At 44.1% G+C, this 72,089-nt stretch overlaps 1 protein-coding gene across 1 annotated transcript; it reads left to right on the top strand.

Annotated features, from left to right (window-relative positions):
- The first annotated feature begins 18,606 nt into the window (after window positions 1-18,606).
- On the top strand, window positions 18,607-54,756 carry LOC146785522 (transcription cofactor HES-6-like). The gene is made up of 4 exons (XM_085633388.1): window positions 18,607-18,791; window positions 35,820-35,915; window positions 36,645-36,723; window positions 54,034-54,756. The coding sequence occupies exons 1-4, from the start codon at window positions 18,726-18,728 to the stop codon at window positions 54,429-54,431; spliced, it is 639 nt and encodes a 212-aa protein (XP_085489514.1). The 5' UTR covers window positions 18,607-18,725; the 3' UTR covers window positions 54,432-54,756.
- The last annotated feature ends 17,333 nt before the right edge of the window (window positions 54,757-72,089 follow it).

Here is a 72,089-nt window from a genome sequence, read left to right on the forward strand (position 1 = left end):
CAGACGGGCTAAACTCTGGCGTAAACTCCGGCTACAATCCGGCATCCCGCTGCGCGTGTCCGCTGCGCGTGTCCGCTGCGCGTTGGTGTGGCCGTCTTTTGTAGTGGTCTCGTGTCCTTGTGACCCTGGACCGCTACAAACACACAACAAGCAATGAGCGCGATTCCCTCACCTAAGATGGCCGTCAATCTCGAGTCGGGGCAGAAGGACCCGCAAAACGCGGTGGTTTGGCAATTTTTACAGTGCGAGTGAGCTGGGGTGAGTGCGAGTCTGCGGGCAGCACTTAAAAACAGGGGAAAACAAATCAAATACAAAATTAAATAACTAACGAGGTTATTTTAAAAATTTGAATCAGAAGGTCAGAGCGCTGCTAAAAGATTTCGCTGGTGGTAGAGCAGAGGTGCGTTTTCAAATGGCAAGTTAAAGAGACTTATCAAGATCTCATATTCACATCCTGGCATCGCTGACTCAGCGTCTCTTTCGTCTTATGAGGAACAACTGTAAATGCGATTGCTCTGTTGTGTTGCCGCCTGCCGCCTCCCCGCCCACAGAGAACGTCGGAGAAACGTCGAAGAACGCCGATTGCGTTGATCAAGCCCCGCCCCTTGAGGCCGAGGGGATCGCGCTGCTACGGAGCACGGACGCTGGAGGATTACGGCACCGTGTAGGGCAGCCTTTACAGGAGAAGGGCAACAGGAGAAGAGAAGAGAAGAGAAGTCAGTTTTGGTATACACTCTCGGGAGCCTGCGGACCTGGAGGACCTGGCGGTCATGTGTTAATGGAGTAGGGGAAAGAGAGGTAACCCCAGTTCTTTCAGGTACCGGGGAAGTTGTACTGGAAATTGACCTCGTCCCCCCCCCTCTCTGTAAAAGGAGAGAAGTAAGAGGGAGGCCCCAAGGTCCTAAGGACATTTGGGACATTTGAAGCATTTAAGCCACAAAAACCATAAATTGCAAATTCCAAGGCACTTGGTGGGCAAGGCAGGTTAGCGGCACAACAGAGGTAAGTGGATGTGGATGAATGATTATTGACCCTGAACATTCCCCCAAAAGTACATAGACTTAACTGCCTATGGGGGTAGTAAGGGAGGGGAAAGTCAAGCGAGGAAAATATAAGTCCATTCAATAGAATATACCTATTTACGGCTGTTAGTTATGGGGCCAAAAAGAATGTTAAGAACCCGAAAAAAACAAACGGATCGAAGCCCAGGTTGGAGAGAACTACTTGGAAAATCAAAGTCTACAGAAGAGAGCCTGGAGAGTCAGGTTAGCCCCAAAGCAGGTGCCAAAACAGTACCGCAAAGGAGAAAAACAAAAAAAGCTAACAAACAAGCTATTAAAGAGATCGAGCAAGTAAATAAAGGATGTTTATCAGTCTCCAACCCCGTAAAGGATTTTTTAGGGAAATATTACAAAAGAACTGATACACCTATGAGAGCCATGGTTATGGGAGCAGCGCAGGAGATCGGAAATGGCACTGCAGAACTCGTGGAAGAACTACAGGAGACATCACTTCTGTTAAATTATTCACAAATAGGTCAAAGCGAATTGTTAATACCGCCGCGACTGTCTTCATCCCCCAGATTATTCCTGTAACAAACTCAGGGTCTCGAGACCTCAGGTCAAAGGGAAAACATCAGTGAAACGTCAAGAACTGAACGGAGTGAGGTATTAAATATATCGGTTCAACGGTCAAATGAAATTCAGCAGGAACCTTTGAGAAGCACATGAAGCGACGACCCTGAAAGGAATAGCCTACATGATTTTGACATTTCCGCTACTCCTTCCTCTTCAATGATGGACATACTATTGATGCTTCAGAAAACCCTGCAGGGTATTCTAGAAGTTACAATGCTAAACAATGGGGTTCTAAAAACGCAAAAAATATATTTAAAAGAGATAGAGGAGGAGCTGCAAGGAATTAGAGGACAAATGCCATATATGATGAGACCGGTAGAATATTTACAGTCTGTAGAAAAGCTAGGGAGTGCAGAAACGGTAGAACCAACCCATAATGTACATATATCTAAACGCCTGATGCTGATAAGAAGAGGAGGAGAAATCCCCAGATATAGGTCTATGAACTATAGCTGTCAAGCTAGGTTTACAAATTATAGTGGCCAGGCCAGAAGAACACTAGGTAGAAAGCAGGGACCCAAAGTTAATCTAGGGGTAAAACAGCAGGTAAAGGAAGTTGAGAATAAGCCAAATCAAGCAGTAATATTAGCATCCGATAAGACTGCAAGAGAGAAAAGTAAGAGGAAGGGTCCCAAGGACCAAGTAAAGAAACAGATCCGTAAGGGACCAAGAAGAGAGAAAGTAGAAGTAAAACCTCCATTAAAATTTAAAAAACAAAACAAACATATGGGGATCATGATAAATACCCCCAGAAGACCCAAACCCTTGGAAAAGCTGCTCCGCAATCAGGTAAGATAGGAGTGAAAAGCAACCAGGGCAAGGCTATATGGAAGGATAATGGACAGTTAGGTATAAAAATACCCAAGATAAAGCCAGAGCCTCTAAGTAATAAATGGCTATACTTTGAACCAGCCCAACCAGAGAAAAAGGGAAAGAAAACATGAAAGATCCAACCCTTAAATAGGTCCCAAATCCTGTTTTCCTTCTCAAAATGTCCAAGCTTGAGGGTAATAGGAACAAAAGATCTAAGACAAGTAGGCTTTGTAGAAGACACAAATGGGAAAGAAATTACAAGAGTCCTTGTTTATTCAGACTTGGTGAAAATGACAGTATGGAAAGCAGAGAGCGAGCTAGAGCAGGAAGGGATACGACTACTGTCAGAGAAGGAAATGGAAAAAAAGATGCACCCAGGTAGCAATTTTTTAAATTACCATGCAGGACTTGGAAAGAGACAAGTGAGGTTAACGGAGGAAAACAGAGAGGGGGGAGGTATTCTAAATATAGTAGTGAATAATACAGAATTTGATGATACTCGGGGTAACTGGAGCCAAAGAAATAGTCCTGCAGGCCCCTCCCAGTGGTATAATGAAGATTTGGCAGAGGATGGAGGTTTAAGTGAGGTAGAATAGGATGAAGGGGTGTCGCATAGCCTTAATTTCTTATCTTGGAACATAAATGGTTTGGGTGATAGAGCAAAACAGGAATGTTTAAGTAAGCTACTAAAGGATGTGGAAATTATGTGTTTGCAAGAAACCTGGCTATGCGACGAAACCCCAACATTTGATGGTTTTATCCAACTGCATCGATCAGCCAGGAAAAAAAGATTCGGGCGCCCGGCGGGGGGGATTATGACTTTACTGTGGTTACAAACTGTAGGAAAGAAATTGATTATTGACTCAGTGAAGAGGTCCTCCCCGATATTTTGCTAGATGCATTCTCTGATATAAATAGATCAATCAAGGGTCTACTAACCAAAAGTATTAAAAGTTCGAAAAAAACTGGTTCGAGGTGGTTCGATTCAAAATGTACTCTTGCATTACAGAAATTGAAAATGGCGCTGGGGACTAAACCTCGAAATCAATTGCATATACAAGAGTTAAGAGTTGAATATAAGCAAGCCATATTGGCTCAAAAAAAAGAGCTTCAAACAGATGCTTGGGAAAAATTAAGTTTGGCAGCCAATACCAATAACAGTAAACTTTTTTGGGAGACTGTAAATAGTCCCTTTCTAAAAGATAATTGTACCCCAGAATTAATGTCCTATGTGAATTGCACAGAATGGATCGAACATTATACTAATATTTTTAACCCAGATAGGGTGTTTTCAAATGTACTCTCAAATGACGATTTTACGTGGCCTACATTGCCCATGCTAATTGAGGTGGAAGAAGTACAGGAAGGGCTAGTTAATAGTAAGGGGGGAAAAGCACCAGGTCCGGACGGAGTGCCGATTGATTTATACAAGAACGAAATGGATTTATGGGCCCCAATCCTTACGAGGGTTTTTAATATTGCGGCTTTAGGGAATTTTCCAATATCTTGGGGTCAATCATTGATTATCCCACTTTATAAAAAGGGTTCCCGCTCTGAAGCCTGTAATTATCGTCCAATATCTTTATTGGATTCTTCAATAAAGGTTATGAGCAGGGTTCTCTTGAAAAGATTGGAAACATGGGCCTTGGACTATAAGATTTTATCCCCCGTCCAATATGGATTTAGGAAAGGCCTAGGTACCTTAGAGCAATGTGTGAATCTTGATTTGCTGATTAATAAATACACATCAGTGAAAGGGGGTCATTTGTTTTTATGTTTTGCGGATTTAAGCAGCGCTTTTGACTTAGTGGACCATTCTCTTTTATGGACCGTAGTGCTTGAATCCGGAGCCCCGAAAGAGATAGTATTCTTTTTGGCACGAGTATATGAGAGACTATCCTGTAGCGTACGATATGGGCCAACTGGCGAACGAACCCCCTTTTTTGAAGTAAGAAGAGGTATCAGGCAGGGGTGTGTATTGGCCCCCCTTTAATTTTCTTTATTTATTAATCAAATAGCAGCGGTCTTAAGTCATATTCCAGTAGACGCACCTATGATAGATAAAAAGGCAGTACCAATATTATTATATGCCGACGATGCCGTTTAAATATCTCGTACCCCGATAGGCCTTCAACGGCTCAGCAATAATTTTACAGATTTTATTAAGGGCAGAAAACTCCTAATTAACAAATCCAAAACCTTTACATTGACATGTGGCAAGAAGTCCAACTCATCAAGGTCTTTTTATCTAGACGGTTTTAAAATTCATGCAGTTAAATCCTTTTGTTATCTAGGTATTACTTTTGCTGGAAACGGTAAATGGACTAATGAACATGAAAACATCAGATATAAAATGACCAGGAATACGAATGGCATATTTAGGTTTGCAGCCAAATTGGGGGATCCGAGGGTAAAGGACATGGTGAATATTTATAATGCAAGATGCATTTCCTCAGCTTTGTATGGGGCGGGAATATGGGGCCACTGTCCCGCTGACCAACTCCAAACAGACGAAAACAGTTTTCTTAAACGGTTGCTGGGTGCACCTGCCCCAGCTTCCACTGAGTAAATTCATCTGGAAACTGGTCTTAATTATATATCTGACTTGGCTGCATTACGCCCTTTACTTTTATGGCGTTCTATATGGTCTAAGAGTGAAACAGAGTTCACACAGCTTATAATTAAGGACTGTCTAAAGTTGGACCGTATACCGTGGATAAGTTATATCAACCACTGGTATAACCTTTTGTTTGATTTTAATATCCTTGATGAGTCCGAATACCCAATAACATTATCTAAAAAAGAGATAAAAGATTCCTTTTTGTCCTATGTGAGGGGGGAACGAGTTAAAAAATTAATTGGGACCCAAAGTACATTTGTGTTTTATAGACAACTTGAACTTAAATGTGGGCTTCAGGCGTATTTGATAGATGTGTCAAGACCTTCGCATAGATTTGTATTAACACGCCTTAGGCTGGGAATTGCTCACCATCTCGTAGCCTTCCCGGTTATGGGTAAGAGCTCCAAAGTGAAGTGCCCATGTGATAATATTTCTAAACAAAGTTGCTGCCATTTTTTACTATTTTGTAAATTTTATGTGTGATTTAGGAAATGTTACTTAAAACCGATTTTTTAAAAATATAATACCTGATTAACTGTAAATGCTATGAAATTACTCTGTAAATTTGAGAGCCCACATATTTGTTTTTATGTAGCTAATTTTATAATAAAATGTAGAGACGGCAGGAAGTCGATAGTACTATGAAATTCTGCTTTAAATTGTAAATTTGCACTTAAGCATTTGTCACTTTATTGCGATTTTGCACAGTCTCATGTACTGCAACAGTTAGTCAAACGGATATTTGCACATCTGGATCCTGGCATTTGACACTTTATCGCACTTTGCACTTTGAAGTTAATTGCATAGGTCAAGGAATTTTGGTAAATTTGTGTTCTTAATAATAATATATGGAGAGGAGTATTGTTTTTAATTTTGAATTTTTTTATATGTGTTGATATAATTGTTTAGCTTATATGGTTGTGTTATGCAAACCGAATAAAAGCTTTATGAACTGAACTGAACTGACTTTACTGTCTACAAAAATAGCAACGAATGTGACTGCGGTAAAAGTAAAATGTAAATGGCTTTTGGTATGTAGACTGTCATTATTGATGCTAGGGAAAAAATATGAAAATGTAATTATTATAAATGTGTATATGCAATGGGGGGACATCAAGGAGTATGAAAGTGAGTTGGAGTATTTTAAAGAAGATATAGATGTTTTATGTGAAAGGTATGAATTGGATATGTTTTTCATAATGGGGGATTTTAATCACAAATTGAGCCCAAAGAAGGTTGATCTCTGGTATAGGGATATAATGGATGCATATGAGATAAAACAAGCACTTTTTCTGGCCTGCGACCCCCAAAGACGGGATGAATGGCTGGGAAATTATTTAGGGTCGAAGGGCCTTTACTGTCTGAATGGTAGATTTGAATCTGATTCCCCAGCAAAGAAAACATTTAAAATAGGTACACAAAACTGCCCAATAGATTATATGTTTATGTTTGCTTGGAGCTTCTCTCTAATAAGGAAATTAAGGATACTCCAGTTAGAAGGGAGTGGTCATAATCCCCTGCAGCTGACAATCCAAGGTGGACGTACGAAACCCTGTGATAAGGTAATTGAACAACAAGTTGAATACCCAAAAAGAGTAACAACTAGATTAACGGAAGAATATTTAGAAAAATTAAGGAAATTGCAACAGAAGATACCTTTAGGAGATATAGCGGGTCAAAATCTGGAATGGAACGAGGAAAAAATAGCGCAAGTGGTGCAATGTCTTCGAATCGAATTGAAGAGAAATAAAGTAAATCAACATACAATCCCAGTAAACTGCCTGAGATGGTTCACGGTAGATTGTCAGAAGGAAAAAGAGAGATAAGGAGAGAAATTAGAAGTAATAAAAAATCTAACTGGAAGAAACAAAGGCATCTTGAAAAATTGAAAAAAGAATATAAAAAGTTACTTAGAAATACAAAAAGAACCTATAGAGAAAAATGCTGGGAAAATGTATTGGTGTCTATTGAAACGAAGAACATAAGACAGTTTTGGAAACTGGTGAAAGCAGCAGAAGACCATCCTGTTGGGGCCATGAATTGTGTGGTAGACGAGGCAGCATGGGAAAAGTATTTGAAGGTATTGTACGGCGTACGTAGAGAACCAGAAGAAACAGATCCAGAGCAATGGCAAGGGCTAACGGATGAATTAAAATCAGATTTCTCAGAACAAAATGTAAAAAACATCATCGCTGATTTAAAACTAACACGGGCCGCAGGGCCAGATAACCTCCCAGCAATAATAATAAAGTCAGAGATGCAGTGGTGGGCGAGTTTTTTTTCTCTGATGTTTTCGGTAATTTTAGAGGTAGGGAAAATACCCAAGAATTGGAAGGGAGCCGTAATAAGGCCAATCCATAAAAAAGGTGATATGAGCGCACCACAAAACTATAGGTTAATTAACCTGCTAGATATTGGGGAAAAAGTTTTCTCAAAAATAATTCTGAATAGATTAAAGAACTGGGTGGAGGAATTCTCAATTGTACCAATTGAACAGGGGGGCTTTAAAGAAGGACACTCCACAATCGACCACTGCTTTGCTTTATGGGCAGTGGCACGTAAGTCATTGGAACAAAATGGTAAGATGTGCTGCTGCTTTGTTGACTTTCGAGCAGCGTTCGACTCAGTCGATCGGAACTGCCTTTGGGAAACTCTAGTAAATAAAAATATCCCCGTGGGGTTGCTGAGCATAATAAAAGAGCTACATAGTGGCAATTGGGCCCAAGTAATAAGAGATACAGAGGGGTCACTGACACCAAAAATAGTAATTGAAAACGGCCTTAGACAGGGCTGTGTGTTAGCCCCCCTGCTCTTTGCAATATTTTTGGCTGACCTACCAGCAACCTTAGAGGTTGAAAGAAGTGCAAGCCCAAAAATGGACAGTAAGAAAATTTCCTGCTTGCTATATGCTGACGACCTGGTGATTTTGGACCAGACTGAAATAGGCCTTCAAAGAAAATTACATGCGTTTAGAGAATATTGTGAAGGGAAAAGTTTAATTGTAAATATGGAAAAAACAAAAAAATTATGTTTTGGAAATAAAGACACGAGCTTTAAATGGATGTTAGGAGATTTTAAACTGGAAATAGTGAATGAATATCGCTATCTGGGCGTATGGTTTGACAGGAAGTTAAAATGGTATACACATTTAGAAGCTCAGAAAGCAAAGGCCGTCACATCGATCTGTGGATTGAAGAAATTCAATCGGGACTATGGATATATGTCACATAGACCGCTGTTAAAGGCTTTTAGCTCTATGATCCCACCACAGGTATTATATGGAGTAGAGATCCTTTATCTAAGCGGTAAACAAGTTTGGGACCAAGAGGAAGGTATGTGCCTGAAAACATTGTTGGCGTTACCACGCTCTTCGATGATCCAAGCAATAAGAACCGAGATAGGTACAACTGCTTGGAGTATTCAGGCTCAAATGACTTTGGTTAGATTTTGGAAACGCCTGGATTTAGAGACAGGCCAGAAGATATCACATTGGTGTAGGAAAGAGATTATATCAAGTAGCCTAAAATGGGCGAAAGACACAAGGAATAAATGATTACAGGCCAGTGAGAATTTAAAGGTGAAAATCACCCAGAGCCATTTGCAGGTAGAGTTCTCTAAGAAGGAGCTCATAAAATATGGACAAGAAGCCTCAAGAAGAGGAGATATGGTATACATGGAGAAGAAAAAATCTGTGCAATTAATGAGGGATTCATGGCGAAAAGAAAATTGGTTCCCCTATCTGGAAATTTACCAAACATGGGGTATAGACAGGAGATTTTAAGAATGAGAATAGACATAAATCCCTGGCTGGTAAATGAGGAACTGAAAAGAAAAATGTTAAATCTTGATGGCCATTTTAAGTGTAATTTGGGCACTAAAGGCGATATATTGCACATTCTGTTGGACTGTACAACGCTACTAGAACAGCATAAATGTTATCTCCGCCCAATATTTCTAAAATATGAAATAAGGCAAAGGAATAAGGCAGCAGAACTACTTACTGAAATGCCAAATCTTGATATAGCGATTGCAATTGGGAAATATATGAAAGAAATAAAAAAAAAAAAAATTTAAAAATGTTCCTAAGAATGATTTAGTTAAAAGATATAATGATTTTAAACCATTTTAACTTTTGTATCATGGTTCTAATAATTGTATTTTATAAGAATATTTTTATATTGTATATATATTTTAAATGTGCTGAGCCTCCCTCAGCTGGAAAACTGGATTCATGTACTATCTATTGAAAAATTTACCAACTCCCTAACATTGATAATGTATATATTGTGATGTTTTTTTAAATTGGTTTCATAATTGTTTAAAGACCAAGGTCTAAATAAACATTGTTTTTTGACTGACTGACAGTACTGTTAGCTGCTTCTCTGCTCCCAGTGGTAATTCCTCATTCTTAGTCCTCAAGACAGTGCTGCAGCTGCCTCTCTGGTCCCAGTGGTAATTCCTCATTCTAAGTCCTCAAGACAGGGCTGCAGCTGCTTCTCTGGTCTCAGTGGTAATTCCTCATTCTAAGCCCTCTAGGCAGTGCTGCTAGCTGCTTCTCCGGTACTGTCAGTAATTCTTTATTGTAAGTCTTCTGGGCAGTGATACAGCTGCGTATCTGGTCACAGTGGTAACTCCTCATTCTAAGTTCTCTAGACAGTGCTGCTAGCTGCGTTTCTGTACCCAGTGGTAAATCTTCATTCTTGGTCCTCTGGACACTGTTGCTAGCTGCTTCTCCGGTCCCAGTGATAATTCGTAATTCTAAGTCCTCTAGACAGTGCTGCAGCTGCTTCTCTGGTCCCAGTGGTAATTCCTCATTCTCAGTCCTCAAGGCAGTGCTGCTAGCTGCTTCTCTGGTCCCGTTTATAATTCCTCATTCTAAGTCCTCTAGACAGTGCTGCAGCTGCTTCTCTGGTCCCAGTGGTAATTCCTCATTCTCAGACCTCTAGGCAGTGCTGCTAGCTGCTTCTCTTGTTCCGTTGGTAATTCCTCATTCTAAGTCCTTCAGGCAGTGATGCTAGCGCTACTCTAGTCCCATTGGTAATTCCTCTTTATAAGTCCTCTAGGCAGTGCTGCAGCTGTGTCTCTGGTCGCATCGGGAATTCCTCATTCTAAGCCCTCTAGACAGTGCTACTAGCTGCTTGTCTGGTCCTGTTGTTAATTCATCATTCTAAGTTCTCTAGGCAGTGCTGCTATGGTGGTCCTGTTGTTAATCCCTCATTCAAAGTCTTCGAGACAGTGCTGCTAGCTGCTACTCTCGTCTTGTCGGTAATTCCTCAGTCTAAGTCCTCTAGACAGTGCTGCTAGCTGCTTCTCTGGACTCATCGGTAATTCCCCATTCTAAGTCCTATACACAGTGCTGCAGCCGCTTCTCTGGTCCCATTGGTAATTCCCACATTTTAAGTCCTATAGTTAGTGCTGCAGCTATGTCTCTGTTCCCAGTGGTAATCCCTCATTCTTAGTCCTCCAGACAGTGCTGCCTGCTGCTTCTCTGATCCCATCAGTAATTCCCCCATTCTAAATCCTCCACAGTGTTCCTAGCTGCTTCTTTGGTCCCGTCTGTAACTCCTCCATTCTAAATCTGCTAGGCAGTGTTGCTAGCTGCTACTCTGTTCTAGTCGGTAATTCCTAATTCTAAGTCCTCTAGACAGTGTTGCTGGCTGCTACTCTGGTCTAGTCGGTAATTCCTCATTTTAAGTCCTCTAGGCAGTATTGCTAGCTGCTACTCTGGACTAGTCGGTAATTCCTCATTCTAAGTCCTCTAGACAGTGTTGCTAGCTTCTACTCTGGTCCTGTCGGTAATTCCTCATTCTAATTCCTCTAGGCAGTGCTGCAGCTGTGTCACTGGTCACAGTAGTAATTCCTCATTCTAAGTCCTCTACACAGTGCTGCTAGATGATTTGCTGATCCCAGTGGTAATTCCTCATTTTAAGTCTTCTAGGCAGTGTTGTTAGCTCCTCCTCTGTTCCCATCTGTAATTCCACATTCTAAGTCGTCTAGGCAGTGCTGCAGTTGTGTTTCTGTTCCCAGTGGTGATTCCTCATGCTTAGTCCTCTAGGCAGTGCTGCTAGTGTAGTGTAGTTCCTATATCCCTGATAGGCTCTGCGCATTGGAATAACATACCCTATAGATTTGACATAGGACTAAGGTCAGTATGTCTCTATCGAGTATATGAAACTTAATTACTTGTGTGTGCCAGCTAACTCAGAGGTCACTAGAAACTTCTCGAATATACAAGAAGGGATTAGTCTCTGACAACCGCATAAACATGACAACTTTGTTTCCCTTTAGAATCGGAACAGTCTCAGAATCGTGGAAACAATAGATAACAGTTTCACTCAGTCAATCGTGCATGCTGCGTTTCTACAGAGTTGCACAGAAATAGAGAGATGGGCGTTTCAAGAAAAGGGTTTATTGAACAGTCTTATCTCTCATGTAAGAGATATGAATTGCTACAATCGTAAGACAGACTGCGAAGTACAATATGTACGAGGTTAGCAGTAAGATAAAATAATACTGCAATAGCATGGTTTGTAGCGATGACATATATTAATCAAAATACATACATAAATAACATAAGCTAAAATGTGATACTCATCTGATGCTTCTAAATTGTTCTACCCCAGTGTACCTAACCTAAGTGCAGTACAAGGTTTGAAGTAGGTGCCATTTCTAAAGTATAGCTAGCTATATTTTAGTTTAGCCAAGAGTTGCCAAATGTTTCTTTAAGTTCTAGTCAGCTCCATACCTTAGAATGAGAGAGGTTGGAATCTCTTTTCTGGACTCGATAGTCTAATCCCCCGCAAGGGTACTGGTGTTAATCCCTCATTCTAAGTCATCGAGACAGTGCTGCTAGCTGCTACTCTCGTCCTGTCGGTAAGTCCTCATTCTAAATCCTCTAGACAGTGCTGCTAGCTGCTTCTCTGGATTCATCTGTAATTCCCCATTCTTAGTCCTCCAGACAGTGCTGCCTGCTGCTTCTCTGGTCTCATCAGTAATTCCCCCACTCTAAATCCTCCACAGTGTTGCTAGCTGCTTCTCTGGTCCCGTCGGTAAGACCTCCATTCTAAATCTTCTAGACAGTGTTGCTAGCTGCTACTCTGGTCTAGTTGGTAGTTCCTAATTCAATTTTGAGCAGATCAACATATGGTCGCTAAAATAATCTCCCAAAACTTCCATACTTATGAGTTTACAAAAGAAATCTGCAGAAACAATTAGATAATCTATAATAGATCTCCCTGTTGGCACCTTATGGGTATAATTTGCTGGTATATTGTTTTCTAACCTCCGATAAGCGATTATAAGGTCTAAGCTTCTCAGACCTTCGAGTAATGCGGCTCCTCTTTTATCTGTCCTGCTTTTATTCAGAAACTGGGCAGGGGAATGTTTAAGGCTTCATTTTTTGGGGTGTTCGAAAATACCCTTATGCTATGAGAAGAGACTTTAGAATTCAAATCTCCAACTAACATTAGAAACCTGCAATCTTCACTTTCCAAGGTAGTGGGGATAAAAACAAATAGGTCCTTCAGTAGATGAGAGTAAGATGCATCGGGAGGTAAATATGCATTTACGATCAACAGGGAATTTGAGTGCTCTTGGGCATCCTTAAGATCTAGCTTAATCGCCTGAATTAAGTTAGAAGCATGAAATAATTCTTTATATGACCAACTAAGACTTGTATTTAGCAGAATAGCAATACCTTCTTTAGCATGTCCTCTATTTACAGGGAGTGCAGACCGGCTCAGCACTAAATAATCTTCAGTGGACCAGTTCCTTGTGATCCAAGTCTCTTGTAGACATATTAAATCAGCACTCTGCTCTTTTAAAAATAAGAGTTTATTTTTGTTGATGCTTAAGCCGGCTGCGTTCCAAGATATCATATTAATATCCTTGCTAGGAAGAATTCCCAAATTTGAGGCCTAATGTTCTATTTGTATTAAGAGCACCTGCTACCCACCTCCATTTCTTGTCTTCCTCATCTGCAGGAAGTACATACTGGGTCTTTTTCACTGTGGGGAGCGAAACCCTTCTTCCTTCTTTACCAAGGGAGACCTGCAATATACTCTCTCTCTCTCTCCGGTAAGGGTATGGCCCTTGTGGTGTTATCTGGATAAGTGTCAGATTGCTGATTTTGGAACACATTTTGAGGCTAGCTCCTCTTCAGGTATAAGAACATCAATACCACAGCATTGTAATTTATCACTGTTTGACATTATCAAATGGGAGATAGCTTTGAATGCAAACTGTACTCTTGCTCTCCTAGGATTATTACATTTATGAACCTGAAACAGAGCGAGGTTGTTACTCCGGATCATTTGGAGGCCAGGGATTTCAGCAAAGCAACCCAGCAGGAAAGGCCTATTCATATATGGTTCATGATCAAAAATAAACGAGAAATCCAAGGTGTAAGGGGCAACAGGTGAGTGATTGACTTGGCAGGTTACCTCAGGAAGATTTTCAATAGGATTATAAATAAAATACTACCTAAGGAGGAAGCAAATAGTGAAGCATTAGGGTTCAAATTACTCTGAACGGTAGAGGGAGCGCTTATATCTAATACAATTGCATCTTGGGAGGATTGAATTGGAGCACTTGGGTTCAAAAAAGGTGAACAAGGTCCCAATAAATAGATTTCAGCTTGACCATCTTCCTTCTTCATAACGTTTGAATCAAGGTTCGATGATAGATTGAGAATTAGATTCCGGTCGAAGCATAGCCGTTTTGCCCTTTTTTTTATTTATCCTTCGACGTTTTGCCCTTTTTTTCCTTCTTCTTCTTCTTACAAACGCTGATACTTTTGTCCTTAATATCTTTTACCTTAGTGGGAGATCAACCAACATTTAGTTCCTCCACTATAGGATGCTCAGGAAACTTTGCACCTGTTTTTAGGAAAATGGAGAAGACTTTTCGAATTATTCTTGAATTTTCCTTCCTAGCTTGCTGGCAGGATGCAGATACAGCCACTGGAGCTAAATTCTCAGGTTCCAAAAGCTGTTATAGAGCAGAAGGGTGTAATTTCTCACGTATATCTACATTTTCTTTACCTTTCAATTTATTTTTGTTTTTCCAACAAGAAAAGGGCTTACCAACCTGAACGCCAAAGTCCCGTCCATTAGCGTGGGAAAGAGAGCCTGTTTGAGTAGATTTAGCTGATTGGGGTTATCCTCCAAAGATAGAGGGGAAGAGGACCCCTTCCCAGGATTAGGCTTACAGGAAAATAGTAGGCCGGCTTTACCAGGTGAGAGTCTTTTCTCAGAGACTATGAACTTAGTCAAGGCCAAAAGAGAATCCAGAGTATAATCGGAGCTGCATACTGATTTCTCCATTAAGGCTAAGATAGAAGACATCACTCTTTCCAGGCACAATAGTGATTCTGACATCAGCATTTTTGACTCTGGATTATTATTTAAGGGGTGTGTGGTACTGTAAATTTCGGAACCATGTTGGTAGCATGGTCCTACCATGCCGATTTTGGTATCAGCGGACCGCAAATGACTAATGCGGTATGTATGAGTGTTTTTGTCACGTTTCCCCGATGTACTCACCGTGTATGCAAAACTACATATTAAACCCCCGGGTTCCATTTTAAAACGGTAACCATTTTGTGGTTGCCCTCACATAGGCTGCGCACTGAGGCCATGCCTAGGCCTAAAGGACACGCAATCTTTCTGTGACTTCTTTGTGACCTGTGCAAACTGACTCCGCTGCCCGAGGTCAGTCCTGCCTGACCGGTTCCTTTTACTGCGGCCAAATGGGATTAGCATCAGGGCCCGACACATCATAAAGTCGTGCATCCCACACAAACCCTGACTAATCTCTTTCACACCTGACTCTGTTTCCTATTTTATGGCTTGTTTTACGAGGAGGAGGTGTCCGTTTTATTGGGGTCTGCTGATATCTGATGAGGGTTCTGAGCCTCGCTGGGTAAATAATTATGGGCTGACCGAGCTGAAATGTGGGATTATCATCATGACTTTGATCTTTCTTTGAAACGAAAATATGTGAATGACCACTTGTAAAATAGGGGTGGTGTTGCCCAGAGCTTAATTTTCTGTATATAAGAAAAGACTGGTTTTTGGTTGGGAGCAGTCTCCTGAGAACATACACTGTGCTGTACTTCTCGGATACCTGTGATTGGTCTGCAGCCAATAAATACGATCTTTAACTTCATCTAGAAGACTCTGTGTTTCTGTGGTCTGAGACAGGAAGAACTCGAAGTCTTCGGGTGTGTTCCCTGGCACCGCTGGGTTGGTTCTGAAAAACCCAGTACTTCAGGTGAAAATTCAGGGATGAATCAGGAGTGGTCGATCCCCGTGAATTTCATATACTTGTTCTGCTGGGTGTACTACTAAACAGCTGCATTTTAACGGGGCAATCCTGAGGGGGATCCCTTAAATCAAAGGAGAGTGACGTGGCAGGAATATGAATCCTGGACGACTCCAGATTAGATGCTTGAGACCTCTTTGAAGACTGATTTAAATTAATGTTGAGGTCAGGGAGAGTAAAATCTTCAATCATAGGGTCTCCAACTTTTGGAACTAGATGAGGTACCCCTTCAAGTTGGGAAACTCCGTTGGCAAGGGAGTGGATGGTTAGATTTGCCAGCAAAGAGTCAGCCACCCTAGATTCCAAATGTTGGACATCCCTAGACCAAGTTCCTCCAGTTTTGGGAGATAGTTTAATAGGTTCTACTGGAGATGATTTTCCAGGGTCTACTTTAGCCTCTCCATGAGCTTCTCGAGTAGACTCCAGCATCCCTGTTGTAGTGAAGCTTGACTCTTTTTTAGGAAAAAAAGAAGAGATGGCGTTGAAACCTTTCAAGATGTTCATTTGTAGTGAGTTGTTCCTTAAAGGATTAGCTTTAGTTTTTTTGCACGCTCTTGTATATAACAATCTTCCGGAGCGCAATTTATTTGTGGTCTTATCTTAGTCTTTTAGATTCTCCTACAGGCAGGCGCTAGCGTAAACCTTAAGGGGGCAGGGGCAAACGTGTGGAGAGAGTACAAAAAAGGCGGTCAGGGAGAGGTTGGGGTGAAATATAGTGTGATGAGTGGTGACCCCACAAGCTCGCCCACTGACTCACCGTGCCTCCACCAGGCCTCTATTGGCCCTACTCTTTGCTCCTTTCGCACAATCAGCTTCCTCAGCTTCTTCAGCTCCTTCAACCACTCAGCACCCCTCCGAACCTGTAAGTCTGTTGATCTATTGAAGGTCTATTAAAGGTTCCCAAGGATGTTGGCAGCGGGATGACAAGCTGGGCACAGCACGGCACACCTGCTAACTGGAAATAGCATGGGGTAGGGGAGTGGGGTCAGCCTCTACGCACAGCCCGTTGCCGTCGCCGACTCCTTGAGCGGTGCTTCTGCTCTGTGCCTTTCACCAGCGCTACACCGAGTCACCTAGTTGCTTGCTTGCCACGGGTGTCCTTGCGGCTGTGTGAGGGGCGCAGGTAGCAGCTGGGCACACTCGCTTTAAAATTTGGGACAGTCCTTTCCCCGCAGTGCCCAGCCGCTGGGTAATTGATGGGTAATGGCCCTTTCTTTTTTGCTTCTTTCTTTCCTCTGCACTACTGCACGACAGCAGCAGCAGCCCGATCAGCTGCAACAAAGGGCCACCAGAAGACAGAAGGCGGAGCTGCCATAGACTTTTACTAGCAGGGCGAGTGAAGCGAATGATGCAGGCGCGGCTGCTCGCGGAACCTCCGCATGCCCCGCCTGGCCCTGTATCCTCTGGGCCGCTTCTGCGGTGGAATCCTTAACCGGCCGGCGCGCACCAGAGAGGCACAGCCCCGATGCGCCACCAATGCAACACTGAGCACCGAGCGCTGGGCTCCAATGCACAGCTCAGCTCCGCTCACAGACTCACAGACACAGCTCTCCGGCCGCAACAACCGGACCCGGAACTACTTACATCTGGTCACAGTAGTAATTCCTCATTCTAAGTCCTCTACACAGTGCTGCTAGCTGCTTTGCTGATCCCAGTGGAAATTCCTAATTTTAAGTCCTCTAGGCAGAGCTGCTAGCTCCTACTCTGTTCCTGTCTGTAATTCCACATTCTAAGTCGTCTAGGCAGTGCTGCAGTTGTGTCTCTGTTCCCAGTGGTGATTCCTCATGCTTAGTCCTCTAGGCAGTGCTGCTAGTGTAGTGCAGTTCCTATATCCCTGATAGGCTCTGCGCATTGGAAGAACATACACTATAGATTTGACATAGGACTAAGGTCAGTATGTCTCTTTTGAGTATATTAAACTTAATTACTTGTGTGTGCCAGCTAACTCAGAGGTCACTAGAAACTTCTCTAATATAGTGCTGCAGTTGTGTCTCTGATTCCAGTGGTGATTCCTCATGCTTAGTCCTCTAGGCAGTGCTGCTAGCTGCTTCTTTGGTCCCGTTGGTAATTCCTCTTTCTAAGTCTTTCAGATGGTGATGCTTCTCTCATCCGTCCAAAATTCGCACATTTTAAGTCCTCTAGGCAGTGCTGCAGCTGTGTCTCTGCTCTCAGTGGTAATTCCTCATTCTTAGTCCTTTAGGCAGTGCTGCTAGCTGCTTCTCTGGTACCCTTAGTAATTCCTCATTCTAAGTACGCTAGACAGTGTTAATAGCTGCTTCTCTGGTCTCATCTGTAATCCTCATTCTAAGTCCTCTAGGTAGTGCTGTAGATGCATTTTTGGTCCTGTCATTAATTTCTTATTCTCAGCCCTCCAGACAGTGCTGCTAGCTGCTTCTCTGATCCCGTCGGTAATGCCTCATTTTAAGTCCTCTACACAGTGCTGCTACCTGCTTCTCTGGTCTCATCTGTAATTCCTCATTTTAAGTCCTTTACAGTCTACACAGTGCTGCTACCTGCTTCTCTGGTCTCATCTGTAATTCCTCATTCTAGGTCCTCTAGGCAGAGCTGCAGCTGTGTCTGTTCATACATCCACCACACTCTAAATCAAAACACATAGATAAAAGACATTACCATTTACATCCCCTGACGCCAATAGCTCTAACTGACAAATGCTAGACCTATTGCATTGCAAAAGCTTGTTTTCCAAGTTCAACAGTCCACTGGTATTGGAATCCTGATCTGCAGGTTACACCCCCTGGGCGGCCTTTCCACGAAGCTGTGCTCAGTCACCGGCAGAACATATTGTGATGCCTCACCGACAGTCCCTGACGTCATCCATACTTAAAAGGGCAGGTAGGGGTCCTGAACGCCCCATAAAATTATCTCGGAACAGATTGTTTTGTGTTGTGAGGAAGCGCCATGTTAAGTCATGACTAAAGGATGCCCTGTTCACCCCCGCACTGGGAGAGGCCACTGTACCGTCGCCCGCCTTGTTTTGTAGGCGCAGGGTGCAGGAACCCACCGAGTTGAGTTAATTTAGCCACTTTTGTACAACCAACAAAAGCTCGACAGCTTTCTCTGCCACCCTCATGGAGCGCGGTAGAGGGCGGGCTTTGGGGGCCAGTGGACATCTGCCTCGCTCCGGCGCATTCACTAGGAATGTCAGCCTGTGATACATGGGCCTCCGTAGCAAAGGGGGCGCGAGCCTTTCACATGCTAATGCAACTCTTATAAGTAGCAGCGGCAGGGCAGGGGAGCCTCAGAAAGAAGAGGACGGAGAGAAGGCTTCTGGGCTGTACGCCCCCACCCCCGTGAGCCCCCGCCTCACTGCTATGACAGCGGTCCCGGCTATGGCTAGCTTCGAGCATGCACTCCCAGGCAGCAAGCAAGATCGGAAGGTATGTACCGCTCAGGGCTTTAGGTATGATGAAAAAACACCGGGGAGTCTCTCAAAGGGGCGTGGCCGATGTAATTATGGGCGTGGTTTAAAAACACATTAGCCAAAAATCCGTGCTTATTATAGAGTGCCACCCGACTGGTATTTTGCTGCTTCTGTCATTGCATCCAGTTATATAATACAAAAAAAGTAACATTGAAAGGCCACTCTCTAAAACGGTCACCTGGCAACAGGCTCTGCATCTATTAAATGCCCAAAATGAATGCATCCCATTTCATAGTGCATCAGGAGATGGTACCCAAAATACAGCTTGGAGATGCGCCGTGCAAAGTTGCCTGGTGATGTAATATTACTTACCTAGATGTTTCTTTTTGAAATCTTCATCAACACAATGCATGTTGGCTTACCTAAACAAAATGGTCATTATCATTTTCACGCATTCAATTATGTGTCAATTCTATTCTCCTGTATTGATGGTCACAAATATTCACATATATTTCTCAGTGTGTTATTGGTAGCTTTTGTTTTAATTGCATCGCTTGTGGAGCCTTGTTCCCTTCCCTGAAGTAACCATGTTGCATCTTTGTAAAAACTCTGGGGCAGAGTTACAAGGCCCTTGCGCCACTTTTGCGTCACTTTTAACATGGGAAAAGTGGCTAAGTGGCGCAAGGGGGTTGTAAATCTGCCCCTTCATTTTTTTTATATCATTATGTGTATAATTATGCAAATGCACTCTACATTTATATTAATTAGCCATTAATTTAAAAATTCTTCTCAAATGAGTTCCAAGTTGTTTGAACTGAAACAAACCTCTCCTCACTATATCAACACGTATTTTGGAGCGTGACCTGCCTGTTCTCTATTTGCATGTTGATACCGGGAGGCAGAGGGCAGACCTTCAGACAGGCGCTGTCACCTTATTATATTAATAATCCTGAGAGTGAGGGCAAGAATGGAGAGCACCTGCTTTTTAGAACTGCCGATGTTCAGCACCAGCAGGACCCGGCCCACTTAAAGCCCTGGTACCACTCACTGGCTGGCGGAGAGACCGTCTCCATTTAGTTAGTCAGCAGCTACCAGAACACAGTACCTGTTATCTCCACGCAAGGGGTTAAAGAAACCTCTTTCCTCAGCATGTAGCAAAGCAGGCAGAAACTGCCACTCTACGGTGTCCCCTTGCCATCCACCAGGTAGACAGATGGCCACTTGCACATCGGGCCACCTTCGCACATAACACCACGGAACCGGAAGGCCTGATCTAGAAGCCACCACGAATACTTCCTCCCCACACGCTCTTAAGGCAAAGTCGCCTTAATGTGGGAGACATAATAACTCCATTCTAGCACTTGGGTGCTGGCACTTTACAAGCAATGAATTACAATTTAAGAAGTAAAAATCCAAGTCCTATAACACATCTTCCTTTTGGCTGAAAAGTCATTAGGTTCTTTATTTGTCCCACTTTCATGTGTGACACGTTCAGACCTCAGCCTGCTGGCCAGTAGGCTAGGCCGAACCCCGCCCCCACCACTCTCCCATCTCCTTAGGTTGCCCTCACCACCATAGGCAGCTGCCTTAGGGCCAGGCAGCCACATGCGGTTAGAGATATTCATGTAACCTGTGGCCACTTCACTCAATCCCAGTAAGATAGCTTAGTGGGTTGAGAACTGATTTCAGAAGTCCCCATAAAATAGTGCAGTGTGCTAATACGTGTGCTGCATATATTTTAGGGCAACTTACAGGTCATTGTCTTTAGTGGCAGCAAGGCCAACTCATCTTTTAATCCTTCTGAGGTCAGTACAGCGCATGCTTTTGAACTGGTCGATAATAGAAATACCTATTTTTATGGACCTAGAGATGATTGTTGGAGTTATTTAAACTACCTGTATATAATTTTTAATGTTAGTTATACAATTAGCACAGATTTGAGATACTTGTGCCATTTTTAGGGTCGAGCCTGCAAGAGCATGCACTAGTGCATGCGTCTCACTTGTGAGACATTCACGTATCCAAAAAGGGGTTGGGGCCCGCCTGTTGCTTACCCATTTGTTGGCTTGCGTGACACTCTTCATAACAGCCTCGTAATTTGTCACTGCAAGACTAACATAATTTCCGTTCCTTTGTGTGGAGCAGGGACCAAGCACTGATTGACTCAACTTAATCAGTGCCTGTCCGCTGCTACCGACGTGATTGAGGTACTATTTTGTTCTTTTTATCTTCCAGTGCCCTGCAAACAGAGGGCGTGCGACTGGGGAAAATGATCCCAGCAGGACAAACAAAATTGCAAAGTTTTATTTCCTATAGTTAACTTTCTTTTATTGTCCCTTTGCACTCATGCTTTCTTTTGTTTTTGCTTGTGGTCGCTGTTCTCAAAAGATGAGTATTATCTTATTGCGAAGCGTCATTGTTTCTTTCTTGTGTGTAATTTCTGAAATTATGCTTTAACACATAATCGTGCAGTACACCCCAATCCTTCTCACTCCAATCCATGCCAATCCACCCTACTTCGTCCCACACCAATCCGCCCCACCCAATCCAATCCACCCCAGACAATCCATTACAAACCACTGCAATCATCCCAAACCACCATACTCCAATCTGCCCCACTCCAATTCATCCCACTCCAATCCAAAACAATCTGCCCCACTCCAATCCAAAACAATCTGCCCGCTCCAATTCAAAACAACCTGCCCCTCTCCAATCTGCCCCACTCCATTCTAAAACAATCTGCCCCACTCCATTCTGCCCCGACTCCTATCTGCCCCACCCCATTTCCAATCCTAAACAAATCTTCTCCACTCCAATCTGCCCATGTTCAATCCAAAAACATCTGCCCACTACAATCTAAAACAATCTGCCCCACACAATCCAAAACAATTCACCCCACTCCAATCCAACCCACTCCAGTTCAAAACAATCAGCCGAACTCTTTGCTGCCCCACTCCAATCTAACCCAGTCCAATCCAAAACAATCTGCCCACTCCAATTCAAAACAATCTGCCCCACTCTAATCCATCCGACTACAAACAGCCCAACTCCAATCCACAACACTCTGATCCACTCCAATCCGCCTGTCTCCAATCCAAAAGTCAGCACCACTCTAATCTGCCCCACACCAATCTGTCCCACTCCAATCCAAAACAATATGCCCACTCCAATCTGCCCCACTCCAATCTGCCCCACTCCAATCCATAAAAATCGGTCCCACTCCAATCCATAACAATCTGCCCCACTCCAGTCTATCCCACTCCAATCCAAAGCAATCTGCCCCACTCCAGTCCGCCCCACTCCAATCCAATCCACCTCTCCCCAATCCACCCACTCCACCTCAATTCACCTCACTCCAATCCACCACAATCCACCCCACACCAATCCAATCCATACCACCCCACACCAATCCAATCCATCCCACCCAATCCAGACCAATGCAATCCACCCCACTACAGTCCAATCCACATCACATCAATCCAATCCACCCCTGTCATCCCCAGTGCACCACAATCCACCCCACTCCAATACAAAACAACCTGCCCCTCTCTTTGCTGCTCCACACTAATCTGCCCGGCACCAATCCAAAACAATAATCACCACTCACTCCAAAACAATCTTCCCCACTCCAATCCAAAATAATCTGTCCACTCCAATCTGCCCCACTCCACCAATTCATCCCACTCCAATCTGCCCCACTTCAAACCAAAACAACCTGCCCACTCCAATCTAAAACAATCGGCCACACACCATTCCATATCACTCCAATCTTCCACACTCCAATTCAAAACAATCTTCCCCACTTCAATCTACTCCACTCCAATCCAAAGCAATCTGCACTGCCCGCTCCAATCCACCCCACTTCAATACACTGCACTCCAATCCACCCTACAATTCGCCCCACTCTAATCTATTCCACCTCACCCCAATTCACCCAACTCCATCCCAATTCACCCCACTCCAATACACCACAACCACCTCACTCCAATCCACCTCACCCCAATTCAATCTACCACACAGCCTCCTCAATCCATTCCTCTCCAAGCCACTACAATCCACCCCACTCCAATCCAAAACAATCTGCCCAACGCTAATCCAAAACAATCTGTCCACTCCACTCTACCTCACTCCAATCTCCCTCACTCCAAACCAAAACAATCTGCCCCAGTCCAATCCATCCCACTCCAATCACCCCAACTCCAATCCAAAACAATCTGCCCACTCCAATCTAAAAAATCGGCCCCACTCCAATCCATCCCACTCCAATCTACCCCACCCAACCCAATTCAAAGCAATCTGCCCTGCCCACCTCAAACAGCCTCTCTCCAATCCGCCCCACTCTAAACCGCCCCACAATTGGCCCCCTCCATCCAACCTCACCCCAATCTACCCACTCTATCCCAATTCACCCCTCTCCAATACACCACAACCCACCCCACTCCAATCCAATCCACCCCACACCAATCCAACCCACCTCAACTCAATGCAATCGACCACACTGCCTCCCCAATCCATCCTTCTTCAATCCAATCTACCCACTCCAATCCAAAACAATCTGCCCTACATCAATCCAAAATAATCTGCCTCACTTAATCCAAAACAATCTTCCCCACTCCAGTCCACAACAATCTGCCCACTCCAATCCAAAAGAATCTGCCCACTTCAATCTGAAACAATCTGCCCCACTCCAATCCAAAAATATCTGCCCCACTCCAGTCCAAAACAATCTGCTCACTCCAATCTGCCCCTCTCTAAAACAATCAGTCCCACTCCAATCCATCCCACTCTAATCCAATGCAATCTGCCCCACTCTAATCTGCCCCACCCCAGTCTGCCCCACTCCAATCCTCCCCACTCTTATCAAAATCAGTCTGCATCTATCTATTCCGCCCACTCCAATCTGCCCCACCCCAATCCAAATCAATCTGCCTGCTCCCCTCCGCCCACTCCAATCTAAAAAATGTGCCCCACTACAATCCAAAACAAGCTACCCCATTCCAGTCTGCCCCACTCCAATCCCAAAAATTCTGCCCCACTCAAATCCAAAACAATCTGTCACAGACCAATCTACCCCACTCCAATCCAGAACAAATCGACACATTCCATTCTGTCACACTCCAGGCCAGTCTACATCACCCCAATCCAATCCACCCCAATCCAATCCAATCCACCCCACTCCAATCCAGTCCACCCCACCCCAGACCAATCCAATCCACCCCACATCAATCCAATCAACCCAATCCAGCCCAATCTACCCCATTCCAATCCACCACAATTTACCAAACAATCGGTCCAGCTCCAATCTGCCCCACAGCAATCTGCCTGACATCAATCCAAAATAATCTGTCCCACTCAATCCAAACCTCCCCACTCCAATGCAAAACAATCTGCCCCACTCCAATCCAAAGCAATCTGCCCCACTCCAATCTAGAACAATCAGCCCCAATCCAAAACAATTCACCCCACTCTAATCTGCCCCACTCGAATCCAACACAATCTGTCCGACTCCCATCTGCCCCACTTCAATCTAAAACTATCTGCCCCACTCCAATCTGCCCCTCACAAATCCAAAACAATATGCCCCACTGCAATCCAAAACAATCCACCACACTCCAATTCGTCCCACTCCAATCCACCTCACCCCAATCCAATTCAATCCACCTCACTCCAATCCAATGCACCTACACCAATCCAATCTAATCTAGCCAAATCCAGTCTACTCAGATCTAATCCAGTCCACCCCACCCCAATCCAATCCACCTCAATCAAATCCACCCCAATACAATTAATCGCGCTCAATCAGCCTCACTCCAATCCAATCCACCCAAATGCAATCCAATCAACTCGACTCCAATCCACCCAATCCCATGCCAATCTAATCCACCCCACTCCAATCCACCCTAATCCAATTCACCCAACTCCATTCCAACCCACTCCACTCAAATCTACCTCACACACCCTACTCAGTCCAAACCACCCCATACAGTCAACCACACTCTACCCCAATCCACCCAACCTCAGTTCAGCCCTCCTCACTCAGTCCAATCCATCCAGCCACCACACTCCAATCCACCTCACTCTAATCCAATCCACCCCACTCTAATCCAATCCACCCCACTCTAATCCAATCCACCCCACTCTAATCCAATCCAGCCCTTCCAGTCCAATCCACCCCTCTACTCTAATTCACCTCACTTCAAACCACCCTACTATAATCCAGTCCAATTCAACACACCGCCCCAATCCAATCCAACCCAAACCAATCAAATCCACCCCAATCAGTCCATCTCACCTTCTTTCAATCCACCACACTCCAATCCACCCCATACAGTCCACCCACTCCAATCCACCTCCCTCCAAATTGAAAGATTACCACGGAACCACGTAGAGCTCCTGTCATGCTCTGTGGTTGAATCTTCATCTGGGGTAGCTTCACACTTTGCAAGATGGCTGGCACATAGAGAAATGCTTCTTGGGTGCGGGGATTAGCTTGGGAACTTGTTGCACAAACACCTCTCCACCCTTCGCCGCAAAGAAGGACGCTGTGAGCAGCAACGCAGGAGGACCCCAACTAAACCATGGTTGCTAGTCGTGCTGTGATGATCGCCGATAACCCTACGTTCTCTGGATGGAATGTGCCGGTGGAGAGTGGCTAGTTGTCAGAGCTCGTATATGATCATCGTTATGGCCATCGACAACCCAGCATTCTTTGGACGGTACACAGAGCCCGTACATGCCCAGTGCCCCTTCTAATGAGGACACCCACCCAGGAGACAAGCAGATGAGCCTGTTCAGTGTTCATGGCGTTCTGTGGGCCTTTCACTCATGACGACACTAGTAGAGTGCCAGGAGTGGGGACAGAATTCACAGCCGCTACAACCACATTAGCTATTTTTTAGTGGAGTGTATTTGGAGCAGATTACAGCAGAAAAAGTCTAGTCTTGTGCTGGAGTTCACACAGAGGGAGAGTTTCCCTCACCATTCTGTGTGCCCAGTGATTATCGGCGTGGAAGAGGTTATGACCAGCCGTCGGAGAGACATCTTTCTGGTGGAATGTAGGAAGCTGCAGTTAGAGGGCTGGGCCACAGATGGAGTGCAGACCTATAAGGGAACTAAAGACACACAGCATTGTAAAAAGTGTAGGCGCTTGAAGCGGCATTTGTGTTATGCAGAATAAAAGAAAATTCCATGTAAGAACTGAGACTCGTAGGGGTAGAAGCAGCCTGAGGGGGTACTCTAGGTCCTGCCACAGGTGGAGAGGGATCGTGGGTGTTACGGAGCTGTCTGTTTAGCACAGATGCAGCTTGCAGCCCCCTCGTAAAACCTCCAGCATCCCCCCTCAAACTGTACTTGAATGTGTTGCAGAAAAGATTACCAATGAAACGTATCTCAAGAGACTCATCAATGAAAACACGTGCTCCAAGTAAAACTCTAAAGCGTAATAAGAGTTGGAGCCAGCCTGCAACAAGTCAAATATACAAGGCTCGACTTCAGGAAGGAGTACAGCAGGAAGTATCTCCTGACAGGTGGTGGCAGGTGATGCCCCATCTGGAGACGTTGATATTGGACCATCATGCAAGTCCGGAGGATCAAGAACCTTCTCCTTCCATTATGCCAGACCAAGACCAACCCTCGGCTCAGCTTGATCTTGTGCAGGGAAAATCGACATCCCCCCCAAGGAAATCTTCTAAAACCACAGGAGGTTACAGGAAATGTCATCCCCATCTCACTGCTAGACTATCCACCCCTTCTTAAGGATAAGCCAGTGCACCCCCTATTCATGATTGGCAGCTCAAAGGGGGTTCCAAAAGAAAGTGAGATGGCAGAGCAGATTAGAGGGCATGTAGGAGGTCAAAGTGAAGATCTTACAGTCACTGCTAATTCTTCTGACAGCCTATTGCCCAATTCAGCAGATGGAATTATGAATGTAGTGGGATCCTCTTCAATCGCTGTCCCACACAGTTCACTTCAGGGGGAGAGATATTGCAAACCTGGTATCTACCCCCTCCACAGATGCCGTCAATTGAAATAACATTGAACCAGATCTTAAGAGAACTTTGAAAGATTAAATTGTCAGAAGAAGATGCTCATATTAGGACCAATGAGCAACTGGGACAAATTAATTCCAGCATTCAACAGCTTTCTTCTCGTATGACCTAGGTTGAGCAAAGGGTTTCGGATTTGGAAGGTCTAAGCAATAAACATGATTCAGTAAACTCCAAAATGCAAGCAGAACTAAAGGGACTTCAATTGAAGTTGGATGATGTGGAAAACAGATCCAGTCACTCAAACCTAAGATTTGTAGGAAAACCTGAGGACTGTGAAGCGGGGCAAACAGTAACAAAGTTAATTTCAGATCTCATTCATAAGTATGTATTCCCAGAAAAAGCAAGAGGATACAGTCATGGATTTAACAATCACTAGGGCACATCGAGTTCCAGCAGCCCAATCAACTAATGGCAAATACCCACGATCTATCCTGGTCAATTTCGGCGACTTTTGGATTAAAGAAAGAATTCTGACGCATGCTATTAAGAGTAAAACGTATACCATGCAGACAATTTCTCCTTTCAAATATTTTCAAACATGTCTATCATGGCCACATGGCATCATAAAGAATTTACATGACTGATTGATGACTTTAAACGTCTAGGGGCACCGGCTGGCATCATCCAGGAGTTAAAACTTGGCATCTTATTTAAGGGTCAAGCACATATATTTCATTCTGTCGAGCAGGCCAAGAGATTTTTTCTAAGATTAAAGGTGGAGGGAAGAGGGGAAGGAAGAAGAAGAGGCACTTCAGGAGGCAATATGGGTTGTTAATGTTGATATATGTGGAGGTTATTGACGACATCAGACAAGGAGTATTGGTTAGGGCATATAAAATACATCTATTGATATTTGAAATGGGTAGATGGTCGCTCTTTAAAAGGGGGGAGCAATGATCAAATATAGTGAGAACCTGGCAAGGTGATCATTAGTGACTAATGAGTCACGATGGTCCCCAGTAGCAATAGCCAAGGTGTTTATCGTTCGTTTCAATAGGATTGTCCTCGCTACCCTCAGATTGCAGGTCCAGATTGTCATGGCACTCATTCAGGAGGGATGGGTTGGGGTCAAAAGGGAAGGGGGCAGGGCACACAATGGTAGGGACAGAGCTCGGGAGGGAGCCCATGATGGGTAGGGCTCCAGGAGTGGTAGGGAGGGGGAGGTGGGCCAGCTGGGGATTAAGGGGTGTAAGAAGGGGAGAAAATACAGGTAGAAAAAATAGGAAAGGGCAGTTTTCTTTGGTTCACAGGTTCAAGTATTTCACAAATATGAAGATCCTCAGTGGCAGCATACAATAAAGGGGGTCTGGAGACAAGGGGTTTTAGAACTAGGGCAATCAATGGGGCCAAACAACTGCAAAGGTTTGCATGGCGAATAGACAATTAAGAAGGACAGCTTCATGTAATAGTAATGGGGCAAGTAATCAAGTCAAATTCAAATCCTTACTCCAGTGGCTTATGTCAGCTCAAGTGAAAATAATTTTACTTCAGGAAACCCATCTTAAGACACAATCCGCACTGCCTAAATACCGAACTTCATTTTGCAAGCATTCTTCGCGTCTGCCGGGGCAGCAGCTAGAGGGGTGGAAGTCCTGATTACGTGCAACTGTTTTGGAGAAGTGTACCAGTTTACCAGAGATCCCATGGCAAGATGGATTATAGTGAGCATGACAATAGAGAATTAAGTCCTCCATATGATTAGTTTTTATGACTCTATAGAGGATGATACAACTGCTCTCGAAGAGCTATATAATGCTCTTCTTTTACTTCTAGGCTTATTGGTGATTGGGGGGGGTTTCATATTTTACACAACATAAAACTGGATTCATCTTGAAAGAATAAAGCACAAACTAAACCTAGAGCATATAGATTCTTGAGTAAACTGGGTAGAGATCTGGCCTTGGTGTATCCCTGGAGAGTACAGAATCCACAGGCCCAGGAATAAACCTGCTTTTTAAAAAGGCTCAATTCAGTCTCAAGGATTGATGTTTTTGCAATTTCAATGGGACGGGTGGAAATACTATATAGTCACAGACCCGTTTTTCAGATGATTCCGTCCCAGTGTCGGAGCTAAGGGTGAATATTAATCAGGCTGAGCGACCACTGTGGTCTTTAGACAAGGCTTTATTAACTGATGACGGGTGAGTAGCAGTTGTGCAAGCTAATCTTATGGATTTCCTGGAGAGAAATATAGGCTTGGCTTCTACATTTTCAGTCTGGGAGGCATGCAAGGCCTTCATCAGGGGTAAAGCAATTTCTTATAAAGCTAATATATCCAAACTAAGGAGGGAAAAATCATTGACACTCCAGTGAGATTTAGATTAAGCAACACAGATGCACTTGACATATTATTCCCAGACGACTGAGTCCAGACTGAAGGAAACCAGACAGCGACTAAATGATCATTATGAGTTCCAGACAATAGTTAAACAGAATACATGCTTTCAGCAATATTATAAAGAAAGCGAGCATGCTGGGAGTTTTCTGGCTTGGTCAGTAAAGAAAAGGCGTAACAATGCATCCATCTAATCCAGTGGTCTTCAAACTTTTTAATGCCGCGCCCCCTAGTGGGGGAAAATAATTATCGGGCCCCCTCAAAATGTTTCACATTCTTTTTTTAAATTGCCAATGTTTAAATATGTCTATGCATATTTAAACATTGCAGTTACATTCTGTTACCGTTTTAAAAATGCAATCAAATACATGATTGCCGAACATACTATTCTGGCCAGGCAGGCCTTACTAACATGTACAAGTATCCGCAGTGTGACTATTAGAAATGGGGGTAAGGGGTTTGAAGAATATTTGGAGTCCCCCTTTTGACACCTTCTCCCAGCTAGGATATAAATGACAAAACATGTTAGTGATGGGCCATTACAGAGCGGCTTTGTGCCGCTCATTTTTGTCAGCTTAAAACAAAGCACTGTTATCAGCAGAATGCTTCTTTTGGGCAGAGCCTGGCACCCCCCTGGGATCACTTGGGGCCCTACAATTTGAAGACCACTGATCTAATCGATATATGATGAAGACAGGGGCCAGACAGTAGACCAAATCGAGGATATAGATAGGCTTTTCCTTATGCACTATATCAAGCTATATGCCTTCCAATCTACTGTTCCCCCAGAAATAATTAGCAATTATCTCGAGGCAATCGACCTGCGTACCCTCAATAGAGAACTACAGGTTCCGGCGGTGGTTCCCATTATGATTACCAAAGTCCAGGAAGCTAATAAGACCTCTCCAAACGGGAAAGCCTGTAAGAGCGATGGATTGCCCGCTGAGCTATATTAAACATTTATTTCCCAAACTGTTGAAATATTAGTCAAATTATTTAACAAAATTCTTGAGGGCTGCCAGATACCTAGATCTTTTATGGAGGCCATAATGGTTTGCTTTTTGAAAAAAGACAAACCTCCCAATAAACCAGGTTCATATCTCCTGATTAGTCTGGTTAATAATGATTATAAAATATTTACAAAGATCATTGCCTCAAGAATAACCCCCTGGTGCAAGTAGTTGTCCACAGGGACCAGTGCAGTTTCCTACCAGGGCGATAAATTGCAAATAAAATAATACCAACTTTTTGATACAAGCTAAAGATTACTTTGCAAATAACAAAGTAAAAGCGGCCATCATTATGATAGACACAGAAAAAGCGTTCGATCTAGTTCAATGGGAGAATTTATTTGCCATTTTATACAGGTTTAATTTTACCCCTAGACTAATAAGGCTTCTGCAGAATTTATATAACAAGGCAGAAGCAAAAGTCATTATATTATATACGGTGGGAGCACTGGCAGTTAGTTGTTGCACCCGTCAGGGTTGTCCCATGTCTCCGATGCTGTTCACACGTCTTATTGAACCATTAGCTTCACTTTTATGTCAAGTCTCTCAAATTAGGACACCACTGCAGGGAGCACCCAAACTTAAATTGTTTGCTGACTATTTGATTTTGTATTTGGGGGCTGAAGAACAAAACGTTGCAAGAACATACGCCAAAATTCAAACATTTTCGGATTTAGGGGGTTATAGAATTAACCACACAAAGTCCAAAGCCCTCTTATTCAACTACCCTGACCAAGCACTTCCCACTGATATGCGACCCCAAGTTTGTAAGGCTAGTTCATTTAGATATATGGGTAATTTGTATCCGATGATTTTTCGCAGCTTTATCAACTACATTATTTGTCAACTCTTCTCAAAGCTCAGAATTTACCATGACAATGGCAGTCTTTTCCATTCTCAATCATTGGACGAATAGTGTTGGGTAAGGAGAGGATTCTTCCTCTTTTTATTCTCAAACATAAGAATCGAGGTTCCCTAAAAATAATTTAGTGAAATTGACCAGGCGCGGCGCCAATTAGTTGCATTTATGTTTTAACTGCCCAGCTCTCACAGAATTTTGGAAGCGAGTCTTTCAGTTAATATCTAATCCGATTCGGAACCCTTGTACCCGACCGAATTGGTCAACCTTTGGATGACCAAGTACGATGTTAGGAAACCATCCAGGCCCAAAAGTGGCACATTGCTGTACTTGGTCATAAGACTGACGCAACTAGAACAATGCATCATTTTTGACCAACGCTAGTAGCCTCGTGTGGGGACCAATGAAATAGAGTGTGAAAAGGTGAAAAACTCACCTTGCACTCTATTACATTTGTCCTGGATGTCACGCATTCAAGTGGGCATAGTGTACTTATGTGTACCACTATGTCTACGTATGTGTGACATATTATGTGAAAGTTCAATGTGAGTGCATACAAGTCTGTGCTGGTGTGTTATGTGATATTCACTGTGTTACTTTCCTTATGTGTGCACTTACCTCTTGATTGGATGTGACTTGTTTGTAGATTACAATGTTTCATGTCACTTCAGCTGGTCAGATACTTATGCCACAGCCAATGCGTCATTCCTAAGCCTGGCTTTTAGAGGCGTAGGAATTTTGACGCATTTCAAGCTCAGCGGCCCGCTTCCAGAAGATGTGTCACTTTTCCAAAAATGTCATAAACACCACTGCGTCCGTTTTTCGGTGGATTTTAGGTGGGAATGCCTACCTTGCATATAATAAAACTAACGCAACGCAGCTGATTCTGACGAAGGTAAAAATCAACGCTGGTGCCGAAGGAAAGTAACACATCTGTCTAGATGCGTCACCTTGTAAATAAAGAGCGAAGTAAGCGCCACCAATACATAAAAAAATGTATGCAGCAGCAGCGCAAGCTGCTTGTAAATACGTCCCTTAGTTTTCAGTGAGAAGAGCTCCATGGAGATGGCACAAAAACTTATTACTGCTGTTCTCAGAGGAGCAGGCTCAAACTTCAGAATGGAGGAAACAAGCAAAAGGGAGGACAAGACAACATTAAGCTGTGAACGAGGCAAACTACAAACAGTAGACCAAGACTAACATTTGACCAAAATAGTGTGCCAAGTCAGCACCTGGAACAGGGCGCTTTTGCTGACTGACGTAATACATGGCATCCATAGTATTCATGTTAGAAGCACCAACAGGTCCTGAATGTGCAGTGTGTAAAGTAGGATGGCAAGCATGACTGTTGACTGCGCTCCTTAGCTGAAAAGTTGATCGCATGAGGATTAAAAAAACAATGGATTTAGGCCCAGATCTCTGTACTGGAGAGAATGTTTGACATTGTTCTGCATTCTGTTCATCAATTGTTCTTTTTGCATTTGTCACCTTGAGTGGGACGGTTATGCTCAGGTGTGGGTCCCATGTTCTCCATGCCACTAGAGTCAAGCTAGCCTGCCTGATGAGGGGTGAACCCCCGAAACCGGTCTCAGGATGCTTGTTTCTGGTCCAGGGAGAACCTAGCCTACCAGTGTGGGCTGGACTGTTCCCATGGGTAGCAGGGTCAAGAATGATTTTCATATGATTGAGTTTAAACTGGAATGGCATGGGGAGCAAAAAAAGATAGATATAGGCCCTGATCTCTGTACTTGGGTGAATGTATGGCATTGTTCAAAATTCTGTCCATCAATTGTTCTTTTTGCATTCTCCAATGACCCTGACCTAATCCAGTGCAATATCGCCCGACAGCCTCTTTTGCTTGCATTTTGCATTATAGGAGGTATGACGAGGCCCTCCATGGGTTTGCTGTGGCATCTGACCTTGCCTGTGCTAGAGGAGACATGACAAAGCCCTCCAAAGTTTTCCTGTGGCATCTGAGCTGACCTTGTCTGCGCTTTAGGAGGCATGACGAGGCCCTCCATAGGTTTGCTGTGGCATCTGTGCAGACTTTGTCTGTCCTATAGGAGGCATCATGAGGCCCTCCATAGGTTTGCTGTGATGGACCACGACAGCAGCGCTGATGATAGTTAACCACTATGATAGTCCACTATGCCGAACGCTACTGTTAAATGGAACAGGCTCGGAGTTTCAGATGCAGTTTGATATCTTAGACCTTTAAGAACACGTTGTTGGTATGTTCCGAAAGGCTGATCAGGGACAAATGTGGCAATAGACGTTTGCACCCAGAGATCGTCCATACAAATTTCCCTTAGGGCGAAAAACCATCTGTAGGTCTCCAGGAGCAGGCACACTACCTTTGTAATGGGATGAGGAACTGAGCATTTTGAAGCTCGCTGGACAAGAAATAGTCAGCAGGAGGCCCTGGACAAAAACATCCTTGATCCTTGACTTGTTGTTTATCTCTTTGAGATCAATCACCCGATTGAATTTCCACAGACCTTTAGGACAAGACCTTCCGAATGCCCTTTCTGACACCCGTCTTGACATAGTCAAGTGACTTTGATAATGGGGGCTTGGACCACGACTCCTAGATTCCCCTTCAAAGAGTGGCCCACTTTGGGTCAAGGGGGCATCCTTTGGATGGTATACTGGCGTTCCCAGGTAACCACCCATAGGTTTTGGTACATAAGTTTTGTTACATCCAGACTGGATTATTGCAATAGTCTCTTTGCAGGTGCCTCACAATACATCCTTCATAAACTTCAGATGGTACAGCATACTGCAGCTCGGCTTGTGCTGAAGCTTCCCAGGCGTAGTTCAGCTTCTACAGCTTTTAAAGCTTTACACTGGCTCCCAGTACCCAAACAAATCCTCTATAATGTTCTTGAACTGCTTTACAGAGCTTTCAAAGCCACTGGTCCAAAATATTTGACGGACAGATTTCCGCATTATACAACAGTCAGAGCGCTCAGATCCTCCCACATGAAACTTCTCAAGCCCCCCCCCCGCCACACCCCCATTTAGACTTAAACCGCGAGGTGGCAAAGCTTCTTCAGTCCTCTTTGATTCATAGAATCTGAGGATCTTCAAGAAGACCTGGCTTTTCCTGGCCCGACACACTTTACCACTCCCTCGTCTAGTTAGCTTTTCTGGGTTATCCCAGTGAGTGACAGTGTGCTTTATAAATGATTAATTAATTCATTCATTCATGCAAATCTCCATCTCCTAACCTACTTGAGGCAGGCGTAACAGTGGAGCAAGTTTTAAAAGACTCACATTTTCCCAACTTAGCTGTAGAGCACACATACAAAGTGAGATAATTATTAAAGCATCATTTTTGTTCTAGGATTCCATTCTAGTACAAAATCTATACTTGACAGACTGCTCACACCATTCCACTGTGGTGCATTGCGTTGGCACATCACTAAATTGTAGTGGAAATGACGCTGTTCTTTTCTCTTCCTTTCTCGCAACCAGTGCAGCATCTTTGGTTGCTATGCTGCATTGTATGAAAAATGAGTTAATCTGTCCCCACATCTCGCATGTTTTAACTCACTAATAGCCCATACACTGATGGAGAACCATGTGGCTCAATGGCTAGAGCGGTCGACCTCAGAAGCTGGGGAACCGGATCGAGTTTCGGCAGGCACGCTCACCGTTCTGTGATTGTGGGCAAATCACTTACTTTCCCTGGGCCTCATTTATGGCAAGTGTCCGCATTGCAGCGTGAAAAGATACGTGCGACATGATGGATGCATCATATGTACTGTGTGATGCATCATGTTGCAAGGAATGACAGATACGTCAGTATTACTGAAGTATCTGTCGGTGCAAAAGTGACGCATTGCTGGGGTATGTCTAAAAACAGACGTAACTCCAGCACTGTGTTCTTCCACATGGAGCAAGCCCCATGTGAAAGGGCCTGCATCACCCTTATGCCTGCCATGAGGCAGGCATAAGGTTTTGACGCACTCTCGTCCTAGAAGTGGTGCAGTGAAATCTTATAGATTTCACTGCACCACTCCTACGACCCGTTCTTGCAGGGGAACGCCCACCCTGCATACATTATACCTGACGCAGGTATAATGTAGCACAGGGGTTTACAAAGTGACGCAGCTGCCCAGATGCGTCACTTCATAAATATGGCGCAACATGGCGCATTTTTTACGCCACTGGTGCGTTACAAAATGTGACACACAGGCAGGCCAAAGGTGTCACAAGGGCTCAAAAATAAGCCCCCTGTACCTAACAAAAGGAATGTGTCCCTCTATAACACAACTGGTGCTCATGTAAAGCGCACGGATACCCTCGGGTCAAGTTCTCGCTATATAAAACTAAAAAAAATGAATCAATGCTATTAATCTCTGCCTCAATGAATGCATTCATTTAGCAATTCAACTCTCACACACTGAAGCACACTCTACCCCAATCTCTTGTTCATGCTTCATGATAAGATTGGTAGCTAAAGTTGCATCCGCACTTTACTTGGAGACTTCCCATTTTTGTGTGTTTTGAATCATACTCTGGGTCATTGCAATTCCCTGGAGTGACTGTTCCCCCACACACTGAGCCTAACTGAACTTTAAAGTTTTTCTAAAGTATAAAAGTTATCTCCTTCTGATGAATCCTTTTGTGATGTAAACAATTCCTTCCCGACGAAGGTAAATAAACTGCTATCCTTCTACAACATGGGATTGATTAGAAGTAAGTAAGACATTGCTGTTAGTTGTACTTTTTATGCCTAGTTGAATGATTGCCTCTTGATTGAGTTTTCTCCATTCTTCTGTTCCAGCTGAGAAAGCCTCTGATCGAAAGGAAAAGAAGAGAACGTATCAACAGCTGCCTGGACAAGCTAAAGGAGACTGTTGTTGGCGCCTTTCGACTCGATGTAAGTTGTAAGCCGAAGTTAACTCGGAGGGGTCAAGATGTGGCTTAACGGCCAGAGCGGCCAACCTTGAAGCTGGGGAACCAGGTCGAAATCTGGTGGGAGGCTCAAGCATCCTGTGATTCTGGGCAAATCATTTGGGGGCATATTATCAAGCACCGCGTTAAAATTATCGCCGCTTTAGTGGCAGAAAACTGCCGCTAAAGCGGCGATAATGGGCTTGATAATATGCCGCAGAGAATTCCAATAGAAGCCCATGTTCACACCAGAACCTGGGCTTCTATTGGAATTCTCAAGAGCATATTATCAAGCCCATTATCGCTGCTTTAGCAGCAGTTTTCTGCCGCTAAAGCGGCGATAATTTTAACGCCGGATCTTGATAATATGCCCCTTAATCTCCCCGAGCCTTAAAAATATGTAATGCGACTGGTGCTCATGTAAAGTGCTCTGATACTGTTGGGTCGAGTTTGTGCTATATAAATCTGCAACAACAAAAAAGTGCATGCTGCAGAGCGCCACGACGCCTGAGCTTTAAACCCATAAAATTAACATAGCTGGGTGGGAAAACAGAGACACCTGACATTTCCAATGCAACAAAGCACCAGGGCTGGGGTAGCCACAAAAACAACTTATTACAGTTGTGAAAGGACGGCAACCAACATTACATGTTGTGGGGATTCTTTCAAAACTTGTGGTTGTAAGATTCTGTTCTACTTTGCTTCTCTCTGGCAGCAATCCAAACTGGAAAAGGCAGACATCCTGGAGATGACGGTGCAGCATCTGCAGAACATTCAGGGGGACAAAAGTGCTGGTGAGTTTGGTGCCACTTTAGAGGATATGGCAAAGGAACCTTGGCAAGTGCCCTTGAGTTGTCAAAAAAACAGAAACCTCACATTTTACAACCCATGCCGCCCGCCATCTTGCACACTCACCTAACCATTATCGTTAAACAAGGTATTGCATTATTTCTTACCACCCAATTTAACTCTAAAGTTTCTCGCCCATTTCATGACCAACCTATCTGGTCTCTTGGTCATTCCCTCCCACTTGGGGCCTCCTGACACTTATTTTACATCTACTGACCTACCGTTGTTTCTACTTACCATGACCTACCAGTCTTATGGCCAGCCTCATTATGCACTGCACTGTGGCTGCTGCATCTGAAGTCCTCTTTATACCCCTAAAGTCCCCAACATTTAACTGAACATCAACCAAATAGTTTCCTAACCACTCCCCACCTGGTAATTAAGAAAGGAAAACTCTGCCAGCATTGTTTTTTTCTGACAAACAAACTCCTTTAGCATCTATTGACAATCCCCAATTCCTCCACCAATCCCAGTATATAAATCTTTGTCCTGAAAGCCGGTAAGTGCACCTCATCCTGTCTGGACAACACCGGACAGTTACACGTCCACGTTTTAGGGGTGTAAACGTTCTGCTACCACTACATGTACAAACAATCTATTAAGTTAACATTCTGTTTGTTCCATATTCCCTTGAGCAACGTACTTAGTGCCGCCTCCTGTCCTCACTGCCTCCCATTGTAGTGCAGGCCTCTTCCGCATCAAGTTTAATTGCCCTCCAGTACCCCCCCCCCCCTCCCCTTCCCTTGATGAGGTTGGTTAAAGGCCCTAAACATTTCTATTCACTAAACAATGAGGAATCAAACAGGGAGATGAAAGGCAGGTTTGAAAAAAAGTAAGCAGCAAGGTATAAAAATCAGGATAAGGGGTTGGGTGAGGGTTAGCTTTTGAGTGAGGGTGACATTTAAACTTAGGGTTATGGTAAGATTAAGAATTTAAGGTTGTATTTATGGTTTATGTTAGGATTGCAGTGAGGTTCAAAGTTATGTTTTGGGAAAGTGTGAAAGTTACGATTAGAGAGACAGAATTAGAATGCAATATATGCAAGGCCACTGGTATTAAGCGATTCTGACGGTGCTGCGTTTTCTGCATAAGTATGGAGTCACTGCACCTGACACATGTTTCGCCATCTGCTGCATAATTTGAACATTTCAACAAAAAATAGTTTCTAGCTCTAATGGATCTAAAGTTACCACAAATTGTGCTGCACAGTGGGAGACCCTTTGCAAACCTCAACGAATCGCCTTTTAGTTGCTGAATGATGTATTTAAGTGTGAAACTGATACCGAAGCGCTGAAACTTTGCCCAACAGGATTAATGTATTAAAATATCAAAATAGTGCAATACTACTCCCACAGAATGTGCCGCATTATGCTGCATATTTGCCCTTTCACATAATGGTTCCTCTGAGACTGGTCTGGCCCACACAACTCCTCCCTCCAAAGTCTCACCCAGCCCTCAAGGAGGCGCATCACATTTTATAATCCAAAGATCTAAGAATGACAATTTACCTGTTGAATTATGCTAGGATGTTGTGTGTGCAGCTTATTACTCTTGTACAGTGCATACTGTGAACTGAGTCCACCCATGTGAGTTCAGGTTATTGGTGCGTATTTATAATCAGCCATGATTGAGACCTCAGCTGTTGAGGCTGAAGGTAGTGCAGGTTTCTAATAGTAGCTATAAGTGGGTAATAACGGTGTTCAGAACACGTGCTCCTCCAGTCACTGGCCTCTCTGCGGAGCACACAGAACACTAGCCTCTTGTGCCAACTGTAATTGTGATTCTGTGTGAAAGAGAGTGAATCAGGAACAAAGCTGTCGATAGGGCAAAAGTAAAAGAAAATGCAGTGGTTATATGTGAGTGGGTGTTGTGTGTAGTGGAGAAGGTGAAGTGAAGGAGATGAAAGAAAGTACATGCTGGAGAGGATGAAAAGAGGGTGTTGAAGAGAGGAAAGATAGGGGGGATAGACAGATGTAGGATTTCAGAAAGATGTGGGGGGAAAAGCGGTGTTCGAGTGAGACACTGCAGAGGAAAGTGGTGTGCAGAGAAGGATGTGAGTGACACTCCAAAGACCCCACTCCTTCCACAGACCTGAGGAATGTTTCTTAAGTCTCATATTTCCAGAACCGAAATATTTTCAATTCTAATTATTCACAACAAAAATATAGTTATTGCTCCTTTTTTCTGATACTTCGAATAAACATTGGCAAAGCAAGCAGGTCTGGCTTGTTTTAGGTGCATGTCTGATATCGTGTGATATGTATGGCTACAATAACGGTAGGTCATAGAGAAGCATCAAAACACCGGTCAGTTGGCACGCTATGTAAAGGATTTTAGTATACCTCCTTTAATTAACACCCCTATTGTTATATTATGTTATCTGTGATTTGTAGAGCGCACGGCTACTCCAAGGAGTGTCCCGGCGCTGCGGAAGACCACCTACAACTAACAAAACAAAACGCCCCTAACCACCGTAATAGACAAGAAACCTAAGACTGGAAAAGCCACGTCTTCAGGTTTCCACGCCTCTTGGAAAGGATTCTTTGTCAGCTTCTTAGGCCCCACCCCTTTTAGAGACCTCCTCACACACACACACGCACTTTTTTCTATCCCATTGCCTTTGACACGTCCTATGCCCTCTCTGATTACTACCAAAGGCCTGAAGGTAGTGAAAAACAGGGACACAAACACAAAAACAACCGAAAACGGTTCTGAGCTCCATAGGAAGACGTTACTTTAGGTATTTCACGCGTATATCAAGCAATTTCTTCTCACAGCTTACAATATATAACAGCAAGATGCCGCAGGCTGCTATATTTAGCTATTGTATTCAGTGAATTTTAGTGACCTGCTTTCTACATATTTGGTCACCAAGAACTGAGGAAAGGATGAAGACCGGAGGAAGGAACAGGTTGGCTGTTTCTTGTTGTACAATGAACTACACATTACTGGAAACAAACTCCAAATAATTTTGAACAGAAGAGATAAATTAAGCATCACTGTTGATTTTTAGTCATCACTGCATTCTCTTACATTGCCGCTAGAGGGAAGTATATAGCCATTTTACTTGGAAGATTTTGCCGGGTCAATGCCAGGATAGAAAGAGATTCTTCAAGTTGTTGAAATGTTGCTCATCTGTGCAGAAGATAAAAGGAATTTGCCCTTTTCTAGTGAAAGGCAGGGAGTGGATTCTGGCAACCGCTCACCAAAATTGCGATCCCTGTAGCCCGTAATCGCTTAATTTGGCATCTCTTTCCAATTTAATTATATACAGAACTAAGCAACTAAACAGCACTACATTTGCCTTGGAGCCTAAAACGATTGCCTGCTGTATTTATTTATTTATTTATGCGTTTTTATATAGCGGGTACTTTACCAAGAGGATTTATAGCGCTTTACAATAGAGCGAAGTGAATTACATAAGGAACAAGAGTGATATAGTAGTAGGTAACATTACTAATATGTACAACAGTTCCAAATTCTATTCTCATTACCTGAAAAGGATGGTGCCTCTTTCTCTTTCGAAGGTTGGAGGTTCGAGCAGAAGTTTTTCAGCATTGCTTGAAGGTCTGATATTTTGAGTTTGTTTGCCAGGTAGCTGGGGATGGAAGTGTGTATGACTTTATGGGTGATGCAAGCAGACTTATATATTGACCTGCCTTCCATGGGACGCCAGCACAGAGAAATCAAAATGGGTGTAATATGGTTGTTTCTTTTGGCCCCACCGACGAAAACGCGCTGCTGAATGGAGGATAGATTTTAGATGAGATAGGTGGGTTTTGGGGAGGCCTGCAAGGGGATAATCACAGTAGTACAGATTGGAGAGTGCCAAAGATTGAACCTGAGTTTTCACGTCTCGCTCAAGCATAAAATGTCCGGCAAGTAAAAAATTGAGCATTTATTTTTTGTTTTTGCCGTTTTATATAGTGCAAATTTGGACTAAGGGTATTAAAGCACTTTACTTGAGCACCATATTACGTTACCAAATTAGCCCTAGCAAAAATGTTAAAACCAACATCCCGCTCCAGGAAGCTGTGACCAGGACTGGGCCATAGCTGGGTCATATGGAACCCATCCTACTTTGAAAGCAGCCCCTCAGTCTGCAGCCCGTCAGAAAAATACCAGAAAGGCACAATGGGATGTATGGTCCTGACCACATGCACAGGGCCGGACTGGGAACCGACACCGGCCCTGGCAAACTGCTCGGCTGGCCACCCTGGGGAAGTGGGGGGTGCGGCCGAGCTGCTTGCGGGGGCCGGTTTCGGACGATTTTGTTACAGGGGGCGATATTGCCGGCCCCTGGTAACAAAAACGGCACCCCAGGGGCCCAAAACCGGCCCCCACCCTCGCAGCCCACCGGGGGAACGCCCGGTACCCACTATGGCCAGTGCAGCCCTGCACATGCAAATAGAGAAAAACAATTGAAAACAGTGGTATCTGGAGAACCCAAAGTACGCAGTCTTTAAGATATCCATCTCTGTCCAAGCATTTTTCCATAATCTGGTTGCTGTCTTACATTTCACCTAGAGAATGCCTGTGAGAGCTGAACCATCCTCTACAGCATCATGTGCTATTGTGTTCAGGGCCGGCCTTCAGCATGGGTGAGCTGGGCCCATGCCCAGGGCGTCGACGTTCACAGGAGGCGCAAGGAGCTGTCACCGTGCAGGTCAGGCGCGCAACGCCCATTGGGCTGAAAGGGCTTCAGCCCCCACCGTTGTGTATGGCAGCCTGGGCTGAGACAGTTTCCCTGGCACACACACAGCCACACCAGGTCTTTAACAGACCATTTACTGGCTAACGAGGCTTTGTTGTGATTTCACCTCTTCCTAGAGCCCCTGCATCGCCACTCTATCACTGGAAGAATCAGCCCCCCCCCCCCCCGAAATCTTTAGTAGCCCCCCCCCCCCCCCCCCCCCCCCGAAATGTGGCTCTAGTTGCGCCTCTGGTGCAGGTCATGCAGCAGTCTCAATCTGAAATGGCTCCAGCGAGTCAGCGGTCAGCCCACACTGAGTATAATCATTCTTGTCTTCCTGTACCGGCTGCATCCGCCCCATTAAAATCCTCTCGCTATCCCATCTCACCTTACCCCTCCTCGTTTACAGTTTGGCACTTGCAGGAAGGAGCGGAGCTGTGGGTAATTCAGGTGAGAACGGGGAAGGAGTGGGCAAGCTTGTGTAATCAGCCGAGGTCTGACCCTGAAATCAGTAGTCATACCCAAACCCCCCCCCCAACACGCCAATTCCACATCGCCCACCCTGTAGTCAAATATTACTTAGTAGCAGCAGCAAGGAAGAGATGGGCAGACAGGACAGGAGACAGCTGGGCAGCGAAGGGCTCAAGCGGAGCAGCCGAACCTCAGTAACACTAAAGTCTAATTATTGTTTTCTAAACATGAAACATCTTGCATGTTTGTGGTCACATAATGCTGGCAAATAGGAAACCACTGAGCTCCTCGATTCGTGGTAGTTTATTAAGTTCTTCACCCAGAGGCGTAGCTAGAGCTTGTGGCGCCCGGGGCTATCCCTCAGATTGCCGCCCCTGGGGGGAGGGGTGCTGGGGAAAAAGGATGGCGAGCACTTGAAAGAGGTCCGAGAGACGCGTAGTATCGCCGCTAATAGTTACTTCGATTCAGTGGTTCTACAGCCTAACCGCAGGTCCTTGCTCTTTTTGGTGTTAATTCTTAGTGGAGCTACATGACCTTCTTTCTAGATATCCATAGCTGTCATTTTAATTATAGTCAGCTGCAGCAGGTGTTTGCAGCAGTGTTCGATCTTCTGAGAGTTTCTCGTTGCTCAAATGGGTCTAATTTCTGATATTTATGTTTCCTCATCTTCATTGCTTGATTTTTGCTCGCAAAAAAGTGTCACTCATAGTGGTTGAAATGTCACTCATAACCACACTGAAATAATGAACATGTCACACATAGCAATCTGAAACCTTGGCAGCTATGGATGGCACGTGTCATGATGTAATTTGCTGACTGCCTAACTTGGTAGCAACTCTCGAATTATGCAGAAATAGTCATCAGAAACCATTTTAAGGATGAATATAAATTCTATTCAATACAGAGATAGTGGGAGGGGGTTAACTGAGCACCTGTCTTAATACCACTGGTTAGAGTATATGTACTGAATAAAGAAAATCAGCAAATTTAATATTAGAAATGGCTTGTCTCAATGCAAAATGCAAAAATCTCTAGATGAGTCAAAATATATGAAGTAAAAAAGCAATCCGAGCCCTTGTCCTTTCATACACCTTGACTTCTATGACCAAAAGAAATTGACAGAGCCACCAGTCTACTAACCCCTAGCCCTGGACAAAAATACACACCAAAGTCCAAAAGGTTATGTGAATTAATTTTTCAAGAACTACTACTCAGGAGTTTGTACAAATAGTTATTCGATTTCCTACTCAGGGCTTCAGCCTGTCTGTTACATTAGCAGATGTGCCTTTAAAAGTCTAGGTTAGTTTCTATTTGTGAATAGCCAGGACTCGGACTGAAACAACCATGCAGCCACTGGAAGACACCAACCAGGGCACAAGTCTAGGGTACATGCAGATACACGGCGTCCACCCACTATTTTCACAGGGTGAACGCCGTCCACCCTACCAAGAAGTTGGGCCCCCCAGAAATATGATGAACTTGTCCCCGTGTCATTTTCAGACACGGACACATTCAGCTTGTTATTTTCACATACAGCTGGGCCAAAGATAATGGCCAAGTTAAGGGCCATTACGCCTCCATTTGATCGAGTATCCTAGCTGGACGTGGCCTGGGACCCCACACTTAAATGCAAATGCGACGGAGGGGAAACAAAAGCACACAGCTTGTTATCTCTTCAAGAGAGGCATGCTTTTTACTTTGTTCAGTCCCTTTATGTAACTGCATGCACTGTAAGAATGTGCAATGTGTTGGTCTGTCCCAGCATTTACACACCTAATTTAAATAGCACTATTGTATTTCTTTTATAGCGCTTCTCATCCCAATGCAGGGTGTCAGAGCGCTTTACATAACATGCACATTGACAATAAATCATATAAGTGTGCAAATCAATGTACAAGATGCGTTGCATGAGTCAGTGAGGTTTAAAAGGTGTAGCAGCCGCATTCTACATAGCTCAATGTGCTATATTAGAAGACTTACAACTTATGAACTGCAAGTAGCAAAAGGATCTGTGTTCAAAGCAGTAACCCACTTACCTAGCTACATAAAAAATAATCTGTCATCTGCATATTATATGATGTGCTTGGCAGGAGACACATTAACCTTCTATACCACTTTGATTCAGATCTGGGACTACACAAAACACAGATCTCTCCAACAAATACTTTAACCTCCAGAGTTATTTCACCATTATTATTATTCCCTGATATTTGCTGGGCACCTCTGTAGCAGATGTCTTAACCCCATAAAATCTTTGAATGTGCAGACTTTGCAACCAATTAAACATAACAGATCTACTACCATGCTTCTCCGTGTTGCCAGTTTCTTTGTGGCGGGGTTTTAAAAATGAGTTGAGGCCCTGATTTTGCATCAGGATTGAGTTACTTTTTTAGCACAACCGCAAAGCAAAATCTAATTTGTTAAATCTCATAATGCGCTTAAATGTCCTCACTGATATAACTAATAAAAACATGTGTAAGATCTTAATATCTGATGTCACTTCTTGTGATGTCACTGTGATGCCACGTGTGATGTCATGCATTGTGACATCATGGGTTTTGATGGCACATGCCATGATGTCACTGGCATACAGAATAACTTGGTTAGTCACCCCAAGTGCTGGAGCTACAAAAAATGTTTAGCTTCAAGGCGTTCCATTTTAAAGAAGAAATAGTATTACCCAATAACGAAATCTGCTTTGCCAACTTCTTCCAAAAACTACCCCCATTACTTTCAAGAGGGAAACAAATTCAAAGTACATATTATACCCTTTAAGGCATCTGGAAAGAAAAACACATGTTCCATGGAAAAAGGCACCGTAAAATACACAAGATAGCAGACAGTTTCATACTTTCATCCACATGCATTCATCTACATGCATTCCTTAGGCCTGCCCCATGCCTCCAGGTAACAGCTGTACTGCTTCAAATCTGTGAAGGAAAAGTTCCAGTTCTGAAGAGAAGAATACTTAGAAGTGCAGGCCCATTTGAAACACTGCCCCTGTTACTGTGCCGGTTTGCCCCCATGTCCAGTGCTTTAAATGGAAAACAATAAGTGCAGGTGCTCACCAACTTTAATGGCAGGGGTGGGCCTATGGGCGTGGTTAGGAGGCAAACCTTTAATTTGAGATACTCTTGGTGTGCAACTGTGCACAATAATACAACACTTCTGCCATCTGGTGATCATTCTTTTTGTCTATGCTTGTACAAAAAGGTAATTTTAAAAGTAACTTTTACATTCCCTGTGGGCAATATAATATGCCTCTGCAGATATGGCACATGAAAGCTATTTGTATGTTCACATTATGCACAATTATTGATACTACGAGCAATTTGTGAAAGAAACAAGCATAATGTTAAGCAATGATCCCTTTCTAGTTAGGAGACTGGAAAATCGTGAGGGCAATAGAAAAGTTGCCTCACTGCAAGTTAGTATAAGGAGTGATGGACAGGGCAATATGCCATTGAAAGGAGCAAAGTACAGGGCCAGCTGTTTTGAAGGTTGAAACTGTGGAACATTTATTGATGAGAATAAAACTCAGAAAAAAAGTTTTTTCCATTTGGAACAGATTTTATACTTGCAGTTCTATCCTTTATATTTGTTTATAGATCAGCATTCAAATAATTGCAGCAAAGTGTACGATGCACCTATATTAGAATGGATTGCTTGCACCCCAACAAAATTCTTGCAGGGATCATATTTAAATGCTATGTAAGAGTAGCCAGATTACCAAGTTAAACAAAACAAATAGAGCCTTTCCTCCTACCCACACAACTTCTCTATTCAATGGTTATGCAATCTCTCCTCTTGCCTTTTGTCTGTCTCACATACCTAAACCTTTCCCATGCCAATTTCTCTTTCCTGTACCTCACGTGTTGCACCTGTTTTCTCTGCAATATATTTTCTTTATCCAGTCCCCCTTTTTCTCCTCTGTCTTATTCTTCCTTGTCCTGTCTCTTCCTTGTCTATTTTCTTTCCTCCTTCGCTCAGTTGCCTTTCTTCATTCTTTTGTCTTTCGAGTTTCTTTTGTCTCTTCTTTTCCCATTGTTTTACCTCTCACTCTGTCCTGTTTCTGCATCACTTTATCCGTCTACCTCTCTTCGTTTTTCTCTCTCTTTATTCCAAACTGTTGTTGAAAGGAGCAGGCCTACCCCTTTTCTCTCTGGCCAACATGACAGGCAAGACAAAGCTCAATTACGATTAGAGTTGGTGAGATCCAAAGCCAGAATACCCGTGGATTTTAAAGTACGCACTATGGCAGGGCACACAGTTGGCCTGCTCCAAGGTTACACTGCATAGAACAGGATGGGCAGAGAGATTGTGCATACAACAGTCTGTGCATCAAGCCTCCTCTTCATATAATAAGGCAATGGGAATTGTGTGCAGAATAACGATGCAAGTCACGATTAACGTGTACACTACTCAGTCACAGAGGCAAGTGACAACACTGCTCTCTGGTGATTGCAGCATAAGCTCTTCTGCGCAATCACACGCTGTAGCCAGCCAGTGAGGTGGCCTATGAGTCAGCCACAAACAGACCTGGAGGCAGTAATACCTGCATGCTGTAAGGCCCCTGTGAGTATGTACTCTCCGTGTCTAATGATATGCTCCTTTACTCACGAGAAGAAAACTTAAAAGTGCTGGTACTCCGTACTGGTGAGTACCCGCTCATTTAAAGCACTGCGCCATGTCCAAGGGCAAGGCCAGAACCTGCAACACACTCCCTCTACACACGGAAGCACTTCTATTCGGTGCTGTGTCCTTTCACTAACGTCATCACCAAAAGTGACGTGCATCTAGTTATTTTCTGAAGTGCCACCATCAAAACCAGTGTACAATCAATAAAGAAAACAGAAAACTTACTTGTTTTTGCTTCAGTCTCCCCAAGATCAGCACGCACCACCACAAGAGTCGAGAGTCAATTTCTCTCTCACACTATCTGCCCCGGCCCGGGCCTGCACCCGAGGTCCAACCGACTCACTTAGAGCGACAAGTGAAACAAGTCACTCCTCACTCCTGGCAGAAAACTGGGAATCATTTCTGTTCCTGCTAATCCCTGGAGGCATGCACACACCCCCACGTGCATGGTGCATGCTCAATTTCAGCACGGTTCACTGTCGCAGGTGGGCTCTGAAGTATAATGTTGGCAGGGCCGTCATTGATCGCGCTTTCGCGCGCTACCAGATTGACGACCCTGGGAACTAAAGCTTGTTATATATATTGCAGCCTCGGGTGGTGCTTGCAGTGCGGTTGCACTTACACACACTGGCCAATCAGGCGGTACAATGTGGCGGCAATTGGCAGCACGGAGCAGTTACAAGTCTTCAGGTGCACTTTCACTTTCAAACGGAAACGGGGCCGCGCGCGCGGCACTAGTGGCCGGTTGCGGCGGCCTTTATAATTTATTTGGGGACACTGACAGTGTCCCCAAATAAATCATAAAGGCCGCCGTAATGGGCCACCAGTGCCGCGCGGCTGCCCCCAAAATGGTGCCGCCTGGGGCGGACCGCCCCCACCGCACCCCCCTAGCTACGCCGCTGTCTTCACCTTCTCTTTGACTTTTAGCCATTGCCGTTTTGTTGCTCCTCACTATAAATACAGGACTTCAAGTACCAGGATGCAAAGAAAACGCATTTTTGCTAAATTAATGGAGATAATAGTTTTCTCCTTGTATATCTCAAGTTAAAGGCTACAACTATGATGAAAAGAAGGGGCACCAAATTTGGTTCTGCTCAGGCTCTATCTGGGCAAACAATGGATATAACAATGCAAGCAAGGCATGTGGAACAGCATTGACCAGGGTACAATTTTTTTCCTTTTAATTGGTGGTGGTGGTGGTGGTGGGTGGGGTCTGTAAACCCGACCCTCCCGTGGAGGACTTTGTGGGGGCTCTACTGAGACAAAGCTTGAAATAATGGGACCCAATAGTGCGTTTTCAACCCCTGTTTGACAGTAAGTCATCAAAAAGCCATTTGTTCTGTTTAAAAACATTTTTCAAGTGACAGTACACAGCTGAGAACAGAGGGCCTTTGTGTAAACCTCAGTTATTTATCAATTTTGGTTTACCAGTACCTGGTTGGCAAAGTGCATGTGACTGCCTGCCATCCTACCGTCAGCTCACCAGTCCACTGAGACCCTTGGCACCTGCGGTCACTCTTCGGTGAATGTAGGAGCGCCTGTATTGTATTGCGTGGAACTTGTTACCATCTTCATGAAGTTTAGAAGCAATGATAATGTGCTTCCTGCACAACAGTGACTGTAACTTGCAGGTCACAGATCCCTCTATAACCACCAGGGAACAAGTAATAATCTTGAAAGATAGTTCATTAGTTTATGCTCCTTCTGCAAACAAGAGTGCCCTTAAGTTGGCCAGTACTTTAATTAAATGCAAGAAAGCACATCATTATGAATCAAATCCATGTCACTGCATGGGTGACATTGAAGCTCGTGGGCCACACGTTGGACAACACAGGCATAAACCAACTAAGCCATCACCTCTGGGCCTTTTAAGACTTGCCACGCTGAAGCAGTTTTTATGGGAACCAAAGTGACACATGGCTTCCATGATTCCTATATTCAAGATGGCCACTGCTGACCTGCCATTTGCAGAGAGCCATGACTGGCTCACACAGGGCATCCTAAAATGTCTCATATTGTGAAAGACCTATGTCAGTCAGCCAATGAGATAGGATACATATATAAAGCCTGGTACCACTGATGAGGCAACCACTGAGTTTTAAGACTTTGTGATCGAATTCCAGAAAAGTTACGTATAACAATGTACTAATAAGGACACAGTCTTCAAGGCGGTGTCTCTTCACAAAGTTTTTCAAAACATGAAGATGGAAGCACCTGTTCTGATGATTGTCAGAGCATGCCCTCACTTCTGAAATGAGGCGAGTATTTGTGACTGTGTTTTACTGCACACATCTATGAGTGAAGCCAGATGCCTAAGGAAATACTGAATGACGTCCCAAGAGTGGAGATCTCTGCATTCTAATCCACCTCATTCTTTGATTGTTTAAATGCTTAGAAACATAAGCGTAAAGGTGGGGTTAGCCAATCAGGACTGGGGAATGGTTCAAGCGGAATGTCTAGCTTTGACCTGGCCCTTGCCCCAAAGGAACTAGTGAGCCAAGATGGAGCCTGTCCAGAGGGGACTGATAAGCCATGATACAACCAGACTAAGTATCCTAGATAATTCCCCTTCTCTGCCTAATGCAGGATTTAAAATGTAAAAACCGCAAAGTGCAGGACGAATGAGCGCATATATTAAACCTGTGCAAATAGGCTTCTGCTTGAAAGTTTTCCATGAGTTCATACATACATGTATGTTAAAGTCTAGCCGCAGTCTAACATTGTTCTTATGACTCATTGAAGGCCTGCAACCTAAGAACTAACACTCTACAATCTCTGCGACCTACCTCTTTGTTTTACATATATATCTAATTACCTCCGCAGAATGCAGCACACATAGAACAAGCAAAATACGAGGAGAAATTAATAATCTCCCCTCATATCATCATCCTAAAACCAGGTTTTACCTGGTCTTAGTTTTTGGCGCTGCCCCATCTTTGAAAATATGGGCAGCGTCAAAAAGCAATAGGTGTTGCGGCGGAACACCCACTGCAACACCCATTGCACGCCCCTTTCACACTAAGTCAAGCGTGAAAAGGGGCCTTATTAACAAGGCAGCGTTAGGCCACGTCAAGTGACTTAACGCCGCTTAGTAAATATGGAAAAGGGGATGTTGCCACCAGAACGTCACTAAAAGTGACATTCTGGTGGCGATACCCACTTGTAAATATGCCGCAAGGTGTATTAATATACTAATAGAGTTTCCTTCCTACCATTAACTTTATATTTTGTCTAAAAATGCTACTTGTGTCAGCTCTGAAGTATCTCCCATAGTGGAGGACAGAGCAAAGGATTCAGTACACTCTTTCGTCAGAAGTACCCCTGACCTGAGTCTCCTTGTCTAGCTTCACACCCATCTTCAGAATATCAATCTCCACCACTTGACTGGCTTCGCCATGATGCTCTTATGGGGTGAAATGTTCTGGGCATTTCAAAGAGAAAGATTCCAGAATCATACGCCTACGATCTGCCGTGCCTCCTCCATCACAGGCTCCTCAGAAATATTACCCTTCTTCAGGTCTCTGCCAAAATTTGGGGTCATATTTGGGTGAGAATGTCCACCAGCGGATTCCAACAGGACAGGCTGCAGTTCACGATTGATTCCTTTTTTCTGGTTCTGGTTCTGGTTCTTCAATCTACAGGTTGTTGTCTGCATTTCTGTTCGTAATTAACTGTTCCCCACCTTTATGTATTTCTCCACACCAGTAGAAGATGCACCAGCCTATTCTGTCTCGCAGCTTAGACACCCAATACTCAAAGGGAATAAGCAGAGACATATATTGTCGAAAACTGTTCCTTTAGTGGCACTATATCCAGGTTTATATTATTATCCCTGCTTTTCTTTGAGCATTTATCACCTAATTTATATCCCTCGTGGAAGTCATGGATGAAGGACCCAGACAAAAAAACAGTTAACAATAATAGTAACCATTAAAATCACTTGTATGAGTTATAAACTGAAAATCTGGGGTTTTAGTATATACCCCATGCATACTCTCTTGTAGTATTCTATCAATATTTTAATTTGCTGCAAGATCTCCCTAATGGGAATATGGGGGCCTTACAGCACCCAAAATAAAATCAAAACAGAAATCAAGTCTTGGCAATCACAAAAGAGTGCAGATTTTATTAGGGTGAAGATTTTTCTTTCTGGATTAACTTTTTTTTAATCAATCGCTGGATTCTGCATCTGAACTGAGAAGAAAACAAGCATTGGCATAGCCAATAGGTCTCGCCTTTGGGACCTTATAAGTGTTTAGCCATGCAACAGTTGCATAAACAAATACTTATAAGGTCCCAAAAGCGAGACCTATTGGCTATGCCATGCGGCCGTGCGGCCACAAAAGTGAAAGTGATCGCGATCATGATCAAACATCAAAGCGGTCATGCCACCGCGAAAGTAAAAGAAATCACGGTAAAGCGCAGCGTGCGCACGCCCGCGCACATGCACTGTAGCTCTAGGCTGGCCTGGTAGCACTTTTTGGAGCCCTCTCAATAAGTCTCGCCAGACCAGCGCATGCGCTGGGTCAGGCGAGACCTAAAAAGGAGGACTACAGCTCAGCCATCGAGCAGAGCGGATGAGTCCATGGAGAAGGGGGTAGTGAAACAGGCTGATGATCTATTGGGAGTTTAGGGACTACTCGAGATAGGGTTGGTGTTTAGACACAATTGCTTTCCTGTACTCCTGCATCAACTGCAGTTGAACAAAACAAATATCATGGTCTGACTAAGCTGGACAAACTGAAGGTGGTGAATTCTAGGATCATGGGCTAAAGGGCTGTTGCTGCCCTCATTTTATGTCTTTATCTCTTTTTTTAACCTTCACTTCACTTTAGTTCCTAAGTTTTCTGAGCGTTTTGCTTCAATGTGTACACAATCTCTCCCCTTGACGCCTACCAGCTGCATCTATGTTCTATTTTTCTGCTTGCTCTCTGATATCTGCCACCGAGGTCTGGAGGGTTTGCCCTGCCCTGTCACCTGTCAGATCCTACTTTAGCTCATATGCCCTCAATGTCCATCCAAGTGCTGGAAAGGTCTGTCCCTATGTGTCCCTGTTAGTTTTATTCTCGATTTCCATATCCATTCTCCAGATAAACCGCAAATTCTTTGCTCCTTTGCGATTCACATTCCTACATTTTCTCATGGTTTGTTGCTCCTATCTTAAGTCACTTTATGCTTAAAATGAAATGTAAGCGAATGGGACACAAGGACCTTTGAATCCCTAGCCGGTAACAGTTTTGCTTCACAGTCTGAGGCAGATGAGAGTCCAGGTATTGGGTGGAGGCGGGCAGCTTTGGATGGTCAGGATATCTAGTGCAGGGTTCATTGGGAGTGATCCTTTAAGGAAGCCCCTGCCATGGGAAGCTTGGGACAGGAGATTCAATATCTGAGTCTGAGGGAAGGAGCCCAGAACAGGATCCAATGATGAAATGAGGTTGCCTTTGGGTATAGTGCCACATACTTCACCCTCCTTCCTGTGCAGGTCGTTAGCATTTGAGGAAGGGGTCCAGTCTTCTGGTGAACGTATGATCAGTTTCCTACTACCATCACTGCTAAATCCCTAGAAACATGATTTAAAAGAATGATGGAGATTAATACCACAATTTGCGGATGCTGGCCGGTAAGACTCAGCCGGGGAGAGAGGACTCACAGCAATCAATAATTATTGTATTCATTCATTTCTTGCATGAGACAAACTTTTCGTAGTGGAACCACACCAAAGAAAGTTATGTCTTATCTATGCAGTGCGTTCAGCATCAGTTTTGCCATTCTGTAGTGCTGGGGATTACAAGTTAAATTTATACCTAATTCAATGGTACTCATTTTATCCATCAAGGTGAATGATATGTTGATCTGCAGTTTTCACATGCAGTGGGACATGTGCTCTCTGGACTCAGTCCCACACTATTTAAGCTGCGAGGTACAGTTTGTAGTTTCTGCAGTACTTAATTTGTAAAACATTAAGTGCCAAGGCCATTGCAGCCTTCACCACGCCATTCCCCCTACCTCTGCTGTCAATACCATACCATAACAGCTAATAACCATCACACTCCTTCAGGTGTGACAATTCAGAATATTCCACACCCCTAAAGCTATAAGAATGGCTTGGGTGGCATGTATTAGTCATTGTTTATGTTTGCTGGATTAATAAATAACTGTTGTTGTGCTCATCTCTAAATTAGACAGACAGTGCCACCATATGGCAGACTGTCATAAGTGCTGGCGTTGACAATTAAGTGCCAGTGCCGAGCACTAGAAACCACCGGCACAAATTAAGAACTGATGTTCCTGCCTAATGGAGGCACAGTGTTCATAACGGTTAGACAATATAAAGCACATGGATGTTAAAACAAGTGAACTTCAACTAACTCTCCCGAAAAACGGACTTGTTTTTTGACAACTGGCTGTTCAACATGGAAGTTGTACACTAACAAAAATACTATATCTGAACCTAACTTCACCATTTTTGCATTTGGACGCGTTTACCTTAGAGTAAATTCTGTTGCAAGCCTTCAGGAAATACGGAGGTTACGTGGTTGTGCTGAAATTTGCATTTTTCAATACACTAAATGAGAAATGGATAAAAATGTGGCAAGAACCCCAACTTTCCAACTTCATTTACTTATTGAATATGAAGGCCAACATGTTTCTGAGATATTTTCTGTTCAAGACTGGTGATGAAGGTTACCTGCAAAATGTTTTCACCTTACGTAACATGCATTACAGCCTTCATTTTTGCAACAAACAAAAAAATTGCACTTATTACACAAATTAAAATTTAACATGCGTGTATAACTCACGTACAGACGTGGCATGAGGTACCGGCAGGACAATCATTTGATCAGAAAATATTATGCAGACCCAACACAATTCACTTTAATAGTTTCCTTGAAACATTTCCTATGGAACCAGTCTCCTGAGGGAGGAAATTATGAAAAAAAGCATAACCTCTTAAAAAAATATATGACACACACAAAACCATATTAAATAAAATCATTGTATTGTAATTGCATTTATATAGTGCTTACTACCCCTGACGAAGCATCGAAACACTTTTTTGGCGAGTAGCATGCTACTCCAGAACCCATAAAGGATAAGTGGTGAATTAGTATAGTGGAATATGAAAGTAATTTGAGTGGTGGATATGCTAGTCAGTTATATGGATTCAGAAGGATAGTGGAGGGGTAGAAGAGGGAAGAATTTAGACATCTTTGTTTTGTTTTTGTTTTGGAGGTCATAGCAGTAAGAGGAGGCTTCGGATGAGTAAAAGGGATGTAGAGGGGGTAGAGGCAAGGGTTTAGAAAGACTTGTATGCAACACTATGTTAGAACTAAATATGATCCAACTTGCTTGTTGATTGAGTTATTGGCAAAGTCACAAGACCAAAAATGTTGAAAGGTTTAAGATATTGTAAAGCACTGTTCCTTAGACAAATATTTATTTTCCTCTGCAGATTCCATGGAGGGTGCAGATGAGCAAAAGTACAGCACAGGGTACATCCAGTGCGTACATGAGGTCCACAACCTTCTCCTCACCTGCGAGTGGATGGACAAGAGCCTGGGCGCCCGCATGCTGAACCACCTGTTGAAGTCCCTACCCAAGTCTAGTGAAGAGGCTGGCCAAGACACCGCACGGCCTTCATCACCTGCCCTATTGGAGCCGGAGCATGAGGACTGCCGGCGCTCGCCAAGCGAGGACACCAGTAGACCGCGAGGTGTGTCCTCATTGTCTAAGGGCACAGTGCCTCCTCGGAACCCTTCTCAGCTTCACTTCTCTAGCCCACCCCAGCTGCCTATAGATGCCCATGATAGTGCAAGCTCAGGAGCACCAAGTATGTGGCGGCCCTGGTGAGGTCTACCAAGTCAATAATCTCAACCAAACATCTCTTCTCCAATGTAGACACTTTCCTATATGTATCTTATAGATATGCTTCTTTATAACACCTTTACGCGAGCTAGCTCCTGTCGGTGGACTAAAGATCCGGGTACTTCATGCCGAAGTAAGCCTCACGTGTAGCCTCTTTTGTAGAAGGCTGACTGTTGCTCTCTATTTATTTCAAGCCTCTAAATTATTTATATAACGTTTCTTATGCTTTTTAGCGTACAGTAATATAATAAATGCCTTTGATTTCCATTTAAAGCATTACAATTATTAAATTAACTTCTAATTAATAAAAGTCAAGTGCTTACTCTTTCTCTTGCATTTTGTGCTTAGTTTGATACACATATGCGTGCCCTGTGCATAGAGTCAACATACCAGAGTGTCTCCTAGTCAAAAAGCATGTGCAAGCATGAGAAATAAGTGGTCATGTGATCTATTTATTTGCCAACTGTTAATGTGTGTGCAAGAGGGCTCCTCCAGTGGTTATAATACTAAGCACTCTTCTGGGCTACTTGTATGTAGAATCATCTAACAGGGATTATTGCCAGTAAAAGGCACTTAAGGACTTTATGAAACTAGGCCACTTTGCTGAATGCCTTTACAGATCAGTATACTGAGACTGATGGACACTAGGCGGTCGATTTATCAAGATTTTACACACCGTAATGCAGCAAGACACCTTGCTGTGCTGCGTGAAAGGGAAGGGGCAGAAATGCGCCATATTTAACATTATATGACGTATTCCTGTCCTCTCTTTGCGCACAATGTGATGACTTACGCCAACGCTGGCACAGTTGCTCTGTAGTGCAAGGGTGACTGTGTTGTAAGCAGGATGTTTTTGTTCAAGAAGAGACACCTTCCTGCACAAAAACAATCCTCAGAGGCATTTTCCTATTTGTTAGCGTACTGCAGAATGCAGCACACGTAGATAAAGGAAACAACAAGAAGAAATAAAGATATTTCTCCCTGTTGCGCCTGTGTTGAGGAGGCGTACAATTCTGAAGCATTCCCAGGTCTACCAGTGTTGGTAAGTCTGGGAATGCATCAGAATACATGGGTTCATGCTTGGGAACACCCACACTCCACCCTTGCAATGCCCCTACCATGCAGTGCAACACAAGGCAGTGACTTGTGCTGGCTAGTGTTACACCACATTTACTAAGCCACACAGGGCCATCCATGGTGACCTTGCGTAGCTTGTAAATTCTGATTCTAGGTTTGCGTCGCCCTATGTCGCCTTGCGTGGCACAAGGCAATGCAAAACATTGGTAAATCTGCCACTAGGCCTGAGTGAAATTATAATTATGCTGAGAAATTTGTGAAATGACGTAATTTTGCATATCAAGAAATCTGAGCAATTTCTCTACATTATGCATCGTACAATGCTGCATAATATTTTTTAAGTGACTGCAAACTTTGTGTAAAAAAATCTTGTGAGATGCTGGTTAATATAGTATATGTATCGCTGAGACATATATTCTGTTCAAACCAGTCTCCTGCCAGTATCGTGCAAGACTTTTTTTTTTACACGAGGTGCGTGCTCGCTTAAAACAAATCACGTGTGATACTGGAAAACCACATTGTGCAATGACAACATGATTTTATGAAAAAAAGCTATTTGTCACACAGTCACTCTCCCCATTACTTCCATTTGGGCAAACTTACCAAGCTCCTTGGTATGTTGCATCTGCTTCCTCCCTACTCTTCATTTCTAATTGAACCAGCACAAAAGCATTTTAGTGGAGCCTACATGCTCTAGTGCGGAGGGCACTTACTCCAATACCACTTGGAAGGTACCATCGGCCTCCATGATGCAATTAGGCTCCGCCATACCAGAGATTAAAGCATTCATTTAGGAATGAGCTGCATTGATAACTTTGTGTTGTTTGCTATAAGGCAAAATAATGTCCATTTCAGCAGGTGGCGAAACCCACTACTGTCCAGCTTCAGCTTTTTACTAAGCCACTTATGCATGTAGTGCCTCATTGGGAGCATCAAAGGGGTATTGTCTGTCTCTATCATTCTTACAGACTGTATATCGAAAACACTTTAACGATTACTTGTAGGATGGGAAAAGTAATCTATTGAAGAAGCTCTGATTCCCTGTCATGAGACTCTTGTTGCCATCCCACAGCAGGAGTCTCTGTCTTTGACCAAGCCCAAGCCAATAGTTAGCATGTCCTTGCAGGGGCAGCTCCTCCGTTTGAGCAGAGGAATGTCGCCCCACAAACAAAACCCCAGGCCAGAGCTGAAAAATAAAATGGTGATAAAGTTTATTTATTGCCATTTTATTTTTCAGCAACTGATCCGTCTCGACCTGAGCGTCAGGACGGGCAGGTCATTGCTGCTGAGTGGCAGCAGGGAGATGTGTGCTCTCCAGTTTAAAATGCACTTCTATTTGCTGGCAGGTTGCCAGCCAGGCATGCACATTTTAACCCTCTCTAACTGGGTTAGAGAAGGCAAGGGACTCCAGTTCTCTTGTGAGCGCTGATAGAGGCCGCTCCCACCAATCCTAGTGCTGCTCTCATGCTGCATGAGAACAGCGCCAGGATTGGCTTGGGACTTGCGAGCCTGCCTGCTGCCTGCCACGAGGAGAGATGGATTGAGGAGGATGTCACACTCGTGGAACAGTTGAGTGCCTTTATTTTTTAATTTTTAATTTTGTTATGTGCCCCCATCCCAGAGCCCGCGATCCTCGGAACATGCCAGCTGCCACTGTGTACTTGTTTATCTGTGTTACCCTTCCTCTCTGGAGTGGGCTTAAGTACCACAGGCGATGGAGTTTCCAATTTCTGATCCTCATCACCATCCCAGCTCTCCAGTGGCATCCTTTTCTCTCACGTTAATATCTCCAGGGACAATTATTCTATTCATATCTTCTTTATTTAGAGAGAGAAGAAAGACTTTATTCAGTTATTCCTAACCATACAGTGCATGGCTTGAATACAATAATTCATTAAAACACAATATAAGTGTATAAAATCACAGTTCTTAAATCACAGAATGTGTTAAAACTTTTCAGCTTAATACAAAAGAGCAGCATGTGACCCGTACTAAAAGTTAGTTTGAGGTTACCCTACCAAACTCTTGAGTCAAATGCACTTTTTAAAAAAATGCCTTCGTATAGGAGAGTACCCAAGTTCCTGGGACTCCCCACCTCTTGTTTAAGTGCGGTGTGAGTTTTAGAGGCTAAACTGAGTTTCTGGTACTTCACCAGCGTAGTGCAGCTCTGCGGATCCTTGGTTTTCTTGAGTGCCCAGGCTTGATCTGCCCTTGTTTTAAAATAACGTATACATTACATGCAGGTTAATTTGCACAAACTAGTAACTTAAAGGAAGTAGTGCCTATTGATCCCTAACCGATTTTGGGGCATATTATCAAGGATGACGTTAAAATTATCGCCACTTTAGAGGCAGGAAACTGCCGCTAAAGCGGCGATAATGGGCTTGATAATATGCCCTGGAGAATTCCCATAGAAGCCCATGCTCACACCAGAACATGGGCTTCTATTGGAATTCTCAAGGGCATATTATCAAGCCCACTATCGCCGCTTTTAGCGGCAGTTTTCTGCCGCAAAAGCGGCGATAATTTTAATGCCGTCCTTGATAATATGCCCCTTTGTTTTTAACACTTCGGAGTTGTTCGTTCACTAGGTTTAAAAATGTTACTCCTCACCAAGCCATATGAATGAAGGGACCACCCAACCAGCTGAGGAATGCTTGCCTGCAAGTGTGGATATTCAATTAAAAAAATAAATCGGTTTGAGAAGTGTCTTCCTTTGGACCATACCTGTTGGGCTCGTACACATGAGATGACATATTTACTCCAGTTTGTAACTGCATAAACGATCATTTGAGTCTGGCTGCTAGGCCTTCCATGTTGGTAGCAAGTCTTTGGACTCAAAGGGGGATAAGTACAATGAAGTGGCTGAGCGTGTTGTTAGCCTCCTGGGCTTAACGACACGCTCTGCCACATCAGAAACGCAAGGTTGCACCATATTTACAAGAATGTGGCGCAGCCTTGCGTTTCCCCCTGCGATGGCGCTAAGTTTAACAACTTAGCACCAACGCAGGCACCCTTGTACCAGAGTGCAAGGGTGTCTGTGTGCAGCGGAGGATTGGTTATGTGTAGGAAGGTGTCCTTTCCTGCACATAAACAATCCTAAAATGCCGTTTTGTTACTTTCATGTGTGCTGCTTCATGCAGCACACATGAAAGTTACAAAATGGCATTTTTTAAAAAGGTTTGTTTATGTACAGGAAGGGACACCTTCCTGTACATAAACAAACCATGCCATTTTGCATTTTCCATGTGTGCTGCACAAGGCAGCACACATGGAAAAAGCAAAAACAATGAGAAATAATGCATTTCTCCTTGTTTTGCCAACTTAAGACCAGGATTTCCCTGGTCTTAATTTTGGCGCTGTCTCCAATGTACGCCACCCTTGTACATAGGGGCAGCGTCAAATACAATGGATGTTGCGGTGGAACGTCCACCACAACACCCACTGCACGCGCCTTTCATGCTAAACATAGCGTGAAAGGGTGCCTTATGTACATGGCAGCGTTAAGCCACGTTAAGTGGCTTAATGCAGCCTTGTACATAAGGCAAGGCCCCTATTGCCACGGGAATGTGACTTTCCCGTGGCGATAGGGGCTCGTACATATGCCCCAAAGTGCCCCAAACGATAAAGCATGAAACTTCATTTTAAGTCAAGGTGAAATGTGCTGGGACGTATGCTTGTGGCCTCAGGTTATAGTAAGAATGTATCACTACGCAAGCATGCCGCCGCCTTGCAAAAGTTTTTTATCATGTAAATATGACAACTTTTCTGATGAGGAGTTGGTTATCTGGCTGAAGGCTGTTCGTTCCATCTGCTTTCCCATGCTTCCTGTATATCTAATTGTGCTAATACTGCCCCTAGGTAATCTCACCATTCGTTTTCTTGTTTTTTCCCCATTTGCACCTCGATCTCAAGCCAGCATAAGTTGTTCATGGATCCGCTCTCTGAGGCACGAAGTCTCCAGCACAGTTTAAGAAGGGTATTCATGCTTTGAAATTTCAGATGTTTAAGGCAAAATCCCAGATGCAACTGAGATACAAAGGTTGCTTTCAAGCAGGTTAAACAACACTTTATAGGCATTTATTAATAACTGGTTTAGAATATCTATTGCCTTACCACACGAGATTTACAGGCCATATGCCAAGGAGGGTATGAATTGTGCTGCCATTACGGCAAAGAGATGCCTGTGGGAAGGGCAACTCAGTTTCTTTTTCAATAGCTTAAAAGCGAAAATTAAAGACAGAGCTTCAGCTTAAACTGCTGAAATGTGTTGGGTGAAAGACATTTGGCACCCCAGGTTAATGCCCAAATACTTATATGAGTGGGCTACCTCCACCATCTCTCTTTTGCTGTACCACTTGTATGACTTATACTTGGTATCCCCTAGGCGCACGACTTTGGTTTGGCACAAATTTAGTTTCAGCCCTTTTTTATGTTCAATGTAACTTACTAGGGCATCTATAGATCTTTGCAACCCTATCGGTGTTTGACTCAAAACGTCGATGTTGTCTGCGTACTGCAAACATACGATTTTCTCATTTGCCAAAGTTGGTGGATCGCTGTCTACTTGTGTCATGCGGATATTTAGATTGGCTTGATATAAATTGAACAAACTCAGGGCTAGGACGCATCCCTGTTTGAAACCGTTCTTGGTCATTTTTAGGTCTCGCCTGACCCAGCGCATGCGCTGGTCTGGCGAGACTTATTGAGAGGGCTCCAAAAAGTGCTACCAGGCCAGCCTAGAGCTACAGTGCATGTGCGCGGGCGCGCGCGCCGCGCTTTACCGCGGTTACTTTCACTTTTGCGGCCACATGGCCGCTTGCTGGGACCTTATAAGCATTTAGTTATGCAACTGTTGCATGGCTAAACACTTATAAGGTCCCAAAGGCGAGACCTACTGGCTATGCCAATGCTTGTTAAGGTAACTCTGCTGCCATCTCCTATTTTCACCAGTGCCCATGTGTTGCTGTATGATGCTATAATCGCATTTGCCATTTTCCCTGGGATTCCCCATGTGTCCAGTTTGACCCAAAGACGATCCTGCGGCACTCAATCAAAGGTAGCTTTGAGGTCTATGAAGCAACCGAACAAGCGGGTTTTTCGTCTTAATGCGTTTTCCATTATGATGGCCAATGTTACTAAATTTGTGGTTGTTCCCATACTGGGCCTAAACCCTGGTTGAGTTTTCGGATCAGGCTTTGCTCCTCTACCCATGCTTGGGGATCTTGTAGAATTCTGGATGCATACAATTTCGCTTCCACATCAATTAAGGCTATCAACCTATAATTGGACGGTGATGTGACACTTCTGTTTTTATAAATTGGGTGGAAAATATTCCCTTTCCAAGATGTGGGTATATCGTTCTGGATGTACATTTGGTTGAAGAAGGGAGTTAGATACCTTGCCCAAAAATCCACGTCATACTTAAATAAAGCGCTAGGAGGTCTGTTAGGGCCAGCTGCTCCCTCTGACTTTAGTTTTTTTATCATCACCTCTAGTCGCTAGATGTCAGTTAATGTCTCCGCCATAAATGGCTCATGCATCACTGGGCCTGATGCTTCCACGCCTCTCCTGCCTCTACTGGGGTTATGACTCCTTGCTGTGCTGTCTGGCTCTTTTCCTTGTCCATTTGCGATGTCCTTCCTTCTTCTTGCTGGCTTAGTTGTTTTTCATTTCTCTGATTTTTAGACCAGTGTTCCTTTTGCCACGTCATCTCCTTATTTTGCTGGCTTAGGGCCTGACCCCTCCTCCTGCTGTTTATGGGGCTGGCGTACATTCCACACATGTACTTTCCAAATTTCCACTGCATTCCCTGCATTTTGGTACTAGAACGTTGATAATGCCCTCAAACTCTTTGCTGTTAGGCAATTTGCTGGACCACAACAACTTTTCCCACACCTCTTTCTTCGAGCCTCCTTTTTGCCTTCCGGCAATCTGTTTTGTATACTTTCCTCATCGAGATTAGATGGGCTTTACCTATTTTTTTTCGCCTTTCTTTGCCACCACTGTCAATTTTCTTACTTCCCTGGTGATTTTTCTTTTTGCTTCATACAATTCCCTGGTGTACCAGGGTTTACTCTCTCTGCCTCCTGTGACCCTGAGACCTTCTATTCTCCTGTATGGTGCGGGTTTTGCTGGAAATGTTGATATTAAGGGCCCTTATAAAAGCAGCCCGGGGCGATTTGTGTGGGCATTGGTCGACTTTGCCTTCTTCCAACATTTTTTTATTTTTAATTTTTTCATTGCCATTTATCAATGAAGAACATCCAAGAACAAGGGAACACAGTCACATATATCCACTTGATAATTAAACTATACATTTCCATTTTTTAATAATACACAGAGTACATATGGTACTTAGGCTAGAGTGAAAAACTTGTGTCATAGGCATACATTATGTTATAGCATGTTATCCTGCAAAGGGTCTGACCAACAAATGGTACAGCACCACCATGAGTATTCCAACAACTGTTCATCAGAACAAGGGTACCCATGCCTTATCTCTCCTGTAAGGCTGAGGTAGATGGCCGATCACCATCCTGTTCAATGTGTGACCCCCGATCTGATTCTTCAGCTATCGACAAAGAGAAATCTTGCTGACGCAGAAAGGAAAGGAAGAGCTCCCATATGTCTTTGTGATGGGAGCGCAAAGGCATTAGCTCCCAGTAATTAGACAATATGTGACATCTCGCTACCATGCCATGAATGTAGTACCTGGTTTCGGCCCCCAGTGCATGGCTACCCTGTGTTTGGCCAATACTAACATCATGGCACCGAGTCGGCAGTGAGAGACAGGAGTGTCCGAGACATACCCCAGGAGCACCACCAAGGGGTTGAAGATGGGGGGGGGTAAGTGCCCAAAGCTTGGCAACTGCCATACTGTAAGATCTCCTGGTGGGATACGCCTCGAACCAACGAGAGCAAAAATAAACAATATATTCGTTAACTAGTTGCACTCAGGCATCTCCACGAAGTAAATCTGGAGATGATTGAAAGGGCCATCGGATTTACCTATGTGACTTGTGGATACCACAAACTTTTTGCCAAAATTTTGCTTCTAGCACACGATGCACTGTTGGCATAGGCCCTCAGATAGATATCAGAAATGGGGATTGAACCAGTAACGTTTGAATGTTAGCACTATACCATCTTGACCTACATGGGTTGGACCCTGTATGTGCCTCACTATGGCGAGTACCATAGTCATGGAAGACTGGCTTACCACCGCTCGACACCCAAATCTCGCCAGCATCTTTGGCGCACCCTGCCTTCTCCCATTTATCTTTTTCAATTGGAGAGGCTTCGTATTATAACTCCAACAATTCATTGAATTGTTGCACTATGTTTAAAAACATATTCTCAACCGTCTCTCTCTGCCTACATGCTTTGTCAAAGTGAAATGTGCTGCGCTCAATATCGGGCAATTTCGTCCCCATATCGGTTCCCATGGGTAACAAAATCCTCACCACTCTTATCTGAAGCACATTCACCACCGAAATCTGCTGTGGCAACTGCAGTGCATTTCACAGATTCAGGATGTACAAACTGTTCCTAATCGGCGAGTCAAATGAAGTTAACAATTAGTCGAAGTCATGCACAACCCCAAAGCCATACTGGCTATCGGTGTAGACAGTGGCTCTCAATCCATCAGAGGTACAACTGGCTCAAATAAGGGCAATCAATATGGCCACTTGAGCAGAGGGTACTTGGCAAAAGTGGGAAGCTTCCTCAACACACCTCAAGGTACAGACAAAATAGGCTGCTCTTAAAGTACCACGCCTGTCTTTTAAACATGAGCCATCGACAGACCAGATCTGGACTGCTTCATTTAAGTGCACATTCAGTATGTCCGGCCTCAGCTTTGTTGCCAATTCTGTGATATTTACACAACTGTGGTCAGACTTGTTTTCATCTCCCTCGACTGCGATCGGCAACAAGGTTGCGGGATTGAGAGCTTTGCAACACTGTAAGGACACATTTTCTGCAGCCAGAATGATTCTCTCATAGTGGGTGAGGCTGCTATTTGTGAGATGCTGTGTGAGTGTATGTGTCAAGAGGATTTCAATGGAATAGGGCACCATGAAAATTAATCCTCTTCTTCAATATTTTTTGCTTATCCCCTAAATTGTCACTGCAGTGTTGGGCATAGTGTAAGATCACATCCAAAGGCTTCAACGGCTAACAGAATATGCCTTGGATTTTCTGGGGACTACTCTCAGGTCGGAGTCCATACACGAAGGATGCAATAAGTCCTCTCATGTTCTCGTCTAGGGGATCATTCATGTTATTGTTTCCTGTATACCTGCATCGATTACTCAAAATAAGTATGATTGCTCAGAATAAGTATGAATTGACACCTTGGGCTCTTGTTGGGTTCTGAATAGTGTGGTCCAATCCATCTCCTTTTGAGGAACATTCGTTTTAAGGTGGGTGATAACTGCATCGTATTTGGTCTTCACTAATGACAGGACGTTTGTTTTTGCTACTCTCAGTGACTCATGTATCCGCCAATCTACGGCCCGCTTGCATTCTGCCAAAAAATCGTTTGGGATTGCTACTTCAAACAACATATCCAAGTCTTCCGGCAAAACTTGGAGATAGTCACAATCCTATATATTTGAGTGTACCATTTGTCAGGGTTTTTCCTTAACTTAGGGAGTGGGTTTGTGAAATGGAATAGGTCAGCTCAAGACCATGGAACACGTACATAAGCTGCTCCCTGAATTTCCCTGACAGGGTACTCCATCACCGTCACTTCTTTGTCCTCTTCCTTCTCTTACCCTGTTGTTTCCCTTCTCCAACTCACCTTGGACCTTTTCCATTTTACCATTGCTTCCTGAGCTTCTCCAGGTCATTCGATTCTCTGACGCATTCAATCAGTTACTTCACATGCGTTCTAAAGCCCTTTGGCTTCAGTGCCCTTAATTCACTGTCACTGGCCACCATTCTGGCATTCCTTCATAATTTATTTCTCTGGGTCAGATCATACCCACACTCCTCTGCAAATGTCTCCATCTTTCCATACACATCCCGTGCCACTCTAGCAGCTTTTTTACCTAAGTAGATTAATTTGTTCTCAATGTAGTGTCCTAGAAAGTCTAATACCATATTTCCATTTACAGTCTCTTTAAGTTCCTATTTTCAGTTGGGCAATGTTTATTCTCCGTAGGACTAATCCACTGGGTACCAGGATCATTCTGGGTACGGTGCGGGAGTGCCTATGATTCCTCCAGTCAGATCTCCAGGAACTAGAACACTTCGGGTCCCTGCTTCTACCTGACTGCTTGGGGTAGGCTGAGCTTGAGGGGTACTTGTGGTTATAGGGACTGACAGGAGGCTCATAATGTTTACGGTTTGGGTTGTGGCTGGAGGGGTAATCAGGATCGATGGGGTCAATGTGCTTCCTGCTTCGGTGTAGCTCGGGGGTGCAGTCGCCTCTGTGGGGGTTGTGCTGTAAGTTTATTCTCTCTGGGGCTTGGTTGTGAATTTCCTACTACTGGTGCTGCATTATACAGGGGTGGTCTGGACCTCAGAAGTTCGCCTTCTGTTCCCAAAGATTAATTGAGTGGGCCCAGGCTGAGGCTTCAAGTCATTAATTATCCTCCTCAGATTCTCAAGCTTGATTATGTGGTATGTGCACACAGCTGGAACACTAATTCCCCATCTTTCTCAGTATATAAGGTACCATTGCTTGAGCCACACACACATGTGCAACCCTTTCTTTGCCGCAATCTGTCTCGCTGGTGTGCCTTGGGTGGGGGGGGGGTCTCTTCTTTTTTTAATCTCTTTCTGCTTTTCCAAGGACTGAATCCCCATCATTTCTGCCTTTCAATGTCAATGTCAGCTGTGACCTCTTCTCGCCTTTCACCCACTTCACTTTCACTCCCAGAGTTCTCAGCTCATTCTCCAATCACAGTTCGGGAAGGTCAAAGGTCAGCAGATCGTATTGCGGCTCTGGGTATCTGCCAGCCTATATCTGCACTTTACCCTATGGCATAACCAGCCATGTGCTGTCAAACTCTCCTGTTGTCTCTCACTCTCTCACAATTTCAATTTTGTCTGCTTCTTCTATGTGAAATTAAATCTATGTAAGAACTACTTTAATCAGAACAACACTCTTACATTAGCAGACTTTTGACCTGCAAAATTTCCCTGACCAACGTGCTCACTGCTGTGGACTTAGGAATGAATGGCAATCAGCATTAATTAGCACAACGTCACAATAGCAAAGTTACGTCCCTATCTTGGTGTGACTGATAGCGAGTCACAGTACACCTCACCTTGTGGAAGCTAGGTAAAAGGAACACAGACAATTTGCCGCATTTCATACACAGCCGTTTTATATGTGATCACGGAGGCCCAAGCTAAACTAGCAAGATGCCGAAACGACTGAATTTTACCGGGTCTTTTATGCTGAAAACCACAAAAGGCGAGTTAAACACACATCCAATCAGAATACAGTATCTTGGTGATTTTTTCATTGCCATGAAAAAATACATTGTATGTTGTTGACCAGAAGATGCAGTATTTACACCAGCATTAAGCGCCTAGCCAATCATAGTGAACTAACACCTCATGCTACATGCCTGATGCAGATGTCGGCAGGTAACTGTCTACATATCCTGGTGGCTGGGATCATCAAATGTGCCCAGACAGGGGTTTACACAATACCTGTGCAATCAACTTTTGTCATTTGGTCTTCGCAATATATGGAAATAAATTGACACATTCCTTGCTCAGAAAGATGACAGCAGCTTGTTATGGGAATTTTACATCTTATGATATTTCATTATGTAAGCTAAAATGATATAAGTTCAACCTAAGGGCATATTACTTTTTTGCACATTCCACAGGATAGGTCTTATCATTGAGTATCACAGGGCAAGACTACAAGAACAGAATGGGCTCCCCACAAAATAAAATAGGCTACCACAACTTCAACAGACAATTCAGTAACCTGTTAGTTCTCTGAATTAAACCTAACGCACCCTTTTACCAATGTAAAACCCCAATAAGCAATTTATACAATGCAATCTTCAAGAATCCATGTAATAGATTGAAGAAACAAGAACCACTGTCCCTATGAATCCTAGAGTCAGTCACAAAGTAGTTCTATTCAAAGTATGTCCACTGCATCTCAGCACTCCATTACACTCTACAAGTCCCAGAATACAATGTTCTTTGCTCCGCTCTAATTTACACTCTTACACTATTCCCTATTGATACTCATGTAGTCGATTTTGGGTTACCCCGCCAGCCACCTCGTCTGCTCACAGCCATCTCTGGTCAGCATCAGGGCATAGAGTGGGTCAATTTGAATCTTGGGGCACAACCACCTATAACATAAAGGTACAATTCTTGGTTCTAAGGCCAATTTACCTATACGGGTATGATCGTACTTGGCAGATCCAATCAAAACCTTGAACTCTGCTACCAGATCTTTCAGAAGGCAACCCATGCATTACATTTCTTCCTATGTGTACTGGCACACCCTCCCCATCCTCCTACCGCAGACCCAGGACCTGCTAACCATCAGGAGGCTTCTCAAGACCTGGCTATTCAAACAGTAGCAGCATCCCTCCCCACCCCCAGCGCCTTGAGACCCTCATGGGTGAGTAGTGCGCTTTACAAATGCACTGATTGATTGATTGGCACCGGATCAAGAGCAGTGTAATCCCTGCAAGATTGATGCTCGCCGTTGTACCCTTCTCTCTTAGTAAGCTAGGGAAGAAATCGGTAGCGGCTGGTATTGGAGGACAGGAAAGGGGCGGGGTGGGGGGGAGACGACAACAAAAACAAGCTTTGGCATAACCAATTGGTCTCGCCTTTGGGACCTTATAAGTGTTTAGCCATGCAACAGTTGCATAACTAAATACTTATAAGGTCCCAAAAGCGAGACCTATTGGCTATGCAAAGCGGCCGCGAAAGTGAAAGTGATCGCGATCAAACAGCAAAGCGGCCGCGAAAGTGAAAGTAATCGCAGTAAAGCCGGCGCGCACGCCCACGCACATGCACTGTAGCTCTAGGCTGGCCTGGTGGCACTTTTTGGAGCCCTCTCAATAAGTCTCGCCAGACCAGTTCATGCGCTGGGTCAGGCGAGACCTAAAAAGGGGATAAAAAGAACTTACCTGCCGCCCACTGCATCACCGGTCTTCTGCTTCTCTCGTGGCTCCACTGCACACTACCCTGCAGCCAATCCTGAAGCTGCTCTCATACATGGGAGCAGCTTCAGGATTGGCCTGAGTGCCCTCGATTTGTGCTCCCAGGGAGACTGGGAGCCTGTGCTTGCTCTCTGCAACCCAGAAACACAGCTGGGATGGCGAGACCTTCAGTGTGCATGACAGTTTGTATGGCCTGAGATGGCTGGCCAGACCGTCATGCGCACTGATAGCAGTGCCCACCACTCCCCATCAGTGCCTGTCATCCCCCTAGCCACGCCCCCAAGACTTGGCCTGGAAACAAAATAAAACGATAAGAAACTGGTGTTAATTACCATTTTGTTTTTTACACTCCTGGCAGGGGGAGGGCGCTACTCCACCATAACGGAGGAGTCGCCGCTGGAGGGAATGCTCAGAATGTAAGTGTGGGATATTGAATTACTGGTTGAGGGGGATGAAACCCTACTCAAGCAGCAACCCCAATTCTTGTCACAGGGTAACAAACCCCAAATTAACCTGTTATCAATTCCCTGTTAGCTTGGGATTAAAGCAATCAGGCTTAATTTAGAGGCAATGTGTAGTATTTCTTCAACACTTCAAACCGTAATAAAGTGAAAATACAACACAAGAAAAATCCCACATCAATTTAGAAAAATAAAGTAAAATTGAATAAATTATTTGACAGCAAAACGACAATTATTCAATCAGTAGAACCAGAAAGTTGCAATTTTAGATATTCAGGTAAAAATAGTGTTTAAAAGCACAAAGCGCCAACTGGTGTTATCTGGTCAAACCGGACCAGGACATAAACATAAGTTCAGGCTACCCATGCTGATGTACGGGCCGGACACATAGACCAAGTTAGAACCACTGACAAAGTACCTTAAATCCTGGGTGCCGTATGTTATAGGCCCTGCGTTGAGGGTGCGTTACGCAGCTGTGATTCCAAGGGACTGCAAGGTGAAAATGCGGAAATGCGGGCACTGCGTCACGGATACATTATGCAGCGGTGATTCTGAGAAGTTGACTGCGATGCGAGGTCCTGTGTTGAGCATGTGTCGCGCAGTGACAGTTTTGAGGAGCTGCAAAGAACTGTCTTGGGGATGTGTCCCGCAGTGGCGGTTTCGATGCGGATCTCCGAGACGATGCTTCATGCTGCATCAGTTCAACTAGGACCACAGATGGGCTGGTAGAGCACCTTCAGGCTCACTTCCAAGGGACAAGGACTGGGTGGGCACCACTTGAGGGGCAGGACTCACTGCAGGCAGATTCCATGTGCAGGGTTCAATGTGGTTAGAGCCTTTCCTGTCCCTGAGGCTCTGATCAGGAGGCCAGCAAATTGTGCCTTAGAGTCCCTCTGGTGGTCCTGGGCTCAAGATGCAGGTTAAGTCCTTCATACTTAGGGTGCAGGGCAGCAGGACAGCAGAGTAGCAGGGCAACAGAGTAGCAGTTATTCTTGCAGCAGTGCAGCACAGCAGTCCTTCGTCTGAGTCTTCCACAGGTCCAGATATGCACTGCAGAGTTGGGTCTGAGGGTCCAGTATTTCTACCTGATGCCCACTTTGAAGTAGGGGAAATTTCTGGAGTCCTCTCCCTACAGAGGTTCCTGGAATTGTCTGCCTCCCTGCCATGGCCTCTGCTTGTCCGGGGGTCACAAAAGACTAGTGTGGAACCCTTTGTGAGTGTGCTGAGGCAGAGTCTTTGTGATGTGCATGAGTGGTAGGTGACAGCTCCGTCCCTATCAAGTTAGTCAAAGCCTATCCTGACAACACTTATTCCCCCTTTGTCTCACTGTCTGGGGGATGTTGTCATGACCGTCTCCTGCTCCCTCTCTGTCACAACTCCCTCTTGCTTCCTCTGTGTAGTGGTCTAGCATGCCATGTTACCTATGGCGTCCTATACACGCTATGATATCATGACCAATGTTTCCCCAACACCCCCATGACTGATGAGCCGCAAGCATCCCTCATAACTGATGTTCCACCAGCTCCCTCGTGACTGATGCACACCCAGCATCCCTCATAACTATGTTATCCTAGCACCCTCATGACTGATGCTTTCTTACCGCTCGTAATTCTACTGCGCTTGCATCCCTGCAAGCATTCCCCACATACAGTGAACCAATGGATTAACTGCACCCGCTGTTACTAGGGCCTTGGTGTGGTTTTCCATTGAATCACTGACAGCTTCCCCCAGAATCCCATGAGCCAATGGCAAGCCTTGCTCTCACTGTTACTAGGGTCTTGGTGTTGTTTTCCACCATGCACATTCTTTTCTTTTTTTAAATGTTTTTATTTATTTTTTCGAGAAACAGCCAAAACATCAGCAGGTATATCTCATGTTCCAAATTTAGCATCCTGATCATTAAACATTGTTGGTAGAAATGCAGGCATTACAATTAAACAATTCTTCTTAACATATCCCCACCCCCAATCTCCCTTCCTGGGCATTAGACATGTCTCGTTTAACTCGTCTACTTGGCGATCCCAGGGTGTTTTATTCAACTTGTGTAGGGCCCCCTATACTAGGTTGTGTCTTATTCGCGCCCTCCTCCATCATCTCTAAGCCATAGTAGCTCAGCCATGGCTGCCAGATCTTCCTGAACTTCCTAGGGCACCCTCTTGCTGCATACACCGTTTTTTTCCACCCCCATATACAGGTCCATGTTAGCCCGTCATTCTGTCATGGTGGGCAAGTCTGCTCTTCCCCAGTTCTTGGCAATATCCTGCTTTGCGACTATGAGTCCTAGATTGCTCAGTAAAAGTTTATATCTGGGAATGTCAACATCTGTGTGTATACCTAGGAGAATGTATTTTGGGTCCATTGTGATCTGTGTTTCTAGTATGTTGTTTAGTTCTGTTACTATTCATGACCAATATCTGTGTATTAATTGGTACTCCCATAGAGTATGGATATAGGAACCCCTATCCATTTTACAAAACAGACACTCTGATGTCTCTGCTCTGCCCATAGCGTGGAGTCTCACTCTGTCGTAGTATACTCTATGCAGGACTTTGAACTGTATTAGGCGTGACCTAAGCTTAATCGCTACTTCTCTGGGATGCATTAGCACAATTTCCCAATCAATATTTTCCAATGCACCAATAGTTTCCTCCCTTTGCTCCTGAGTGAAGAAAGTGTATCAGGAATATTATTAATTATAGTTTTGTATATCCAGGACACTGCTTTTTCAGGTATCTCGTCTTGTAGCAGTCGTCCTTCTAACGGTGCATTTTCCGGGATATCTGTTACCTCAGGTTTTTGCGTTCTCCAGGCATGTTGAAGTTGCATGTATTTATAGTGTTGTTTGTTGGACAAGCTGTATTCCGTTTGGAGCTCTGCAATGGTAATGAGTTCTCCTTTCCGAATTATATCCCCTAATGTTGTAATCTCAATTGTGTTCCAGCCTTTGAAGCCCTGCGGTTTCGCGAACTCTGGCAGTCGTTTACCCTCCCAAAGCAGTGTGGACATAGTTAATCTCTTCTCCCATTTCATCTGTCTCTCCGACCCCTTTCCAGGCTTCAGTCACCCTCTGTGTTGCAGGTAATAAGCTTCGCGTTCAAGATTCCCCATAAAAATAGTGTAGTAAGAATGTTTCCAGGGCATATGTAGGGTGGTCTCCGGGTGCATGTCCCCATTCATTAATAACCATTAGGTGCGTTGCCCTATAATAGGCCTGTATGTCTGGGAGAGCAATTCCCCCATTGTACTGGCTGCGTTGCAGTGTTGGAGTAGGAAGAGTCCAGCCTGAACTGCCAAGCCATGTCTTCCCTGGACCGGAAACAAGCATCCTGGGACCAGTTTCAGGCTAACAGCCCTCATCAGCCAGGCTAGCTTGAATCCAGTGGCAAAGTGATCAAGGGACCCACGTCAGGGCATACTCTGCCAACGTAGGGTGAACAAAGCACACACAAGGAGATGATGGACGGAGCACTGAGACTTTTCAGACACTCACTGCCAGTCACAGATCTGTGTTGAATCCATCATCGTTCTTTAGCTCACTTCGCCACCCCAGTTCAGACACAGCTATATGCAAATCAGTCTGGACCCTGTGCCCCGTGGGAACAGTCCAGCCCAAACTGCCAAGGCATGTCTCCTCTGGACCGGAAACAAGCATCCTGGGACCAGTTTCAGGCTAACAGCCCTCATCAGCCAGGCTAGATTAAATCCAGTGGCAAAATTAGCAAGGGACCCACTTCTGGGCATACCCTGCCAACTTAGGGCAAACAAAGCAAAAACAAGGAGATGATGGACGGAGCAATGAAACTTTTCAGACACTCACCCCCAGTCACAGAACTGGGTTGAATCCATCATCGTTCTTTAGCTCACTTCGCCACCCCAGTCCAGACACAGCTATATGCAAATTAGTCTTGACCCTGTGCCTCATGGGAACAGTCCAGCCCGAATTG

Source organism: Triturus cristatus, chromosome 11 (assembly GCF_964204655.1).
Source record: "Triturus cristatus chromosome 11, aTriCri1.1, whole genome shotgun sequence".
Classification (NCBI taxonomy): Eukaryota; Metazoa; Chordata; class Amphibia; order Caudata; family Salamandridae; genus Triturus; species Triturus cristatus.

Bases quoted from the DNA above. Each gene is read 5' to 3' on its own strand.
- LOC146785522 (XM_085633388.1), top strand. From the start codon at position 18,726: ATGACAGCGGTCCCGGCTATGGCTAGCTTCGAGCATGCACTCCCAGGC. The intron at 35,916-36,644 runs GTAAGTTGTAAG...TCTCTCTGGCAG, and splicing joins TTGGCGCCTTTCGACTCGAT to CAATCCAAACTGGAAAAGGC. The intron at 36,724-54,033 runs GTGAGTTTGGTG...TTTCCTCTGCAG, and splicing joins TCAGGGGGACAAAAGTGCTG to ATTCCATGGAGGGTGCAGAT.